At 43.3% G+C, this 72089-nt stretch overlaps 1 protein-coding gene across 1 annotated transcript; it reads left to right on the top strand.

Moving 5' to 3' along the window:
- Positions 1-30359: 30359 nt before the first annotated feature.
- On the top strand, positions 30360-61897 carry STN7 (Serine/Threonine kinase domain protein). The gene is made up of 10 exons (XM_086527572.1): positions 30360-31067; positions 31450-31536; positions 31614-31733; positions 31932-32033; positions 59262-59430; positions 59588-59681; positions 60017-60110; positions 60216-60272; positions 60453-60866; positions 61315-61897. The coding sequence occupies exons 1-10, from the start codon at positions 30561-30563 to the stop codon at positions 61474-61476; spliced, it is 1806 nt and encodes a 601-aa protein (XP_086383698.1). The 5' UTR covers positions 30360-30560; the 3' UTR covers positions 61477-61897.
- The last annotated feature ends 10192 nt before the right edge of the window (positions 61898-72089 follow it).

The raw sequence follows: 72089 nt of genomic DNA, 5'->3' as shown, positions 1-72089 counted from the left end.
CCTTTCTGACTTGGCTTTCCAGGGTCAAGTTGAAACTTGACCTTTGACCTTTTCACTCCATTTTTGTATTCTACTCTTTAAATGGGTTCTCTAGACTGGCAGCATGCTATAGCTGTCAATTTTCATAGTCCAAGTGCACTTTTAGGTCATGTAGGAACAATCGCGGTACCTGTCAATTGTGCCCATTTTTAGTATGAGTAGTACCTTCTGATTCTCCTTGATGTGTAGAGTCTACTGCCACTGTGCATGGTCAATTTGGATCATTGGTTTGGTCACCACTTAGTCTTTTCCTCTTGCCGGAAGTCTTGTTTGTTAAGCAAGTCCTAGTTATGGTTTTGCAGTTGGGTTCACACCTTCCTTGTAGCTTCCTATGGTCATTATGTGCTTCTAGAGGGTTGGGTTGTAAACTTTGTCCCCTGAGCTAGTCAATCTAACTTTTTCCACAAAAAAACGCACTGAAAACACACATTCTATGATAAGTTACACTCTCGCCAACTTTTTGCGCTATTCCTTATGGCAATCGATTCCTTATGGTTAGGTGGAGCTTATGGTCTAAAAGTTCGGGGCTTTTGCATAAGTTTGGCCTAGTTTTGCAATTTTTTCAACTGTTGGACTCTGAACCCTATAAATCTTTGAGTGAAAATTTCATGTTGGTCCAATTTGAGCAAATGAAGTGTCTATGGACTCCTCGTCACTTGTAGAAACTATTGATGTCAAAATTTGCCTGATCTGAGCCCTGTGGCAACTATAGTGGTCGGTGTCAACTGAGGCCATTTAGCACAAAATTCATATGGTTGTGTTCCCCATGCCAAGGAGATCCTGTTGGGGCCATGCACTTGTAGTTTGGAAACCTCTTCTCTATGTGAGGGAAATATCTAGGTTCCTGGGAACTTTGGCTATTCCTACTGAGTTTTAGATATCCATTTAAGGTGAACATAGCCTCATTAGGACCCTCTGGTGGTGGACTTCCTACTGGTATGCCTTTTCCCTATTTTGGTGCCAGGTGACAACTACCACGGTAGGTGTCACTGGCACCTGCTGCTAACCTGGGTCATGTTTTTGCAATCCTCATGCTTTGGGGATTCTTTTGATGCCCTACACCTATCATTTGGACTTTTCTACCTTGTGCAGTGCTCAGTTTTCTATATGCGGTGCCTATACCCTATTTTTGTGTTTTTGGTGAGTGAGCTAGTTTTTGGCATACATGCACATGTTCTATAAGCATTATAGAACTCAATGCTAGTTCCCCTTGCCATGGGGATGCCTAATCTATATGTATGGGCTCTCCAAAGGTTGTGTGTGCTCATTCGCTTGCTCTCTCTCACAAAGTCGCTATGTGGAAATGACTAGAAAGTCCCCTTAAGTAAGTATATATGCCTAGTGCTATCGAAAACCCTTTCTGATCCCATCATTTCCTATACATGCCTTAGATTTTTTACAGATCTTCAATTTTCGCGTTTAGACTTCGTATGTCCCAGATACGGCATGTTTACCTTTTAGGCCACCGTTTATTTAGGTCAAATTTTTTTCATTTGCTTCCAAACTTTGCGAGTCCCTTCTACTATGACATTCTATTGTTTGGCTTCAGATTCTCCATTGTTTTTTTGGATTTTTTATTAGATTTTTTGGAAAGAAATTTCAATAAGGTACTTAAAAAACTACGATAAAATTCAAAATTTAGCAAAATCAAACCAAAAATTATCCCAAAATTAGATAAATTATTCATGGCTTAAGAAAATACGCTTTCTGCTATCTACAAAGTGTTTAAGCCACCATTAGTCTATTTTTGTGCTTTTTCTCAAATTTTTACCAAGGTTGACCATATACTTAGAACAAAATACAAAAAACATTTATGTATGGAGTATATACAAGAGTATGAGGTTATTTTTGGCATGTCATGACCTGATCCCCCCTTACTTACTTTTCAGACATTACTTAACATTTTTAGAAAAATCAAATCGCAATAAAGCACAACAAGGTTTAAACCATTGTAAAACAGTGCCCGATAATATATATAAAACCTTTTACCTCAGTTTGCCATGTCTTTCATCATGCCTCCCCCTTCCGTATTTGAATCCTCCTATCTTGTCGCAGGGGTGTTTCGTATGGGTATGTGAGATGATACCAAAGTCTTTGCCGGCTTATTGGTTTTGAGGAAATGAGAGTATAAGTACCATTAAGAAATGGTTTCCTGACTCAAATGTAGAGCCTCCCCAAGGTTTGATGACTAACACATTCTTCTAAATAACAAAATCCAAGCGTGAAATAATTTCCAACGTTGACAAAAAATGTAGAGGAAGAGTAACTCTTTAAGGGCATCCTCGATTAGTGGTTAAATGAAACATATGGTAGATCAATAAAGTTGGAAGATCTTTTCAATCCTTTATACATTCCTCAAAGAAAATGAAAGAGCATCTCCCTGAATATAACTTTGCGTGGCTATGGATAGACTAACCAAAAAGGCTAGGTTTAGTCCAAAATTTATGTAGCCAAAAGATTCTACACAATGGAGTTCCATAAGTAGTAGAAGCAACTAAATATATAGACACAAACGGTGTGTCTTTACTTGCTTAAAGAAGCATTCAAAATAGTCTATCCAATGAAGAAGGCCACTTGTTTTACAAAAGAGAGAAAATTTACCTTGGAGTGTTTGAATACCTAAGACCACCATGAAAATTGTGTTATGCTCGAAAATATATTAGCGACACATTGGAACCTTTAATAGTACTAAATAGCTTGAAAGATGGCTTACAAACTCCAATCCTAAAAAAGAAGTGGCTTGATGCATGCCATTGGCATTAGATGAGAAGAGAAGAGGCCAATAGATATGCAATACGGTAAGTTGTTGGTAGCAGGTGTGAAGAGAAGAGGGTTGTGTTGTAGAGGCAAAAGGGTGGGAAGAAGACAACACAGAGTGTTTGGAGAGTATGCCTAGCGGGCTGAGCAGGGAGTCATCCACCTACCTATGCCCTTCCCGTCCTAGTGTGTGAGTGCGTAGCTACATGCTTCCCAACTTTCTAACTCCCCTCAAGGGAAAAAAGCAGACTCATTTTGATGAGCATCTTTAGGCATTCTTCCTTCCATAAATCATCGTGCCAATTTTGAGCAAAATAAGCGTGCTTATTTACAAAAGGCATAATAAACAACAAAGAGTAAGTTCTATGAACGCTTGCTTAAGGGGATGTATCCACGGTAGCCTCCCGCCATGGAACTAGATGTTGGGTTACTGGTGGGGCTAGATGGAACTAAGAGAGGTAATCCTGATCAGCTTAAAGAGGCACTAAATTGGATTCATATGCTACCACCCAGCAAAATAAGATTTTTTGTTCATGGTGGTTGAGGGGGGCAAGAAATGTGCCAACAAAAATTGCGCTTCTTCACATGGCCACAAGAAAGCATTGAAGCCGTTCTCTTTCGGCTTACGTACTGTGATGGAGGAAATATTGCATGGATTTATCATGGTTAGCCATAACAAGGGCTCAGATGGATATGCAATAAATGCCAACTTTGACCTAGAGCTAAATTTACAGAGCTTGGAGGCATGCTCTGCAAAATTGGTGGTGCTTTACTTTATGGGCCGAAGAATAACAACCTAAGGCTTATGGGAGTGGGCATCCGTGGTGCTTAATAGTAGAGCCATGATAAGCCACTTCACCACAGTGGGCAAAGGATTTTATGTGGCTAAGTGCACCTCTCAACTGTTGGGGTAAAGGCCATGTGGCCGGCCATCCAAACACTTCCCCTACACTTACTAACTCACTAACTGTTATTGTCATATGCAAAAAGAATTAAAGAGACACGCACAAGCTCTCTTTACTGTGTTGTGTGTTTCCCCCAAAGTGCCTACTCTCCTCTTCTCCTTCCCCCTTCCTTGCACGTACGAGCACGACGATCCTCGTCCTCACAACTAGTATCAAAGCCAAACAGCTACCCGTCCCCCCTCCTACATGCGTAGGCCCTCCAAGATGAAGCTTCGATCTTGCAAGGGAGATTTTCGCAGAGCAGATCGAGCAAGGCTCTGTTGAGCAACAAGGAAATTGGGTAGTAAATCAAGCAAAGGGGCCGAAACTAAAATTGAGAAAGTCAACAGCAGGATTTGCATGAAAAATTGAAAGCAAGGCTTGCAAACAAGAAAAATCAAGCAAGTCTTAGCCTCTGAAATTGGTAGCAAAAGTTTTGGAATTTTTTGAGAAAACTTGGACCTGCAGCACGAGAGAAGCAAATCTTGGGAATAAGCAAGACTTATGAGCTTTGGAAATACTACAAAGCAATAGTGTTGCACAAGCAATTGAGTGCACGAATTCGGATAGGAGCAAGATTAGAGTCGGCAATAAAGAATTGACACAGCAGCGCTAGGCAAATCCAAAAAAGGTCGGGAGCAAATTGGGCTCACAGTACCAAGAAGCAGTAAGTGAGCATCAAGCAAAGCTTGTAGAGGGAAAAATTTGCAGCTTGATTTCGGGTGTGGGAAGTAGAGGTGAGCATCGTCCTAAGAACCGGGTATCTAGTAGCAAAGCAACTGAGAAGGGGAGCTGGAAATCGAAAGCAGGTCTCGACAAAATTGCAAATAGAAGCTCTTAAGGAACTCGAGGGCAGTCGATCAAGCAAGGCGCACACACACAATTCAGCTTCTTAGGCAAATTAAAGGCCAAGCACAAAAAGCCAGTCGAGGAGTAGAGAACGAGCAGGGAATTAAGTTAAAACATTTTTCTTTTTTATTGTTTGTTTAAGGTATGTGTGAGGGTGCGTTCCCACGTGCACACATTCGTCACCCTCAACCCCCCCCCCCCCCCCCCCCCCAACACACCCACACCCACACACAAAAGAGGCAACACGATTCGTGAGAGTAGCGAGAGAGAGCACTATAGGCAATTTTGCATCGACTTGATATTGACAGTTATGAAATTGGCGAGCATTTCCATCCGACGATGGAAGGCGGCATCGATCATTTCTTCTCAGTTTCGCATTGGCGCCTCAGTATTGGCCATGATCGATTTGGTGGCTACCCAGCTAGCGTATTTTCATCCAACAAAGGAAATCTGCATCGACTTCCTAGTCTACACCAACACACAAGTTCACAGGCGGGCTTATGAGCCCACATACACACAGGTTCTCTAGGTTTTCAGACACGCATAGGCACAACGCCTTTCAGGAATTCTTGGCAGTCATTTTAACGGTTATGCATCGAAAGATGCATACTTTCTTGAGCACACACAGTGCTATTGAGCTCTTTTGAGAGCAGATATTCCCGCAGGGTTCTTGTTTATTGCATGCATCAATTATTGACACCTGTTTGTGCACGATTGCTCATGTATGTTGAGTTGTGGACATTACCCATCGTACATCATGTGGAGCCACTTTTTGGCGTTCTTGGCAGTTTTCCCGGTTGTTTTTGAGACTCGAATCGGAAGAGCCTTTTTTGAGACTGTGGCTAGTCCTTTGTGTTTGCTTTAGCCTTTGGAGGGTCATGCATGAGGTTTTATTGAGTTGGGGAATTCTCGAATGTTGAGATGCCTTCAGTGATACAAGTTGCTAGAGTTCCCCACTACGGTATTCACGCCATAGGTTATGTATCTAGTCGGATATTTTGCTTGACGTCGAGTATGGCGGTCATTTGGCAGTGAGAGTTGCAGGCTATGCCTAGATTCACTCTTTTGAGCTGGTTTTTTATGCGTTTTATGCATCACGTGTGGGTTGAGTTTTAACTCCCCGGACAAAGGAGACTCTGCCAAAAAAAATGTGAGTCCGTTTATGCGTTTCATGTGTCTTTGATCACTCTTTTGGCTTGAGATTTCATCCTCATTACAAGGGAGGTTTTGTCAAAATCTCGCCAAGTTTTCTCACCAAAACGTTTGGCATTCTACCCATAGTGCTCAAGTCTTGCAAACATGGCCTCTTATGCTGACACGTAACCAATAAGGTGGCTTTTAAGTGTAACCCACACAAAACAAATATCCATAAAATCGTAATTTGGGTGGAACTCGAGTGTCCATGGCATGGTGTAAGCAAAATATGAAGCCCGCCAAGCACCTACTCTTGTAACAAGGTCCTGAACTGTTTGTTGATGTGAGGGCGAGGATCGCCACACACATGTGCGCAAGGAAGGGGGAAGGAGAAGAGGAGAGTAGGCACTTTGGGAGCAATACACAGCACTATCAAGAGAGCTTGTGTTTATTTCTTTTTGTATAAGACAATAAGTGTTAGTGAGCTAGTAGGTGTAGGGGGAGTGTTTGGCGGTCGACCATGGCCTTTACCCCAACAATCTCCCACTTAAAGGCCAATGTGGTTGTAAGTGGCGACAAAAACTAATATGTATGTACCAACTATGAAGCACGATAGCTTCACCCTTTTACAAATTTGTTCATTAACTCAATGTAATGTGCAAATCGCTCCATAGCTAAGCTCTTCGCAAGAGCATCTGTAGGGTTGTCATCAGTGTGGACCTTCACAAGCTCCAAATGCTTATCCGTCAACACATCCCGAATGAGATGATACCTCACCTCAATGTGTTTTGACTTGGAGTGAAACATGGGATTCCTTGCCAAAGCAATGGCACTCTAACTATCACAATGCAAAACTGGAACTTGTTGAATGTCTAGGTCTCCCACTAAACATGCCAACCATATAGCTTTCTTGCTAGCATCTGATGCTGCAACATACTCAGCCTCCATACTAGAAGAAGACGTACAATCTTGGAGAGATAATCAATTAAATGGCTCCTCCTGCAAATATGAAAATGTAGCGAGACGTAGATCTCCTACTATCTTTGCAACTCGCATAATCTACATCCGTGTAACCAGCAATAGATGCATCACTATTATTGAAGCTTAAATACATGTTCCTTGTACCCTTTAAATATTTGAGGATGTGTTTCACCGCTACCCAATGCTGCTTGCCAGGATTAGCCATATACCAACCACTCCCACTGCAAATGCAAAGTCTAGTCTTATAGCTACCATAGCATACATAAGACTGCCTGCAACCAAAGAGTATGGCACACTTTCCATTTCTTCTCTCTCAGCATCTGACGTGGGAGAATCTTCCTTGCTAAGTTTCAAATATGATGGTAATGGGGTACTCACTGCTTTCCCCCTTGCATATTGAATCGCTGCAAGACCTTGTGGATATAGGATTCCTGAGATAATTCAAGAATGCCTCTTTTCCTGTCTCCCTTGATACGCATACCAAGAAAATGATTTGCTTCACCTTCATAGAAAAGTTTGTTCTCAACATTTGCTTCAATTTGGTAATCTTCTCAGTGGACTTTCCTACAATGAGCATGTCTTCTACATATAAAATGAGAATGACTAAAGAACCATCACTGAGTTTCTTTGTATACAAGCAGTGATCCTCTTGCTATGAAGTGCTTTCTTGAGTTTTCATATAAACTCCTCCCTGTGCTAAGCTATTCAAAACCTTCAGGTTGCTTCATGTAAACATCCTCTTTTAGATCCCCGTGAAGAAAGGTTTTCTTCACATCCATTTGGACAAGCTCCATGTCCTCTATGGATACTAGGCCAAGCATTGTACACAATGTAGTCATCTTGACCACTGACGAGAATATTTTGTCAAAATCAACTCACTTTTGCTTCTTGAATCCCTTAGCAACCAATCTAGCCTTGTACTTAGGCCTAGGATCATCATATGTAAAATTTCTTCTTGTTAACCCATTTGCAAGGTAAGGCATGCTTGCCTTCTAGTAATTCAACAAAGTCCCATGTCTCATTATTCACAATTGAGTTGTACTCAGATTGCATGGCTTGCTCCACTTGACCTTGTCATCCATTTGCATGGCTTCTTTGATAACAAGATGGCTCACCACAGTCAATCAATATGACATAGTCCAACCGTATCTCAAACCACTTAGGTGGATGTGAGGATCTAGTATATTGTCTGAAAGCCTGACTACTGCTCTCTGTACTGCCAATTGGAGTGTTGTTGGTGGAAGGTTACACATGGAACCCAAATCTAAAAGATATCAAACTGCCAATTGGAGTGTTGCTGGTGGAATGTTAGCAGATATCGAACTTTTTGATAACTTGGGAACATGAGGTGTCACATGGAAAGTGGCTCTAGAATCTATGACCCAATTCTAATCAAAGCTAGCATCTTGTGCAAGAAGAGCATTAGGACTAAGATCTACTGTTGTAAAAATGAGAACATATGAGGAACATGGACCTCAAGCACATCTACAATTTTGGGAGACTCTAGCACATTGAGCTCCTCAATCTTAGATTTACCCTTACTATCATTGTCAAAAAATTTATTTTCTTGAAACTTTTTTTTTCATATGTGACACTCTTTCTTACATGTCCCTTTTTATGACACTGGTAGCACTCCACATTGCGTAAAGAACCTCTAGATTTGCTGCAAGAGTTCCCACGATCCTTGCTTTTGGCACGATATTGAGTGCGACCTCTATGACTCTTGATAATAGCATTATATGCATCACCTTGCTTTGTAGGTTCCATAGACTTGTGTATCTCTTCATTGAGTAGCTAGAAACCACAACATCATAAATCAACTTGACTTCAAGTGCAGAAGTGCCAATCATTGTGCAAAAGATATCCCATGAAGAGGGTAGATAGCACAATAAGAAGATAGACCGCACTTCATCATCAAACTCCAGTCCTTGAGATGTTAATTGACTAAAAAGTACGTTGAATGAATTCAAGTGCTCAAAAATTGTATCACCTTCTTTCATGTGAAGCTTGAAAAGTTTCTTCATCAAGTGCACTTTGTTGCTTGCACTTTTGCTCTCATAAGTATTGCATAGCTAAGGATTTAGCAATAGCTTCATTCACTATAGTGAAATACATAGATTTGGCTAAATGTAAGCAAATAATGGACCTTGATTTTGCCTCTACATTTTCCATTGCACTTTTGTATAGCCATCTCCCTCTGCGCGCTCAAAGATTGGCTGCTCTAATTGACCTTTTCCAGTCAGCACATCTTGGATTGGTTGTTTCAACATAGAAAAATGAGTGCCATCAAGCTTTTTAATATTGTAAATTTCCTTGGTCCTTCTACATTAGAAAAGTCGGAGGAAGCAAGTATGTTAGTAGGATTTTTGCACGAGGTGGTGATGGCTGACAAAACCCACAATCAAGACACCATAGTCAGAGACATTCATGGATAGAAGATAGATCTCCTTAGCCACCTTGTTGATATCATTGGGTCTGCTAACAATATTTATCTAATTAAAATGAAGAAGAAAAAGAAGAAGAAAGCTCTCTATGTTATGGAATGGATACTGAGAAGTTGGACACTAACTTTTAGTGTCATGTGTACGTGATGTAGCAGGTCAAGGTAGTTGAGTCGTGGGCAGGTGATTGACCCCAGATAGCAGGACATGGAATAATCCAATAAGACTTAGGGTTTTTAGTTAGTTCAATAAAGTCCTTTATCCCCAAAGTGGAATGTAAATAGCCTCATTTATGAGCTATCCCTTTTTGGAATTAATATAAATACATGCCTAAAGGAAGCCAGCTGACTCTAGGCATGGGGGGATGATTGTATTAGAGAGAGAGAGAGAGAAAGATACAAGGTACCCTCGATCTAGAGGGGTATGTACGCCAGTATGAACTATGTCCTTGTCATCATGATTTCCTTGGTTGCAATAGTGGTATCAGAGCCCAGGACTATGCTTTGATCAATTTCAACACTATGAAGGCTATTCATGTGAAGATAAGTGCAACTCTGAAACAAAGTAGTAGGATTATGACTAAGAAATTGCTTCAAATTTTCATTATTGTATGATGTTTTTTTTGCTAATCACTTCTTAACTTCATGTAGCAACAAGCAAAATCAATTGAAATTAGTTGTTTTCCATTTGATGCAAATTGTATTGTTACCTATTACTGAAATTGTGCATAGCAGCAGAGCTTTTAGTGTATAAATACAAAGTCTTATCACCCGAGATATACCACCATTTTTAAGGACTTTAACAGCCTTAGCGTGTGCAATCAATTGAGGTCAATTATTTCATTTGGCTTGGGTTTGCTTTGTATCTCTCATTTACTGTCAGTTTGCATCCATTTTTTATGCTCTGGATTTCTTTCACAACAATGAATCCAAACTGGCCTACACTTTACAATGGTTACAATCTATATCATGTGTCTTGAATTTCTGCTTGTTGCTCATCAAAAAATGGCATGGGCAGATTGTGGAAGACTTTGAGACGTCTCTTGTGACCAACCCACCACTCAAGTGATGGCATAGAAAGCTCTGGCTAGTCAATCTCATTCTCTAATCCACCTAGCGGTTGTTTCTTGCCTAGCTTTTGTCCTATCCCCAATCCCTCACGACGTAGGTTACCAAGCGTCTGTTTGCTCTTGCCCTCATCATACCTGCGCCACTCTTTTCCCTAGCTTTCTCTCTCTAAACGAGGGCCATCCACTATTCCTCCCACTCTCTCTCGATCCCTCTTGCATGGCGGTGCCCAGTAAGCTCACACTCGACTGTCTTTTCGGCCTTCCCTCTCCCTCTCTTCTTTCAGTTTACCGACCACCCTTTCTTAGCCAGCTCCTGCTTGCTGCTGGGCTGCTAGAAGGACTCCCACCCACCTTTTCTCAACTCTCTTGCCCTTAGTTTTCCCATGCAACACCCCAGAACGTTGCGGCACCTCACCCCAAGCTGCACTCCCACCCTTGCATGTTTTCGTTTTTGTTCTACACGATGGTGGGTGTGTTTTCTTCGGTGAATCCCCTTTGCCAATGTAGCCGGGCAACCTCCACTAGGAGTGGCACTACCTGTGCTGTACTTGTTTCTCCCCAACTCGTCAACTGGTGGCCGCCTACACACAAACAGGGCAACACACCCTCCAAGACATTATTCATTTTGTATTTTTATTTTAACACAAAAAATTACTCAAAACTTAAGGGTCCTTACACCCATACACACTCTGTTTTGTGTGCTTGGCCACCCTCTAAACACAAAGTGGGGCTCCTACACACGCACACATCCTTCACGTTGCTTACACACACACACATGTTTGTTTTTTTTGCTTCTTCGCCTTCTCTTCCGCACACCTTACTTCGCGACATGAATCGACGCCATTGAAGAAGCAACACAATGCATCAACACTCATAGATGCAACTTGAAGCCGTCGCACACCGCATCGCAACTCATCACCGCAAATTGAAGTCAACCACGTTGCATCGACGCTTCTCAAAGACGAAGAAAATTCACCTCGCCTCACATATGCATAAGGCATTGTGCATCTCGTCACGCCTTTTTGAAACACTGCATCATGTTGAACGAGGCTTCTCTTGTCCTTGACCCACTTGAACAATAGATTGAGCTTCTACAACAAGATGTTCAAGAGCTCCAACATCACTTTGTTGAACGTGACAAGCGCGACCGAGACGTAGAGCTCAGCGAAGAGAGACTTGCCAAAATTCTCAAGGCCACTTTTGACAACCAAGCCAATTGTAAAGAACAGAACATCAATCATCGTGCCTTCACTTTCTCCCACTATGATGGCCGCAAAATTGGTAATGTCGTCCTTTCTTGGCTTAGTCAATTTGATGATTACTTTGCTGATGAATCCTTCTCTGAGAAGGACAAAATCAAGTGTGCCACGAACCACATGACCGGTATGCCTTTGCTCTGGTGAAACATCACACGCAATAGCGCACACCACCCAACCACTTGGCTCAGATTTCAAGACCAAATCAAGCACAACTTTCTCCGACCCCAGTTCCACTTGCAAGCTCAACATGCCTGGTCCGTTGATAGACTGACAAATTTTGGTGATGCCTATTGCTCCTATGCATGATGGAGGATGTTCCCAAAGATACGCTTCAAATCAAGTATGAAGACAAACTTCACCGCCGCAGTATTCAAGCCAAGCTCCATTCTTTCAAGCCACCCCCCCTCTCTACGAGGAAATTTCTTATGCACATGATGTTGAAAATGAGATCAATTTGATTACGCACATGCTACAAGTTAATCCACCGCGGCATCAACCACCTCCTTTCAACAATTTGTTTGTGCTTCAACAATAATCGCAGGTATAATCCCAACAATTATCAAACACACGCACTTGCACTTTTGCACCTCCACATGCTTTGACTAGTCCATGTAATACATCACATCCATGCATTGTCTTTAACTCTGGTCCACAACCACCTACATTTGGGCAACCACCTCATAATTTCACATCTCCACCAACTGCACCCACCACTGCACCTCCCACAAACAATTGTCCTCACAAAGTGTGTCATCGTTGTCTCACAGGATTGGCCATGTCATGGCCAATTGCCCTCTCAACCGCCAACGTCCCCATCAAGTGGCTCAACTACACAATCTTGACACCAATAGGAACTCTACAATGACTGGACTACCGATCCCTCGCATGTTGATCTCAACGTTGCCGATGCAACCTGTACTCCTATTACTATACACTCTTTGTTGCGAATGACTGCTTCTATACACGATACGACAATTTCTCTTTTGCACAATGACGATAGCACACATGATTTTATTTTTGAACGTCTTGCACACAAATTACATGTAATAAAATCACCCTTTAAAGTGAAGGGTGCATTCCAAGGTACACGGTTTAATGGTATTTACATGGTTAATGATGTTGAAATCACTTTAGGTGCATATACCAAAAAACGTAATTTTCTCGTTGCTCCACTACAATCCACCGACGTAATTTTAGGTATGCCTTTTTGTCATGAGCATAACCCAACATTGACTACACGACGCACACAATGTACTTCACTTTTAACGATCAACACATCACTCTCACAGGCAACCCGAAACTTGAGACGCACCCACTCCTTTCACACACTCAAGTTAAACGTGCACTTAGGAAAGAAAACAAATCGTATATGGTATATGTCATGGTGGTTGAGGAAGAGTAGCAGTCCCCTCTCTCACCTCAACAACAACAGTTTTTGCATGCATATGATGATTGTTTTTCTCATGATTACCCACCTCACTTACCTCCTTCTAGAGGCAACATAGACCACACAATAGAAATCATCCCTGGCAATCACCCACCACACCGTGCACCATATCATCACAGTCCCATGCACCAACATGAAGTACAATGCCAAGTCTTTAGAAAAAGGACTTATAAGGCCTAGTTCTTCTCCTTTTGGCGCTCCTGTCCTCTTGTCTAGAAAAAAGATAAAACATTTAGAATGTGCATTGACTATAGGGCTCTCAACAAGGTCATTGTGAAGAACTGTTACCCTATTCTTCGTGTAGATGACCTCCTAGATAAGTTAAAAGGTGCTTTTGGGTCTAGCAAGATAGAACTAAAGTCCGGGTATCATCAAATTTGTATGCACCCAAAGGATATTTTTAAAACCGCATTTCACACACAATTCGGACACTATGAATTTATTGTACTTCCCTTTGGTCTCACAAATGCACCAGCAACATTCTATCGCATGATGAACAAAATCTTTTTGGAGCACCAGCATTTTGTTATTGTCTTTTTCAATGATATTTTGATTTTTAGTAAATCACAAATAGAACATGAACAACACTTGCACACTATCTTTGCGCTTTTATGTGACCATGATCTCTATGCTAACCCTAATAAGAGTCACTTCTTTCATACAACAATAGAGTACTTAGGTCACATTGTCTCTAGTGACGGTTGTCACCCCAACCCCAAGAAGATAGAGACCATCCAAAATTGACCAATCCTCAAGATCGTACACGAAGTTTGATCATTTCTAGGCTTCTCTGGCTTTTACCATAAATTTGTCAAGAATTGCTCTCACATTGCACTCCCTCTCACCTTTGTCACACGTATGCATAAACTTTCTGTTGGGATGAAAGTCAACAAAAATCATTTGACACACTCCAGTATTTTCTCACACATGCACGTGCTTTGCAATTGCTTGATTTCATACATCCTTTCTTTGTTGTAATCACTGATGCTAGTGGATCTGGAATAGGTGTTGGGTTAATCCAAAATGACCACCCCATTGCATATGAAAGTAGGAAGCTTTAGCCTAGTGAATCCAACTACAGTGTCTATGATAAGGAACTCCTCACAGTAGTTCATGCATTAGATATCAGGAAATATTACCTTATGGACTCCGATGTTCTCATTAAAACTGATCAATAGGCTATCAAGCACCTCCTCTCTTAATCTACTAGCGTCGATAGACACATAAAATGCACCGACTTTATTCAAAACTTTCACACAATGATACAGTACCAACATGGAAAATCCAATGTTGTAGTTGACGCCCTTAGTCGTAGGCCAGTAGATTATCTGCCACCCTCTCACCTTAACTCTTCCACATTTGCTCACATTCAAGTGGTGTATCTTAATCATCTTTCTATTGCTGAAATTCAAGCTTTTGATGCTATGATTGTTGCTTATGAAACCGATATGGATTTTTCACATGCCTGGTCTGATTTGGTTGCCAATAATTGTTTGTCTGTTGGTGACTATTCTTTCGCAAATGGTTTTTTCTCTTATCGTCAAAAGCTTTGTGTCACTGCATAGTTTAGAGAATTTACTATTCACAAAGTGCATGCACCAAAGTATATGGGTCACCGTGGTATTGACAACACTCTCTTTGCTTGCACTGAATATTCTTCTGGCCTGACATGAAGTACGATGTTGCACAATTTGTCTCACACTGCATTGTTTGTCAACGTGTGAAGAGACACCATGATAAAACTCATGGACTTCTTATGCCCCTACCTATTCCAAAGGGCCTTTGGGAAGAGATTTCCATGGATTTTATCACAGGTTTTCCACCCACCTCTTCGCACAATTATATGATATGAACTGTCGTAGATAGGCTTAGCAAGCAAGCATATTTTATTCCCTGTGAAAAGACTCTAACTGCACCTCAAGCTGCAAAGATGTTTTTGAATCTTATTTTTCCTCACCATGGTTTTCCTAAAGTATTAATTTCTGATCGTGATGGTCAATTTTGCAACCATTTTTGGTCTGCACTGTGCACTAATCTAGGCTCCAAAATGGACTTCACATCTGCTTTCCACCCTAAAAGAAATGGTCAGACTGAAGCTACCAATAGTACTATCTTTGATCTCCTTAGGGCCTACATAATAGACAATGCAGCAAATTGGGACCAACACCTTCCTCTCCTCCAATTTGCTTACAGCAACACTCTCCATTTTGCCACAAACAAAGCTTCCTTCGAGATTGTCTATGGTCAGAAGTTGACTATCCCTATGACCAGCATCACTAGTAATGTTCCTATAGCCAATACCCTTGCACAAGATCACATTTGCATTTTGCAAGAAGTCACCACAGCTATCCAAAAAGCTCAAGCACGCTACACTGCACAAGCAAACAAAAAGCATAAGTTTGTTGAGTTCACTTTAAATGATTATGTTTGGTTGCGTATTGAAAAGCGTCGTTTGAAGACATTGAAAAGCACCCGAAGGTCAAGTTAGCCCCTCGATTTTATGGTCCCTTCAAGATCACCAAAATCATTAAAACCAATGCAGGGTTGACATTCCACATCACTGGCACATCCACAACTCCTTCCACATAAGTTTGTTGCAAAAATTTAAAGGTAACCCACCTATTGCACCTATTTTTGAAGACCCACCCTTACTCAAAGATGATGATGAATTATTACATCCAGAATCAATTATTAATAATGATTTCACAACTACACACATCGGTACACAATATCATAGATACCTTGTTAAATATAAGCATTACTCTGTTGAAGAATGTTAATGGCTTCCTGCCAGCCACTTTAAGTCCCATGTATTAGCACTTGATTTCTGCATACCACAATCATAGTAATGCATTTAGGCCTGACGAGGCACCATTAGGCAATGCATAGCATCAACATTTGGTGAAATGGTTTGATTGTCACTAAATAGAACGGATTACAATGATTGAACTTGATTGGTACATTGGTGAGCTTTTATGGAATGGATTCAAACACATGTTAGAGATCCTACGTCTTTAATAGGCTGGTCTCTCCATCATGCACATGGTTTGGAAATTATTGTTGTTACCTACATGTGTGTTAGAGTTCTTGCGCCTAGTGAGGAAGGACTCTCCGTTCTCTTTACATGTGGAACTGGCCCACCACATATTACTTTGCTATTGTTATGCACAACTGAGGTCAGTTGTTTTTGTTACACCGGGGTATGTTATGGAATGGATTCTGAGAAGTTGGACAATAACATTTATGGTCATGTGTGCGTGATGTAGTAGGTCAAGGTAGTTGAGGTGTGGGCAGGTGGCTGGCAGCAGTTAGCAGGACATGGAATAATCCAATAAGACTTAGGATTTTTAGTTAGTTCAATAAAGTCCTTAATCCCCAAAGTGGAATGTAAATAGACTCATTTATAAGCTGTCCCTTTTTGGAATTAACATAAATACATGCCTAGAGGAAGCCATTTCACTCTAGGCATGGGGGGATGATTGTACCCAATGCTCTCTCTCTCTCTCTCTCTCTCTCTCTCTCTCTCTCTCTCTCTCTCTCTCTCTCTCTCTCTCTCTCTCTCTCCATGGTGCCCTCGGTCTAGAGGGGCGTGTACGCAAGCATGAGGTGTGTCCTTGTCATCACGATTTCCTTGGTTGCAATACTCTACCTTTTTGGTAAGTATTTGCCTGTATGGGTTGCTAGCTCCTTGTAAAATCAAAATTATTTTAGTCCTTAAGTCCACATGGCAAGGCATCTTTGCATGGGTTAGCTTTGTATCTTTCTTGTTTTTATTAATACCAATATCCCACATAATGTGGAAATTGCTTTTATTAAAAATGCTTTCGGTATTTATATGGGTAGACTCAAAAGGAGATTGGGTTAGCCAATTGTCTTGTGAAAAATGACTATTTCTAGAACTCATTACTAACCAATAGCTTTCACATGAAAATGAAAGAGAACTAGAAAACAAGAGGGAAAAAACAAGAGATAGTAAGCATGAAGAATGTCCAATCAGATGGACGGAGAAAGTAAGCACCATTAAGACATGGATTTTTAAATTCAATTAGAACCTCCCAAGGTGTTTTTGAGGACTAAAAAATTGTTATGGGGAGAACGTATGCCCCAGGAAATACTTAAATGGGGGACAATTTGGAGCAAATGGAATCTTACCCCATGCCTATGAAGGGGGCAATTAGGTAAGAGGAGGATCATCCATCCATCGTATCTATCTATCTCTTCGTGCAACATGCTACATGTCAAAACAAATATGAGGTTTCTTGGACCTCTCTGTTTCTCTATGCCCACATGGTATTTTTATGTAGAGAGAACAATTATTTTCTACAAAGCAAGAAATTTTTAGGAAAGGCTACAATAGGAGTACTAAATATGGTCCATTGTCATATATTTTAGCTCGCTTTGACAAGAATTTGGTGATTTTAAGAGGAGGACTACCTAAAGTTTCCTAGAACTCACCCTTTTGCACCATTCAAGTACATTCTAATCAAATCTAGGAATGACAAGTAAATGAAGATCCCCGATTTTTGTAAGATTGCATTGCATTAATGCTTTATGCACACTTAGGCCCCCTTGCTTGATTTCCTTTGCAAATGATGAGAGCCACCACACCAACATGTGTAGAGGGATGTGGAAAATTGATGGGCTTGAGCAAGCAAAAAAAAAAAAAAACTTCCTACCCTAGGAAAACAAGTGTTGTCATTGCCATCCACTGCAACAAGCATACAACCATCCTTGGGGATCCTCTTTTAGTGCATGTGTGTGGACTGTCATTACCATGATTTGTGGTTATTTATACATGTAGTGGAGGCCAACAAGGAAGTTGATTTGCTTGAAGTGACACAAGTAGGTGAGACCAATTGTAAAAAATGAAAATTACACTAAAATCTTGAAATATCCTCAAAGTTTAAGTTTGTTAAGCCTATAAGAATTGGAAGTTTCCAAAATTCGAGTTTGCACGAGCAAATAATACATGAGGAGAGAGTGGAGGCAATGCAACATGGGAGTTTGATGATGGCATGCATGAGAGAGAGAGAGAGAGAGAGAGAGAGAGAGAGAGAGAGAGAGAGAGAGAGTGCAAGTTTCAAAGTTGTCAACAACAGGGGATGAAGCTTGCATGTTTGCCACAAAGAACTTGCTTGATCTTGGGCTTAGGGGTTTCCCTATTCGACTTGCTCTTTGAACCAAGGATTGTTGGAGACCATGAGGCTATCTTTTCAGCATGTATTGCCACATCGAGGATCCCAATACCACCTTATTCCTTGGGTCTAGTAACACTCTCCCATTTAGCCCATTGCCAAGGTGTTGTATCTTTGGTGTTGTTTTTCCATAGCCATTTTTTCACTCGTTTCAGAAATTTCTTCCAATTGCATGTTTTGATCTTAAGGAGAGGCCGGATGAGGGGTAGATACGGGATCATAAACGAGTTGATCACTTTCACACTGTTGTGGAAGGAAAGGAGGACATATGTGCACCGTCACATCTTGCTCAAAACTTTGTCCATGGCCCACTGAAACCTTTGTTTGTGAGATGTCCCCAGCCCTTAGGGGGCTTCAAGATGGCGAAAGACCTTTCCTTTTGAGACTTGACCACTCAGATGGATCAAACAAGTCGTATTGTAACAATGCAATTAGTCTTGATTTCTTCATATTTCACTTAGAACCAAAGGCTATGGCAAAAGTTTGGATAATCTCTTGGGTCTTCCTCAACACTTCTACGCTAGCTTTCAAGAATAGCAGGGAGTTGTCAACAAATATCTTTGCCAAGAGTTGTTGGATATCAAACACAACCAACCCTTGAATTTGCCCGTTTGCAATGCTCGCTTCTAGCTTGGTGACGAGGGAATGAGAGCCAATTGCAAATAGCGAAGGGGCTAGTGGATAATGTTGTATGATTGACCTTTTAACTTCAAAGGCTCCCAAATTTATGTTATTAAAAGTGTTTGGCCTCGAGCTTGGTGACCAGGGGAAGAGAGCTGATTGCAAATATAGCAAAGGGGCTAGTGGATAGCCTTGTTTGATTTTGAACTTCAAAGGGTCCCACAATTATGTTATTAAACAATAGCTCTGAGTGACTGCCATCTCCCATGGTGTGAATTATTTGGCAAAGCTGAGGACCAAAGCCCAATGCTTTCATTACGTCTTCTATGTATGACCAAACAATCCCGTCGTACACTTTGTACAGGTCAAGTTATAGTAGGATACATTTCTTATTGGTGAAGGTTGCATACTTGATGCTGACCATTGCTGCTAGAATATTATCATAAATTGATCTTCCTTGATAAAGCCATGTTGATGGGGAGTGATACTTTTATTTAAGAGTGGAGAAAGCCCAAGGATGATTGCTTTGACAATGATTTTATTGATGAGAATGGGATCGTGCTAGCTAGGGTGGATGAAAGAGAAACATAGTGCCAGTGTGTGAGTGCGTGTAAGCGAGATTATCACTCAAGTGAATTAGGTTCCAAGATAAAATAGCTTGGACTCATAAACACAATCTTGAGTATTGACTTAGCTTAGCACAGGCTCACCATAGACAAGCATGTAGTGCAAAATAGAGTTGTCTTTATTCATTTATGGAATGAGCTTTTAAGTAGCTCTACAGCCTTGCTCCACAGCATGTGGGATAATTCCACTCGTCTCTCCTTGACTCATACTTTAGGATAAAGCTCACACTTTACAATCCTCCCCTTGAGGTTTGGACTAAGATAAAATATTGAAGATGCAATATCCACACAGGATGATAGGTTGATATCCACACAGGCTGACAAAATCCACACGGAATGATAATAACCACACAGGAAAATAAAAGTCCTCCCCTACAAGTAGAGAGGATGCATCTTCAAAGTATGTCATCATAGAAGACAAGGTTGTTCTCGCCTTCGTCTTCTTCTTCATCTTCTACCATGTGAGTTGATCCTTTGTTAGGTCTCTTTCCTTTGTAGCTTATGTTGTTGCTTCTACTATTGCTGCTTTCTCCAGTGCTACTGCCTCCATTTGAGTAGTGCTCATCGAGAAGGAAGGTGTCCATTCTTACCGCATTTGTGTTGCAAGGTTTGTTTGTGTAGCATTCTTTTGCTACGTGTCCCTTTCTTCCAGTTGATGATGTCGATGGCGAATATCTTCCCCTTGAGGATGTTGTGACAAAAGCCCCTCCTAATGATGTTGATAAACCTTTCTGCTTCCTTTTTTCTCCTTGGATTGAGTTGATAACGTCTTGGAAAGGTGGAGCCAGTTCTTTTTCTTCAAGAATTGTGACTAAGTGGTCATAGGAAGGTGGACGTGCACTTAATAGTACAGCCACTTTTTTGTCTTCGGGTACTTCGATCTGGATGTAAGTGAGTTGCGTGACAATGCTCTTAAGCCTATTTACTAGGCTAGCAATGTCCTCCCCTTCAGTCATAATGATCTTTTAAAGTTGTCTTTTGAGACGAACTTTACTTCTTTTGGCCCTGGCCCCAAAATTGTGTTACCATATACATGTGGTAGTGATGTGTGTGAACGTACTAGGACCGCTGGGGCATTTTTCTCTCTTTAGGAGGTTTTTTCCCCCGTGCATTTTATATACGCCCATCACTCTAGGGCTATCTATCTTTCCATTTCACACTAAGTAATACACTCTCTGTTGTGTGCCTTGAGCTTCCTTCGTCTTCTCCAAGCTGTGTGTGTTTTCCTGCAACCCTAATTCCAACAATTGGTATCAGAGCAGGTTGCATCCTCTTCTGCTTAGTCGCCAGTAGGTGCAACACACGCCTGCTCATTACGATCTCCGTTTCCACTACAGCCAGGTCTGCACAGGCAATTTTTTCATTTTGTGTAGAATTTCTTTCAGTGCCAAATACTGCATTACAGGTCCCATACACTCTATTGAGGGTTGTGTTATATAGCACGTGCTGGTCTCACTCAGTTTCTCCTCATTTTGGGTAGTTTTCACTTCAGGTGCAGGAATTTTCCATGGATGACAACAACACAGATGTGCTCAAGATGTTTGCTGCTAAGGACAGATTGGATGGGGACAATTACCCTATGTGGGCTTACATGATGCAATATGTTCTTGTGTCAAAGGGCGTTTGGAATATTGTGCAGGGCATTGATGTACGTCCTGGTTCTGAGGATGTAGGTGATGTTGAGGATGTTGCAGGTCTTGCTGCACGAATTGCTGATGTAAGAGTTGTTTTGCCTACGGCAGAACAAGCTCATTGAGATGTAAAGGATGTGCACGCTCATGCATTGATTGTGTTGTCTGTGAAGCGCACCATTACTCCTCGCATTCATTCAGTGCAATCTGCAAAAGTGGCTTGGGATATTCTGGCTGGTCTTTATGCAAGCCGCAATGAGGCAAAAATTGCATTGTTGCGTAAAGAGCTGGAGTCGAAGATTATGCATGAGGAAGATAATATGGACACTTTCCTAGTTGGTGTCAAGGATATCAATGAGCAACTTATTTTTGCAGGTGAAGTCATTTCAAACAGTTCTCTTGTGCAGACTGTCCTTGATGCCTTACTAGATTCTTACCAAACTTTTGCTAGTACTTGGAGACTTATGACCCAAGGAAATCCTGAAGTTGTCAAGTTTGATGCATTGTGCACATTGCTATTACAAGAGTCACTTTCCAGAAAAAACAGGACTAGACAACGTGCAGTTGAACATGCTTTTATTGGTTCTCAAAGAAAGGGTGGTAACAGCAATGCAACCACTTCTTATGGCTCTTCTGCGAGTGGAAAAGCACCTGTTCCTAATGCTTCTGCTGGAAGCAATAGATACGTTTCCATTATTGTAAAGCTAATGATCACTTGATCAAGCAGTGTACTAAGTTGAAGGCCAAAGAGGCTAAGAAGAAAGAGGGTGGTTCCACTGCAAATGCTAGTTCCACTACAAATGCAGCCATTGTTGAGTCTTCTGTGAAAGAAGATTGTGATGCTGATGTTGATGCAGAATGGGCTTTTAGTGCAGAGTGCACTTACAATCCTGATGTCCATTATGCATGCATGTCAGCTGCTGCAGATTCACATGTGTGGTATTTTGACAGTGGTGCTACAAAGCACATTGCCTCACATTGTGAATTGTTCACCTCTTTTGAGTCTGTCCCTCATGGGAATTCAGTCACTTGTGCCAACAATGCCTCTTATCCGGTTCAGGGAGTTGGAAAGATTGTGCTTACTACTGCAAATGGCATTTCTTTCACACTTGTTGATGCACTTTATGTACCTGGGATCAAGAAGAATCTTTTGTCTGTATCTACACTTGCTAGACTTGGACTTGTAGTCAAATTTGTCAATGGACAGATGTATAGTTCATGATCTCAGTTTTGGTGATGAAATTGTTGCATCTGGCCTTTTGTGCCGTGGGCTGTATAAGCTCACTTTGTATGACAAGTGTGGACAAAATTTTGCAAATGCAATTGCAGATTCAAGGGTTGTTTTCGATGCAAAACTGTGGCATCTGAATTTTACCAGCTTGCTGCGTACGGTAGAAATCTCATATGGTTGCTTCTTTGCGGCCTCTTGAAGCACCTATCAAACATGTTTGTGAAAGCTGTATTTTGGGTAAGATGCGGCGTTTAAAGTTTCCAAAGGATGGTTCAGTTAGGGCCACATGCAGGTTGCAGCTTGTGCATAGTGATGTTTGTGGACCCATGCAAACTCCGTCCTTGGGCAATTACCTTTACTTCGTGACTTTCAGTGATGATCACTCCACGCATGCATGGGTATTTCCGCTTAAAACGAAGTCCGAAGTTTTATGTGCTTCAAGCAATTTCTAGCTATGGATGAAAATGTCTCGAAATGTACTATGGGCACCCTCTCTTCCGATAGAGGGAGGGAGTATATGTCTCATGAATTTAATGCATTTTCTGGCTAGTCGTGGGATAAGACACCAATGTACAGTGCCTTATACGCCTTAGCAAAATGGTGTTGCTGAGAGGAAAAACACGTCACTTACGGAAATGGCACGATGTATGGTCAAAAGTCAAGCTTTGCCGCATTCTTTTTGGCTTGAGGCCATCATGTGTGCCACTTATGTACTAAACAAGTGTCCTACGAAAGCTTTGTAGCCTATTACTCCATATGAAGCATGGCATGATAGAAAGCCTTCTATTGAGCACATGCGTGTTTTTAGCTGTTTGGCATATGCTTTGGTGCCACAAACACAACGTAGGAAATTGGATGATAAGGCTGTCAAATGTATTTTTGTTGGTTATAGTGCTGAAAGCAAAGGTTACAGGTTGTATCATCCGCAAACAAAGCGTATTTTGGTTTCACAAGATGTAGTGTTTGTGGAAGATTTTGTTCAGCCATTACGGTCATGTACTAGAGACAGTAATGTAAGCTCATAGGACATTTATGACACTTTGTTGCCTCTGTTCAGTGGTGGAAGTTTGAAATATAAATTCCAATGAGGCAAATGTACAGCCTATGGGGGTTTCTAAAAATGTTACAGATCAGCCTATTACTAATGCAGATGTACATAATGTACTTGATGAGGAAAGGGCTGAAAATGAGCAGGCTAGAGGTATGCCAAAATGGCTGGTGCATACATTGCGTTACAGTAAATTGGATGCACCTTTGTCTAGTCGTACTCGTTCAGGATCTCGCCATGCATCTTATGCATCAAATTGTTATGCTTTGGCTGTGTCTAGCTTACATGATGTTGAGGAACCTCTGTCTTTTGACGAAGCACAGAATTCAAAAAATTGGATGGCTGCCATGCAATCAGAATATGATGCACTTATAGAAAATGACACATGGACTTTATGTGATTTGCCTCTTGGCAAAAAGGCCATTGGTACGAAGTGGGTTTACAAGTTGAAGCGCAAGCCGGATGGTGAGATCGATCGCCATAAGGCTCGACTTGTTGCAAAGGGATAATTATGCACAACAAAAAGGCATAGATTATGAAGAGACTTTTGCTCCCACTTGTCGTATGACTACTGTGCATTTTCTATGTGCATTGGCAGCTCATTTTGGATGGGATGTACATCAATCAGACATTGTTACTGCTTTCTTGAATGGTGACATATTTGAGGAAGTTTATGTAACGTAGCCTCGCGGCTTTGTCAAGAAAGGACAAAAGGACAAAGCGTGCAGATGTAAGAAGGCTTTGTATGGGTTGAAGCAATCTCCTCGTGCTTGGTATGAGAAAGTTGACACTCATTTGGTCAAACGAGGCTTTCGTAACAGTCCAACAGAAAGCACATTGTATGTCAAGTGTGAGGGCGATGTACTTCTCATTGTTGTTCTTTATGTTGATGATTTGTTGAGCACTGGTCCCAATGAGGCACATATTGTTGAATTTAAGGCTGATTTGAATGCTACTTTCAAGATGAAAGATTTGGGGTTGTTGCATCATTACTTGGACATACAGTTTAAGTAGTGTGATGGCGGTATTGCCTTGTGTCAGAAAAGTTACATAGAGACATTTGCTATGTAAGTTTTGACTTGAGGATTGCAAACCTATTGCCACTCCCATGGAAACCGGTTTGAAGTTAAGTCTACATGATGCTGGTGATCCTTCTGATGTCACTCTTTACCGAACTGCTATTGGCTGTCTCATTTATGTATGCAACACGAGGCCAGATATTCAATTTTGCAGTCTCACAAGTCAGCCCATTTATGCATAGCCCAGAGTCTAAGCATCGGCAGGCTGTCAAAGAGGATTTTTTGCTACTTGAGTGACACTTTAAATTATGGCTTGTTTTATCCCAAGGGGGGATCATTACTGCCAGACTTACATGCTTTTTTGGACTCAGATTGGGCTGATTATTTTGACACGCGAGTGTCCACAAGTGGTTTTTGTTTCATGCTTGGCAGTTCATGTATATCATGGCTGAGCAAGAAGCAACCAACTCTGGCCACTTCTAGTTATGAGGTTGAGTACAAGGCAGTCTTCATAGCTACGCTTGAGTGTCTATGGCTCAGACGCCTTATGGCTGATTTGGTTGTTGGACATGACACTGCCAACACTATCTACACTGACAGTCAGAGCGCATTGGCAGTTGCGAGGAACCTAATTTTTCATGCTCGCACAAAGCACATTGAGGTGCATTACCACTATGTCAGGGAGAGGCTCTCAGCAGGAGATCAACTTGGCTAATGTGCCAACACAAGACAACCTTGCAGATCTTTTCACAAAGGCATTGTCTCGTGAGAAACTCGAAGCTTTCCGCAAAGCTTTGGGCTTACTCCCCTTTGTGGACTGTTCATGTCCTCAGGGCATGGCACTTCCCTTTACGCATGTGCTAGCTCTCGTTCACCGCATCACTCTAGGGGGGATTTGTTACCATATACATGTGGTAGTGATGTGTGTGAACACACTAGGACCGCTGGGGCATTTTTTCCCTCTTTAGGAGGTTTTTTCCCCGGTGCATTGTATATACGCCCATCACTCTAGGGCTATCTATCTTTCCATTGCACACTAAGTAATACACTCTCTATTGTGTGCCTTGAGCTTCCTTCGGCTTCTCCAAACTGTGTGTGTTTTCTTGCAACCCTAATTCCAACAAATTGCTTTCTAGGACATGCCAGGCTTCATGTGCAAGCACATTCGTCTATGAAATGCATGTAGTTGTCATGCAAAAAGGTGATGATGATTCCTAATTCTTGTTCGTATATATGAAATGCATGTAGTTGTCATGCAAAAAGGTGATGATGATTCCTAATGCTTGTTCGTCCTTGACCAAATTCTGTGCACTTTCTATGAGTGTAGATGCTCTAGTGTGCACTCCATCGGGTTCGGCTTGTTGCTCTAAGGCAGTGCTGATGATAGACCACATACATTTTTTCATTAGGCATCCTCTTAAATTTGTTTTCCAGGTGTGAACCCCTTCCCCATTGAATTTTTCTATTCCCTTGTCCCCCATTTGTGCTAATAGAGGCGTCTTAGCTTAGGAGACTCTCCTAGCCAGTGTCTACCTCTTTACACGGTGCACAAGAATTTGAAAATTTATTTGTTGTGCTTGGTTGGGTTCAGTTCATTGCAAGTTGAGAGAGAGAGAGAGAAAGAGAGAGAGAGACTTTTCTTTGTCAAAGTGAAGCACCTCTTCATAGGCGTGAAGACCTCTTCACAAATTTTTGCTTTGGTTGGTTGCCTTTTGAAAATGTTGTAGTGTCGCGTTCAGTGACGACTGCCCCTTTGGCGGCTCGGTTGCTCCTGGTAGTCTGCTCGTGGGAGCAAGGCCCTAAAAGGCTAGTGGCTTTAGGAGATCCCCATGGGAAATCGGCCTTAGCAGGCTCGGAGCGAGCTTGAGAAGGCCTGCTTGTTGGAGCTTTGAGGATCCGAGGTCGCGGGACCACCCCTTGGTAGGGTTTGAGGCAAGGTCAAAGGGGAGGACTTGTTTGATAGGTGGCCCTCAGGCTTCGGGGGGTTGTTGGTGTGGGAAGGGGGTTGTCTTTTGTGGGCCGGGCAGATCGGGTAGGCGGGCAACCAGGCCGGGCAAGCGCGGCCAGGGAGGGCATTCGGACAAGACAACATGCAGAAGGGGGCAGGCGCTCGGGTAGCGGGCAGGTAACCGGCCGGTCCGACCAAGCGATTAAAGGCACATCCGACGCGTTATGAAGGCAGGGCGCCGAACGGTAGATGCGATCGGTTGTGCCCGTTCGCGGACCCAACTCAATGGATTTCAATCGAGCTCATGCGGCCTGCTCCCGTCCTCCAAGTGGCCTCGTGACTGCGTGTGTGGACGCCCTTGATTTTTGGCTTTGCATGGGTTCCCACCAAAGTGGGGGCCAACCACTTGATTTATTTGAAGACCTTCTTTTCAAGCCTTGATCGCTTCAATTAGGTGTGTGCACGTGCGCACACACACACACACACACACACACACACACACACACACACACACACACAATTTGAAGCTTAGTTCTACAGAGCAGAGATTCCAGATTATAAATTGGATTAAGCAAAACTTAATTTGGGGTATTACTTCTTGAGACCTAACTCAAATTTGGCATGCATAGGCTGAAATGAGAGTTCTCGGGACAAGCTACACACACACATCAATTGCAAATGCTAATTTTGCAAAAATAAGGCGCAACTATTGAATGCAAAATGCAAATGGAAAATTAATGAACTCTGATGCTAATTAATCTTCCAATTAACCAGTGAGTAGTGGCCCAATAGTCTTTAATTCAAGGACATGCTCATGCTAGCCAATGGAATACTAATTAGCATGCAATATGCAATAGAAGAGCAAACCTAATGGATCTAACTAATGATGAATGCTAATTGTACAAACATGCAAACTAATGGAATACTAATTAGCATGCAATATGCAATAGAAGAGCAAACCTAATGGATCTAACTAATGATGATTAATGAATTCTAATTGTACAAACATGCAAATGCATAATAACAAACCTAGCTAGCATACCTGTGGCTCTGATACCACATGATGAGAATGTGATCGTGCTAGCTAGGGTGGATGAAAGAGAAACATAGTGCAAGTGTGTGAGTGTGTGAGCGAGATTATCACTCAAGTGAATTAGGTTCCAAGATAGATTAGCTTAGACTCATAAACACAATCTTGAGTATTGACTTAGCTTAGCACAGGCTCACCATAGCCAAACATGTAGTGCAAAATAGAGTTGTGTTTATTCATTCATGAAATGAGCTTTAAGTAGCTCTACAGTCTTTCTCCACAGCATGTGGGATAATTCCACTCTTCTCTCCTTGACTCATACTTTAGGACAAAGCTCACACTTTACATTTATATGTTACTATCATCATTGTGATGGGTTGCCATTGTTTAGCATGAGAGCAACATGGAAGCTTTGGGATAGGTTTGATGAGACCTTTTTTCATGCTTGTGTCTAGCACCCTCTCAACAAAGAGCTTTGTTAGCCAATCATGTAATATGGGTCTTCAGGTCCGCCTAGAATTCCTTGAAAAACTCGATTGTCATGTCATCCCATCTAGTAGACTTGTCATTGCCCAGAGAATGAAACGCAAGGGAGCATTTGCCTTCAGTGAAGCCTTCTCCAGTAGGTTTGCTTATGAGGGTGTTAAGGTCCAGTTGACAGTGTTGAGAGGTGCGGCCTTCGCACTTCTTTGGTGTGAGTTTCTGGTTGTCCGATAATTTGGCTTAGGTAATTGAGCATTAGCTTGGCCATACCATCGAGGTCTTGTACAACATTCCTTTCATTGTTCATCAATGTGTTGATGGTTCCCCAAAGTCTTTTAACTTTGAGTGTTTTAAAGAAGTGTGCTTGATTGACAGCCTTAGGTTGTAGATATGTCTCTCTTGATAATAATCTTGTCTTCTTTACTTCTTCTAGCTGTTGTTCTGTAAGAGCTGCTTTTGTTGTTTGTATCAATGGTTCATCACCCCCCAAAGGGATGATTCATTGAGCTCGGCAAGGGGTCATGATTCTCCTAGTTCCTTACAAGTCTTGACGATACATCATTGATAGCTCAATGTGCAATTATGCAACAATTCTCCTTCCATTTCTAAGTCCTCAAGAGGGGCATGTCTCATAGTTCTCATGTTAGACAAGGGGAACTAGAACCTAGGAGTCCACCTCACAACCACCCACTATATAGCATGGCTCCTAGCCCTTTGCCCTAGTTGGACTCCCTTTCCACACTGCCTAGCCTGGCCTTGCCCTTGTCTAGTCCAGCCTTGCCGTTGTCCTGACATTACTTCCCCCTTAAAGAAGAGTTTTCGTCCTTGAAAACAAAAGTGGGGAACTTCTTCTTAAGAACACTAATGTTTTCCCAAGTAGAACCTTCCTCAGGTCGATCTTTTCGATCAAGAAGAGAGTGCCACCTCAGCTAGGACTCGCCATGCCCCTGCAAACAGAGAAACGACTCTCCACCGATTGTATCGCAGTGGAGCCCCCCCCTTCACCACGATTTGCAAGCGTTCATTGCGTTCGCATGGCGAGAATAAGACCGAAGCTGTCGCAAGCCTTCAAAAGTTGCAACCTAGGTGATACGGCGTTCGCTAGTTGCTTGCGTGCTATGTGCCATGAACGTCAACAAGACATCATGTGCAGCTTTGCATGAATGGTCGTCACCATGTGCGCATAGAAGCAACCATTGTGAGCACGTTCACACCTGGAACAACTCATGTGTACACTACATCTGATGTATTGACCCTTGGAATGGGTGCACATAAGTAGCAAGTTACCCCCCCCCCCCCCCCCCCCCCTTTCTTTGTGTGAACGCACAACCAAAGGAATTTTTGTTCATTATAAGGCTACGGTTACGCGAGGCGCAATATTTAGTAATTTGTAATTGTGCCTAATGTGCTCAATTTCAAAATGCCAAGCGCCTACTGAGCTGTTGTCGTGGTCACGTGCATGATACCTGGCTTGCCTCACTGCCACCTGGAGGTGCTTGGGTCGACTACAGCCGTTCCACCTGAGCTTTGAGAGAGAGAGAGAGAGAGAGAGAGAGAGAGAGAGAGAGAGAGAGAGAGAGAGAGAGAGAGAGAGAGAGAGAGAGAGAGAGAGAGAGAGAGAGAGAGAGAGAGAGAGAGAGAGAGAGAGAGAGAGAGAGAGATCACTGGCGAGACAATAGAGAGAGTATCAATGGCGGAACCGTAGAGAGAGAGCATCGTGTCGAAGCTTGACAAGCTGCAACACTGACAAAGAAACTCCTTTGGCAGGTTACATCATCTGCAAGACCTTCATAAGTTTCCAATTGAAGGCCAGAACGCTAGCATTGAAGTCCTCACTGATACCCACTTGCAACTATGCAGATTTTGGTATAGTTACAAAATGGTTTGCCCGATTCCATTGAGCAGGCTCAATTATATTTTGTGTGACCACGAACGAGGCTCATTTATCCACACAAATTACTGAAAACTGAGCCTTAGCTAAGGCTGGGTTCACAGTAGGCGGTGACAGGAAATGTTACCCTGCTACCAGCGAATCGCAGCCCTGCACGTCAGCCTCCCTGTTCACATCGCGCGGCGGCAACTCTGGAAAAAGGTGCCAGCTTGCAGAAGCAATTTTCACTTCCGACCCCCCCCTCGCCCCGCACACCCCCCCCCATCTTCTCCTCTTCCACCCTCCATGTATGCTATAAATGCCAGCTTGGCATGCCTTTTCATTTTGCAGGTCTTTTTTTTAAATTAAACAAATTCGTTCTTTTGTCTTCTTGCGTTACTTCCACCCATCCCCTAAAGTTCACACTGGGCGGCGGCAGGAACCACCCATTCTCTCTTCCACCCTCCCCATTGTGAATGTATAGCAGTGGAAGAGTGAATAATTCATGTCCTCCACCTGGAACATGGCGTTCTGGAGGTTATCTTCCGCCGTGCCAATGTGAACCCACCCTAATATGTCATTACGACGTTACGTTGGGTGAAGGCATGTCGTTGACGTGTGGGACGAAATCTGCTCAACCTAGGTGGCACGACAAAATGCCATGTTGGCAAGGTGAGGCAAAGCACAACCACAAACTTCAGAAGGACACAGCCACGTCCTTCCTCACTCTCCACGCACACGCGATCCGTCGTACAGACACAAACGCTCTCTCTCTCTCTCTCTCTCTCTCTCTCTGTGCGCTGTCTGCTCTTGCGTGCTCTCGCGCCCCTTACCTTTGCGTGTCCTCAGGTCTTTTGCGAGCTTGTGCCAACTCTTCCGCCTCTTTCATGGGTTAGTGCAGGAATTCTCTTGAACATCACCGTTCGCCTTGGCTTGGCATGAATTTGGATATGGCGATTGCCACCTTTTCGTCATCCTCGGCCCAGAATCTCTGTGTGTGCTTGGCACCATCGCAGCATGGTAACTTGTCACGAAGTAGCAATCCCTGCAAAAACTACGAGCGCTTACGAAGGCTTGCAAAGTCATGGGTTGAAGGTGAGGGTGTCTCTTTACGCAAAGCAGTGGATAGCAAAGCCTACGAGACACTGCATGGAGTAATGAAGCCCGGGGTGAGGACTTTGAATTGTCGAGCTGAGCTTGAGTGGCTGGATCATTTGATGCTAGCAGTGGGTGTTGGGCTTCCTTGTACCGTGATGGAATGCGGGGATGTCGTTTACAGAAGTACTCTACCACGCTCGAATGCCCTCAACATTACACCCCCTGGTGTTCTTCTCACACTCTTTGTGGCATCCTACCTTTGGGCCACACCGGGTGTTGCTCCTGGCTTTTGGGACATGTTCTTGTTGGCCCCCCTTGAGCAACTCATCAGGCCCACATATAAGAAGGTATTGCCACTGTTTCATCATCTGTAAGTTATATACTTCTCTTTCTCACATGCTAATGGGCAATGGCATCATCAAGCGAATATGGACAGGGAAAAGCTCCATCTTGAGTGAGAACTTCTATGCCTTATGAAAGGGAACATGTATTTGTTAAAGTGTATTTTTGACAGTGGGAATCCAGCATCAGCTATAGTGTTCATAGGGATTCTCAACATGAAGCAGTCTGTAGGAAGTATTGTTCATAGGGCGTGCTCTGCCCTTTTTGAAAGTTAGCTTCTAGCAAGCAGTACACTACGGGTTTTTCTCTCGCATTGGTGACTACTAGAGTTGCAGTCCCTTTACTGAGATCAGCCTCGCCCCTACTCAATTGGTGCTTATGGTTCAGGAGGATTTTGTCCTAGGAAGGAAGCTTGGCGAAGGGGCCTTTGGAACAGTATACAAAGCATCTTTGACAAAGAAGCCACAAGCAAAGGTAAATTTTCATCTCTGCTCCTTAATGGATTCCTTTCGCTCCAAAGTGTGCCAAGTTGCATCTTTTTTTGGATGCAGGTTGGTGATTTGGTGGTTAAGAAAGCAAATGAGTATGGAGCTGTTGAAGTATGGATGAATGAAAGAGTGCGAAGGGCCTGTCCCAAGGCGTGTGCTGATTACATTCATGGATTTTTAGAGGTTTCTTTTTTGCCTGATAACCATGATGTCCGTTTTGATACTGACTTCTTCGTTCGGTGGTCAACATGTTGGTTGTTTTCCACATGTGTGGGTCTAATTCATTCCTGCATCTTGTTTGTGAAGTTTCTTCAGAAGATTGATTTGGATGATAAAGTTTGTCTATTGCTAACACTTCTGGTGATAAAAACTGTATTGCAGAAAAGTAGCAAAAGCAAAGGGGAAGAATACTGGCTCGTTTGGAGGTATGAGGGGGATGCCACACTTTCAGATTTAATGGCCTCCAAGGACTTCCCATACAATGTAAGTCTCCAATAACGGACTCTGGTTTGAGTAGGGAGCGTAGAAGTGTTCAGACGTATAGAACCATGTCCTTGTAGAGATTTGTTTGCTCAGCAAACGTCTTGTGACTATATGACCATTGTATCGTGGTGTTTCAACAATGTTTTTTTACTTGATAGAGTTCTCATTCAGCTGTGGGTCTTGCGTGCATAGGTAATCTTTAGAATTTGTTGTGGTGCTTTCATGAGGATGCCAGCAGAGCATGGTTTTAGAGTGGGATTTGCATTAAAACTCCTAACCCTACTAGCTTAAAGCTTGGTCCTATTCTAATTTTTTATGCCTTTTTATTTTATTGGGGTTTAGAGTTTATCCTTTAGTTATCCATCCAACCACATTTAGTGGATTCTCTAGAGGATATGGATTATGGGTAGACCATAAATTTCAAGGCTTTTTTAATGCCATAAACCAAAAAATGGCACAATTTTTTCTTAAAAGCTTACTGCAACGTTGCTGTTCCCCAATCGCCATGGCTTTGAGCCCTTGAGCTCCCTTTTCTACACATAACCCAAGTGGGCGCTTCACCCAAAAAATAGGGTCCTTGAGCCCTTAATGAGGCCAACCTTGGCAGCACTTGAAGCCAAACGTGGTGGCTATGGTCAGTAAGAGCAGCAGGCTGTGGCCAGCCTCGTGGCATTGTTGAGACGTGGCTGTTGCCGTTGACAAGGGGCAGCTTTTGCCATTGATGGCACTGAGGTACATGCGCCGCGTATACTCACACAATTGGTGTTCTCTAGTTTTTTCATTGCTTTTTGGTTACAGAGACTTAAAAAGTCTCATTTAACTTTTCAAAATGTTATTTTTTATAGAAGTCTTTAAGATCTCATTCTCACAGGTTTATTTCTCAATATGGCCAATATTGGATTATCCAAATGATATGGCACTAGAGTTGAGAAGTTCTCTTGCACAGGTTTTTCTCATTGGAAAATTAAGATACTACGCTTGAGAAGTTCTCTTGCACAGGTTTTTCTCATCGGAAAATCAAGATTGAATTTCTAATGATGCGAGAAGTATGGAAGACCGTCACGCATGATGAACCCAAGTTTGTGAGAGGTGATGATAAAAGTGAGACGCATAACACAAATCAACCCTAAAAGTGTGGTGTCCTTTCTTTTATAAGCCAAGGGTTTGGTCAATTTAAAAACCAAAGGTCGGACAAATGAAAAGCCAAGGGTCATGGACACTCAAAAGGCTAGGCTAGTACCTATATAAAGACTCCTTTGAGGGCATATATAGAGGAAGATTAATCATTAGTTTTTGGGTGATCTCTTTTTGAGCATTCCTTGAAGACGACGAAAGCTTGAGCACTTATGAAGTTCAAGAAGGCCTTAAGCATTTGTGACAACAACTTGTATTGGCCATCTTTTGCAATATAAAAGAAATACCATTCGGGGGCGCTCTCTTAAGGGCCAACGCTTCTAGGGTAGGAACTCTGCCTTCTTGTGTCTCTTGTGTTTGGGCTCTTTCTCTCTAACTCTCTCGTCTCATAGGTCAATATGGACTTTAGAAGACGTTAATATAACATATCGTTTCGTTTCATTTCTCTTTCAACTTGTAGTCTCTGCTATTGTGATTCACCATATGTTCTTAATGTATAGAAAGGTTTCTATGGTGTGAGAGCTTAGTTGATTGTTAAAAATGTGATCGTTCCCATAGTAGCAAAGCACGATGGTTTATGAGTCTACCTCTCATGAAAGTGAAGAGGAGAACAACAATGAAGAAGTGGAGCTCGGGAACGACACCAAAGAGAAGGATCTTGTTGAAGAAGTAGCTAAAACAAAAGCCATGCAACTCATGCAATAGTCCCTCGTGCTACTAAGGATCCAAAGCTTTCATAGTTCATTCTGGCAAAGGATCTTGATACGGCGGTAAAGCAGTGAAAGGCGAAGAATCCACTACTTTTGGCAAGGGAGACTCAAGAAAGATTGACTGCAGTAAAACGAGAAAGACACAAGGCTCGACTCAACGAAAGGCGGATGCTCATAATGGAAGTCTTGAAGACAAAGCAAGTGATCCTTTTGCTAATATGAGGAACTCAAGTGACTTGGATTTGGATGCGCATTATGGAAGTCTTGAAGACAAAGCAAGTGATTATTTTGCTAGATATGAGGAACTCAAGTGACTTGGATTTGGAAATGCTTATGAATAGATATGCACCATTGGTGGAGTTCGCCCATAATAACTCGGTCCATACATTGATAGGGAAGGCCCCGTTTAAGATTGTTTATTTACTCTCTCATTTTGACCGATGTCTTCCTATTTGATTGAGTATGATTGGATGGAATAATTCATCAGAGACATTTGTGGAATTCTAGTTAGAACCGGATGTAATGGTTTCTAGTGTATGAAGAGTTCCAATTTGGATGAGATAAAATGGGTATGTGGTTTTAGTGCATCAAGACATCCATGAGAGATTGGTCAGATTTGGATGTGATGGCTAATATTGCTACTCTAGGATATCAAAAGTTCTGATGAGGATGAGATGGTTGGATAGAAATTTGATTGATTCTAGTGCACATGGAGCATTTGAGCATTTGAGATTGAATTGGATCATTATGCTTATACTTATTTAAGATAGATGTCACACACTTGGACACCCCAAGTCGGAAATCTGGCACGACATACGAGAGAATCACTTAAAATACTTCACAACTCTAAAATCACAGTGCAATTTGGTCGACGTGTCCCGGCGTAGTTCCGTGCCCAGAGAGATTGGCCCCAAAGACTGGCGCCCATTTCAGTATTTCTTTTATATTAATGCTTAAGCAAAGTACAACTCTCGAGGGGACCTGTGCTCTCAGATTTTGCGTCCAGATACTCTCCAGAGTGAGGACCCAATATTTATTCTTACAAGGGAAGAGCCCCAAAAGCAATTAAACTCAAAAACAATTTGTCCCAATAGCAACTTGTTTCAAAAAGCTTTTGGTCCCAAAAACTGCGTTGTGGTGACAGAAGCGCCGTGTCTCATCCTTACCTCTTGGGATGACCCCTTTGAGGTATAGACGGATGCGAGGAATGTCGCCATAGGTGCCGTGCTTCAACAACATGGTCGTCCAGTTGCTTTTTTCAGTCCGAAGTTAAATATTGTAGAAAAGAATTATTCTGTTTATGACAAAGAACTTCTGTTTGCCATTCACTCTCTCAAGCATTGGAAGCACTTTCTGTATGGTAGAGAGTTTACAGGTCGCACAGATCATCAAGCCCTCAAGTGGCTCCAGTCTATGCGTAGTGCACATTGGAGTGATTGCCAAGCACGGTGGTCGCAATTTTTTGAGCAATTTGGTGTTTTGATTGAGTATATGCCTGGTAAAGCTGACTCTGTTGAGCAGACGCCTTAAGTCGCGAAGGACAAACCTTGGCTCTTGAGTCAAGATCCACAGTTTCTATTCAAGGTGTCTCTTTCGACAGCATGAAGAATCAATATGCAGAATTCGAGTTTGGTAAGCAATGGTTGCAAGCCCTTGCTTCCCAAGGGCCCAACAACTATCTCATTCGTGAAGGTTTGTTTTATTTTCGTCACCGTCTATATGTGTTGCCGTCTCTCAGGACACAACCATATTGCACGATGCTCATGACTCTCTCACAGGTGGGCATAGGGGAATGAACACCACTTTGGAAAAAATAGAACGGTTCTTTTACCAGTCTAAAATGCGAAAAGATGTGTTTCGTTATGTCACATAGTGCACCGTTTGCCAAAAGGTAAAAGCTCCTCGAGGTAAGCAGCAAGGTCTCTTGCTACCGCTGCCTATTCCAGACGCGCCTTTTTAGGATATTTTTATGGATTTTGTGACTAACCTTCCTTCTAGTTTGCATTCATTTGATCGTTTCAACAAGTTTTGCATGTTGATTCCTTGTAAGGCCACAATCACCGCACAAGATGTAGCACGGTTGTTCATAAAGCATTGGTACCCCCTTTGTGGTTTGCCAAAATCAATTGTTTCAGATAGGGATGTTAAGTTCACGTCCAATTTTTGGCGCGCACTCTTTGAAAATTTTGGCACTAAGTTAAATTTTTCATTGGCTTTTCATTCACAGTCAGATGGTTAGACAGAGATTTACAATCAGTTGGCTTTTGATGTTTTAAAGTCATATGTGCATGATCAACAGTCTCATTGGAAGCTCTGTCTCCCATTGGTTGAAGCTATTTTGAATGACTCTTTTACCTCTGCCACTGGTCGAACTCCGTATGAGGCAGCTTTTGGCCGTCCGTTCCAGTGACTTTTGACTCACTCTGTTAGTCAAATGCCTGATGCCAATGCTGAAAGTGAGTCGTTGGATGAGATTTCTAAGAGTGTGAAGTTTCGGCTAAGCAAGGCTCCATTTCAAAGTTTTTCATTCATAAAGTCATAAAGCAGAATATTGTCAGCATATTAGTATCCTTTTCAATTTCTTTCTAGTATGTGTTGTGGAGCGAGTATCTCCTCGCCTTTTACTATTTCGGTCTGTCAATCGTTCTCATTCATGTAGCTTTTTGGGGCACTACGCAAATATATGTCCTTGTTCGCCACAGTCAAAGCACTCTCGTTTTGAGGTATTCTGTTTTCAATTCCTTTGTCAGTCAAGGACGCGTATCTTTCTTTCTTTCTTTTGTCATCATTTGCCGAATCTTGATCGATCCTTGGTGTCAAAGATTGATCTGTTGGATAAGGAAGGTTACTTGAATGCATAGCAAACCCTTAGCATGTCCCATCAGTTGCTGTATGGACTCAGATTTCTGTAATAAATAGTAATCACGTATCTCTTTGAGAAGTCCACAACAAAATTGCTCGATTTGCTGCTTAAAACTGATGTCTTTGAAAGATGAGGCAGGGAGAAAAACATCCCAAAATCTCTCGCAATAAGTATCCATAGTATCTGCCTTGGCCATCCGAAGATGATTCCAGGCGATAATCACGTCACGTTCGTACTCTTGATGAGCCACGAGGAAATAAAAAGTCTCTTGAACTTTAGCCACTTTCTCGGTGCTTCTTTTCGTAACAGAAGAGTGGACCACTGTCCGTGCATTTCCTTTCAGATAGGAAGTTGCCCTTCAAATCTTGGAGTGCTTTGAATAGCGCCCATCAGAAAAAGCTATGTCAAACTCTTGAACAAAAATGAGAGCCTTGTGCGCATCTCGAAAACTTGAAAAGGTCAGAAATTTTATTGCTTGTCCACCCTCCTTGAATTCTTTGGTCTTTTTGCTCTTATCTTCGAGAAAGTCGTATTGATTGGCTCTATAAAAGTGCTTCCTCTTTGAATAAAACATCTGTTCATTAGAGTCCGAACTCTCAGAAGAGGATGAATCCTCTCAAAATTGTCAAAAAATTTTCGAGATCTTCGGTGGGATCTACTTTTCTTGACCTTCTTCTTGTCCTTTCCATGTCTCTGGTTCTTTGTCGTTTCTTGCCCTTTCTATCCTCATTACTGGAATCCAAAGAAGAAGAGCTGTCGGAACTGAACTAGACACGCCCTCGAAGCGTACACACTTCTTGGCTTTTCGTGCATTTGCGAAAGAAGACTGTCGACCCAAATAACCAGGGTATTCTGTTCCCTTGTTGCGTCTCTTTGAATGCTTTGTGGTCTTCAATATTTGGTTGACTCGTCGTTCGCTCACATCATCAAGTTCATCTTCAATGTACATCTGCGGGGCAGGTGGTTTCTTTAATGCCTACTTTAAAGGTGAGCTGATGGCTGTACGCCACCGAGTGTGCACTTCGTCGAACGAATGCTTGGTAAAAAATTTTGTGTACTGAGGATCCTTCGAATACTGGAGCATTTGCTTAGCACAAGCATCAACGTGCTGTTGACGCTGCATCTCCATTCGTTCATACTCCGTAGGCCGTGGTGGTCCGTACCCGTTCCGAATCGTTAGGAGCCGATTGTCGTTCATCTGAATTTTTCGTACTTTCACCTGATCCGGAGTTGTTGGGTGGGTTTGTTAGATTCTTGTGGGATTCTTTGCCTGAATCCATGTGTGTCACGATAAAAAGGATCAGATTTCCCAGTGGAAGGAAAATCGACTATGCTCTGATACCACTGTAACAAACTTGGACACCCCAAGTCGGAAATCTGGCACGACACACGAGGTAATCACTTATAATACTACACAAATTTAATCACAGTTAAATAGAGAGTTGACACGGCCCGCCGTAGCTCCATGCCCAGAGGTATTGGCCCCAAAGTCTGGTGTCCCTTTTGGTAGTTCCGTGCCCAAAGATATTGGCCCCAAAGTTTGGCGCCCCTTTCGATATTTATTTTTATATTAATGCTTGAGCAAAGTACAAAGACCGAGGGTCCTCTCTGCTCAGTTGCTTGTCAACAAAGTCAGTGGAAGAGTGGACCTGGGTCCATATTTATAGGCCCATGGCCTTCAATCTCAAAAGCAAGTACATGAAATGCTGCAAACTCAAAAGCTTCAAGTCCAAAAGCTGTCTACGTGAATCGCGAAAATCCGTATAGCCAGCCGTCGCAAAACGCGGAATTTCCCTACGGTTGTCCATGTGAGCATGTCAGCGCAAGCTGCGGGTCTGTCCGTACTGCCACATCATCAGCCAATATTGCCACGTCATCATTTTGTGACAATCTTACCAAGAAAGCCAATGAAGTTTGGCAAACTTTGGAAACCACTTTTGGAGGTAACTACAAGTTGTTACTTATGATCAACTATACAACATTCAATTTCAACGGGAGAAACTCTTAAGAAGCATCTAAACACTTTTAGTCTATTGTTCCAACAGTTAGCCACTCCAAAAGCTTGCCTTGATGATGATAAGAAGGCTGTGTTTGAAGAGTCTTGCTAGAGGGATAAGTTTATCGAGATTGTCGCAACACTGAAAGTTGACAGAGAGATGACTTATGAAGAGAAGGCTGTGTTTGAAGAGTCTTGCTAGAGGGATAAGTTTATCGAGATTGTCGCAACACTGAAAGTTGACAGAGAGATGACTTATGAAGAGATGATTGCCATCCGCTTTGATGAAGTTTATAGCATCTGCTACATGTGAGAGGTCATACTGTGACAACTTTTGATGGGGATCCATAGGGGTTGAGATAGGTTTACACTCAATCATACCAAATTCTTCCAACAACCCTTGAATATAGTGCTTTTGAGAGAGAGATGCCATGCCCCCTCTGTCTGCCATATCTCCAATCTAGTAATGAAGCAAGCCGAGATGTGTCATTTCAAATCCCTTAGCCAAGGTCTCCATAGTACTGTGGATGTGCTCAACGTGGCTACGTGTGATCACAAGATCAACATAGAGGATAGCAAGAGTCAACAATTCTCCGTCATTGTAAATATACAAATTTGGGTCTGTAGTTCAATGTCAAAAGGAGTGTCGTAGGAAGAAAGAGTCCATCTTTTTGTACCACGCTCGAGGGGTTTGTTTCAGGCCATGGAGAGTCTTTAGCAATGTAAGAACCCTGGAGGTTGCTCCACATACACATCCTCCTGTAAGTCGCCGTTGAGAAAAGGTGAGACTACACCCATGTGAAAAATGGGCCACCCGAAAAAGGCAGCAAGGGCAAAAACTGTCCGAATGGTCGCCATCCTCATAATCAATGCAAAGGTCTCGTCATAATCCACACCCCGTCTCTAAGAGAAACGAATCGTGCCTTGTGCTTGTCCAAAGAACCATCATATTTGTACTTGGTCTTGTAGACACATTTGACACCAATCAATTTTCGCTTGGCAGGCGGTGGAACCAACTCCGAAGTGTTATTCTTTTTTATGATATCAAGTAATTTCTACATTGCTAACTTCCACTTTGGTTGTCAAAGAGCGTCCCCAACTGTCGCAGGATCTGTCCTTGATCATTGTTGACATCAAAGCATAGTTCACATGTAATAAAGTCCTATCTGTCTCAACAAATCGAAGTCACTGAGAGTGTTGTGTTGTACAGGCATCACGCCAATCTGGTGGAAAATCTGAGTTCGTTGCATCTCGCAAGGTCTCCAACAGCCTCTTCGGTAACTTGTCTGACTTGCTTCCTGGGAGAGGAGCTATTGGTAATCTTGCTCTATCTTTACACTATGATGAGAACCATTGTCATCTGCATCATATGGAGTGGGTGCATGCTCCTCCGTAGCCTGAGGGATAGGAGAGGAGGATTCATCAACATCAAGAGGCAAATCATAATGTGGGTCTCCAAGTATCGGCAAATCTGAAGTCGTGGAAGACTTGGGAGCAGTTGTCACAAGACGGGCACCACGTGCCAATAGAAAAGAACAAACTGAACATACGTTTAGCACTTTAAGAACAACTGAGCTGAAAGAGAGAGAGCACACGCAACATGGAGTGACGGAATTCCACCTCCAGAGAGTATTGGCCCCAAACCTTGGTGCCTCTTTCAGTATTTCTTTATATTATTCGAACTCGGTACAATGCCGGTACTCGTGCTTTGCACCTTCTCACCGAAGCGTGCCAAAGAATGGGCCTTTTGCACATAATTAAAGGCCCTTGGCCTCAAAAGAAGTTACATGAAAAGCAGTAAACTCAAAAGCATCTGGTCCAAAAGTAGGTGCTCAAAAGCTGCCAACGTAAATCACGGAAATCCGTATAGGCTGCCACTTCAGCAAGCCAGTGCAAAAAGCGGAAATACTTAGAGGTTGCCACGTCATCAATCAACGCGAAATCCGGAGATCTGTACTGACATGTCATCAGTTTTTATGCTATTCTTTTTTTTTTGTGTGTGTGGGTCCAGCTGTAGTTTAATGCCTTTATGTCCTCTGGGCCCCATCGGATGGGGTCCCAAAAGCTGGTGGAACTTTTACTTCTTCTGTTGTTTCTTTTTAGGTTTTATAGCTCCCTCGGCCAAGATATGAAGGTTGGCATTCTTTAGAGGCTTGATACGTCAGCAATTTGTGACATCCCCCCTTCTTGAAAGAAAGTTATCGTCCGCGATTACAGCATATCTGCAAAATAACTCAAGTTAGCTCAGACATTTCCGAGGGTCATTCCAATGGACATTTCGAGGGACAATCCGAGGGACAATTAGTTTCTCATTCCAATTCGGAGCTCTTGATTTCTTGGGTCCTTGGCTTCCCAGAAGAATCTCCTCCAATAAGGAGTCTCATTCCAGATTGGAACTCTTGATATCTTGGGTCGTTGACTTCCCAGAAGTATCTCATCCAATATGGAATATTCAATGGGTGGCACATCACAATGCAACACAAATGCTCACATACGCATGTTACAAGACATAGAAACATAAAGTCGCCAAGGAACACTCCCCCTGCAAATAACCATCCAGGTTTGGGCCATGAGCTGTTCAACGACTCCCTCATCACTCCTCCCGCAAATAACCTAAAAAGGTCCGGGCCATGAGATATAGAGGCCTTTTACAACCAAACGCCCCCCAGACCACTGCCTGCGTCGTTTGGAGGTGTTAAGAGTAACCACTGCTCAAACTTCTTAATACTCCCCCCGTAAATGACCATCCAGGTCGGGGCCATGAGTAAAAACAATACTTTTCAATCATTCAATACTCCCCCCGCAAATAACCACAAGGGTCCGGGCCATGAGTAAGAGTAACCACTGCTCAGACTTCTTAATACTCCCCCCGTAAATAACCATCCAGGTCCAGGCTATGAGTAAAAACAACACTTTTCAATCATTCAATACTCCCCCGCAAATAACCACAAGGGTCCGGGCCATGAGTATGAACGAGCATTCTCAAACATCATTTCTCACTACTCCACCCGGGAGTAAAAATTACCAATCATTGAAACCAGTATTAAAACCAGAGTCAGACAATTCAAATTGGCACCAAAACAAGTTTAAAACAAATACCATCCATTTCACAAAAAATTCAAACAATACTTTTTCAAACAGGTTTAAAAGTATCTAACTATAAAACTACTAGCGAGTTTCATTCAGGGTTTTGTTTGGACAACTGAACTTTGAGGACGACTAGCTTGCCCTTCTGCATCACGGTGATGGTTCGGTTCCGAACCTGGAGAGTTGCATCATTTTATTTGTGCCAAGGCATGCCCAAGAGAACGTTGCAATTGCTTAACTTCATAATGTGGAAATCGGCTTTTCATGATAATATTCGATAGTCACTGGAAGAGCAGCAATGAGCGGTACCACTTGCTGAGTTTTCCCCGTGGCTAGCTCAGCTTCAATTTCTCCACCCTTTGCATCATAATCAAAGCGCATCTGCTTCAAGAATTCTAGATGGATGAAGTTTTCGGTAGCTCTTGGTTCAAAGAAAATTAGGGCTTTCAAGCCGTTGACTTTGCCATATGCTCGACACAATTCATTTGTACTTTCAAGGAGTATGCCATAGATGTCAGGTACTAATCCAATGGCCGGTTTAGCTGCAGATGGTCCCATGTTTATGTCGACTGTTGGTCTGTCGGTGCGTTGGGGACAACCAAAATAGTTATGGCCTGTTTGAAAGCATCCAAAACATCGGCCTTCTTGTAGTAAGGTGTCTCGTTGTTGAGGTGTTAAAAAAGGCCTTTGGGGTTGAGTTTCACGAGACTCTTGAGAAGTTGTTCGTTGTTGCCGAGAGTTGTGGTTAGTTGTCGCAGTTCTTCTGTGGTAAACTCTAGTTTTCCCTTCATCAGTTTGTAGCTGACCGCAACATTGTCCATAAGCTCTTGCATGGTGGAGACTTGCTTGGAGAGACAATATTCCTGCAATGGTGATGGTAGTCCAATTGTGAAGTTTTCGTCCGAGTTACGACCAGTTGATACTGTGCTAATTCTTTCTATCTTTTGTGGTGCGTATGCCCTATCAACTACCTCATTTTTGTGCTAATTTTTCCGATTTAATGCTTCTTTTAGTGCTAGGCTTCATTATGGTTGAGTCTGCCCTTGATTTCCGGAGTCATGACAGAAACTCAGCACGCTGAACTTTGTGTTGATGTATGCTCATGTGTGTGTGTGCGTGTGTTGTGTGTTGTGTGTTGTGTTGGGGAGCATATGTTAGTACCTAGTTCTACACCCACTATTGGGCATTGACGACGTTAGTGGGGATGTCGTGGTATTTAGTCAATACTATGCATGATGGAGCTGATGGTTATATTGTCTTGTGGGTGACTACCATAGGTCTATACCTTGCACTTTCCTTCAAGGGTGAATCTGGGCTTATCCTGGATTCATCTAGGTATATTTTTTAGTCGTATTGCGGACATGCAGACTTCACATTGTGAAGTTTTCGTCCGAGTTACGACCAGTTGATATTGTTCTAATTCTTTCTATCTTTTGTGGTGCGTATGCCCTATCAACTACCTCATTTTTGTGGTAATTTTTCCGATTTAATGCTTCTTTTAGTGCTAGGCTTCATTATGGCTGAGTCTGCCCTTGATCTCCGGAGTCATGACAGAAACTCAGCACGCTGAACTTTTTGTTGATGTATGCTCAGGCGTGTGCGTGCGTGTGGTGTGTTGTGTTGGGGACATAGTTACCCGGAACGCGGAACGGGAACGGCAACGGGATCCCCGCGGAACGGGGGAACGGCTAGGGGTCCGGAACGGGAACGTCACAGAACGGGAGGTATAAAAAACACCCAAATAGTGTAATTTTTAGCTCCTTGTGTTTAAATACAAGGAGTATTAGAGTGCTTTGACTCTAATACTCACACTCGTTTTGAAGACCATTCAACCTTGCTATGACTAGATGATGAGAGAGAGAGAGAGAGAGAGAGAGAGAGAGAGAGAGAGAGAGAGAGAGAGAGAGTGAGATGGAGAGGGAGAGATTTGAGAGAGTGGGAGGGAGAGGAAGAGAGCTTGAAGGCTTGAAGCCTTGAGCCTTGAGAGAGTGAGTCTTGAGAGGGAGAGATCTTGAGAGTGAGAGGGAGAGAGCTCGAGCCTTGAGGATTAGCTTGTGAAGAGAAAGGGGGAGGGGGGTGCATTTTATGAGTCCTTGAGGCCTTGCACACTTTCAAAAGAAGCCCACACATTTACTTCAATTTTTTCAATTTTTGCCAAATTTGTTTGTAGCCGTTGGCCGTTCCAGGGGCATTCCGGAACGGTCTGGGGGCGTTTCGGAACGTTCCGGAACGGCTGTTCCGGTTTGCATTGGCCACCCGGAACGTCAGACATTTTGGGACATTCCGGAACGTTCGGGAAGGGAACTGCCCGCCGGAACACCATATTCCTGAAGACTCCCTCGATCGGAACAGACGGCTGGAAAGGTTGTCGGTTGGAAGCTCTCGTACGTTCTGGTGCCGGAGGAGGAGGTACCACCTGGGGCATCAGAGGGGGTAATATGTAATTCAAAAATTGTTGAAAACTTTGTAGCATCGGAAGATTCTGGTGAGGATGCTGCGAAAGAATGTCGCGAAGCTCGTCGAGAAGAAAGTGTAAATATTCTTCTGAATTTATGAACGCCATGTCTTGGGTTTTTTTATGGCTTATGTCCTGTAGGACAGAGCGGTAAAGAAGCGGGAGCGCGCCCGATGCTCGATGAAGTAAGGGTGGGAGTGGCTAATAAGTCCAGGGTCGGAGCATGAAGATTCTTCAAATAAAATTCAAGTAACCTTTGGAAGCACCAGTTTGCTCTGTCTCCTCTTTTGTAGGACCGGTATGCTTTCAATGCACACTCCTGATGCTCTGATACCACTTTCACAAGACAGGCACCACGTGCCAATAGAAAAGAACAGACTGAACAAACTTTTAGCACTTCAATAACAACTGAACTGAAAGAGAGAGAGTACACGCGACAGGGAGTGGCGGAATTCCACCCTAGAGATTATTGGCCCCAAACCTTGGCACCCCTTTTGGTATTTCTTTATATTACTCGAACTCAGTAAATGCCGTTCCTCGTGCTCTGCACCTTCTCATTGAAGCGTGCTAGAGAATGAGCCCTCTGCACATATTTAAAGGCCCTTGGCCTCAAAAGCAATTACATGAAAAGCAATAAACTCAAAAGCATCTGGCCCAAAAGCAGGTGCTCAAAAGTTGCCAGCGTAAATCACGGAAATCCATACAGGCTGCCACATCAGCAAGTTAGCGCAAAAAGCGAAAATCCTTACAGGTTGCTACGTCATTAATCAGCGCGAAATCTGGAGATTTGTACTGACTGCCACATCATCACTTTTTACGCTTTTTTTTTGTGGGTCTATATTCTGATTGCATGGCAGCCATCCAATTTTCTGAATTCTATGCTTCATCTAAGACAGAGGTTCCTCAACATCATGTAAGCTAGACACAGCCAAAGCATAACAATCTGATGCATAAAATGCCTGAATGAGTACGACTAGACAAAGGTGCATCCAATTTATTGTCACGCAATGTATGCACCAGCCATTTTGGCATACCTCTAGCTTGCTCATTTTCAGGCCTTTCCTCATCAAGTACGTCATGTACATCTGCATCAGTAATAGGCTGATCTATAACATTTTCAGAAACTCCCATAGGCTGTACATTTGCCACATTGGAATTTACATTCAAACTTCCACCACTGAAAAGAGGCAACAAAGTGTTGTAAATGTCCTGTGAGCTTACATTACTGTCTCTAGTACATGACAGCAAGGGCTGAACAGAATCTTCTACAAACACTACATCCCGTGAAACCAGAATACGCTTTGTTTGTGGATACAACCTGTAACCTTTGCTTTCAGTACTATAACCAACAAAAATACATTTGACAGCCTTATCATCCAATTTTCTGCGCTGTGTTTGTGGCACCAAAGCATATGCCAAACAACCAAAAACACGCATGTGCTCAATAGAAGGTTTTCTATCATGCCATGCTTCATATGGAGTAATAGACTGCAAAGCTTTCGTAGGACACCTGTTTAGTACATAAGTGGCACACATGATGGCCTCAAGCCAAAAAAAATGCGGCAGAGCTTGACTTTTGACTGTACATCGTGCCATTTCCGTAAGTGACCTGTTTTTCCTCGCAGCAATATCATTTTGTTGAGGTGTATAAGGCACTCTACATTGGTGTTTTATCCCACGACTAGCCAGAAATGCATTAAATTCATGAGACATATACTCCCCCCTCGATCCGAACGGAGTGCCCATAGTACATTTCGAGACATTTTCAGCCATAGCCAGAAATTGTTTGAAGCACATAAAAACTTCGGACTTCGCTTTAAGCGGAAATACCCATGCATGCCTGGAGTAATCATCAATGAAAGTCACGAAGTAAAGGTAATTTCCCAAGGACGGAGTTTGCATGGGCCCACAAACATCACTATGCATAAGCTGCAACCTGCATGTGGCCCTAATTGAACCATCCTTTGGAAACTTCAAATGCTGCATTTTACCCAAAATACAGCCTTCACAAACATGTTTGGCAGGTGCTTCAAGAGGCGGCAAAGAAGCAACCATATCAAATTTTTGCGAACGCAGCAAATTGGCAAAATTCAGATGACCAAAATGTGCATGCCAAAGTTTTGCATCTGAAATAGCCCTTGAATCTGCAACTGCATTTGCAAAATTTTGTCCACACTTGTCATACAAAGTGAGCTTATACAGCCCACGATACAAAAGCCCAGATGCAACAATTTCATCACCAAAACTAAGATCAGGAAATGTACATTTGTCATCCACAAATGTGACTACAAGTCCAAGTCTAGCAAGTGCAGATATAGACAAAAGATTCTTCTTGATCCGAGGTACATAAAGTGCATCATCAAGTGTGAAAGAACTGCCACTTGCAGCAGTAAGCACAATCTTTCCAACTCCTTGAACCGGATAAGAGTCATTGTTGGCACAAGTGACTGAATTCCCATGTGGGACAGACTCGAGAGAGGTGAACAATTCACGGTGTGAGGTAATGTGCTTTGTAGCACCAGTGTCGAAATACCACACATGTGAATCTGCAAAACTGACATGCATGCATCCTGGATAGCAAGATATAAGTGCACTCTGCACTAAAAGCCCATTCTGCATCAACATCAGCATCAGAGTCTCCTTTCACAGAAGACTCAACAATGGCTGCATTTGTAGTGGAACCAGCATTTGCAGTGGAAGCACCCACTTTCTTCTTAGCCTCTTTGGCCTTCAACTTAGGACACTGTGTAACAGACTTGGACACTCCAAGTCAAGAATCAATCACAACAGCACCAAATAACCACTTCAAAACAGTTCACAGTTCACAATATATTTGCACTGGCCCGGCGGAGTTCCGTGCCTAGAGATATTGGCCCTTAAGACTGGCGCCCTTTTGGTAATTTTGAATGTATTAATCAGTGTTCAAAGTGCAAGAGTGGATCGGGTCTCACTCTCAGACTCTGCGTCCAGATGCTTTGCAGAGTGGGAGCCCGACTCACATATTTAATTTACAAGGGATGCCAAAAGCAGAGCCCCGAAAAGCTTCAAATCAAAAGCCTAAATAAAAGCAAAGGCTCTTTCCTCTCTCAAGCTCTCTTGAGTTGTAAAAATAAAGCAAAAGTATTCTCTTTCTCTCTCTTTCTCATACTTGCGTAGAGAAAAGCAACTGCCAAGAATCCCTCTCAATTTGCGTCGCTAGAAGCAGAAAGCACCTCTGCAATTTTTGGGATTTTGCCATGTCAGCATGCTTGCGCATTTCCGAGATTCAGCCTGCTGCCCTTTTAGGGTCAGGATTAGGGTTTCTGCTGTTTTTAGGGTTTTTGGCAGATTTTAGGGTGAGGGTTTCCAGAATTAGGGTTTTCAGCAGCAGTCAGGGTTAGGGTTTCCCGCATGCTGTCGGGCAGACACATCATCACTTTGTGACATACCCCCCTCTTGAAAGCATTGTAATCGCCCTCGATTACGCCTGCAAAACAAACAAAGGCCATAAACCATCTTAGCAGACACTGACTGTTAGTACCTACGTACTAGGAACACACATCTAGCACATGTACCAATCGACAGTTACATCACAGGACATCACATGACATTCAACATTCATTCGGATCTTAGACCATGATTTATCGGCAATGTAGCTAGCAATCGCATCTAGATCCAATCAGGACTACATCGATGTCCGATTGACTAACCCCTATTGCAACCATGTCTATTCGAGATCAATCAGACCAAAATGCTGCAGTCATTTCGTCTATCAGTTCCTGCACTTAAAAAGAAGTCAAGAACAAATCAGTATCATATTCAGGAATTTCATTTCATAAAGTCATCCAGCAGAATACTGTAGCTCTCAGTATCTCTGAAGCTCAAAGAAACATCAGTGACTTTAGTATCAAAATCAAGGCATCTGTTGACAAAGGAGCGGAGTGACTCCCCTCTTGTGCATCCCATTGCATCAGATCTCCGGCCAAGCTGAGTTCTGGGTTCCATTTGGAGTAGACTATGCTAAACCAAAAGCCTCGAGGTAAAGTTTCACAATCTGAGGAGTATCTGCTAGGTCCTCCTCCTCCATCCACTTCGCATCCAATGCAGGATAGTTCTTGAACTTAACCAAGAACCGCCTTCGGACTTTACCTTTATTCTTCGTATCCTTATGTGCAAAATCTGTTCAGGAACAAGATCTCCTCGTTTTCTTCCACTTTGGGTTGCTCATCAGGCTCCCCATCATCAGGTACATCACCTTTAAAAGGTTTCAAGAGACTAATTGTGAATCCTCTAAGTATCAGGCAGTTTCAGTCAGAAGGAGACATTATTTATCTTTTCAGTGATCTGGAAAGGTCCGTAGTATCGCATACTAAGCTTTGGAAAAAGCCTCTCCTTCCCTTTTTTTGTCTCAGGCGTGCCTTTTCAAAATGTAAGAGCACCCAATCATCCTCCTTCAATTTCAAGTCGCGACGATGGCGATCCGCTGCCTTTTTCTATTGTTCTTGAGATTTCTGCAAAGTCTCGCGAACCTTGGCAAAAGCCGTATCTAAGTCTTGCGTATATTTATCTGCTTCAAAAATCTTATCTTTCGTGCTTAGGAAGGGTGGAACCTTCGTAGCACCTTCAACAATCTCAAATGGCGCCTTCCCTGTCGAAGAGTGTATCGTGTTATTGTAAGCAAATTCCACCAAAGGTAAGAACTTTTCCCATTGAGTCTTCTGATCTAAGATATAAGACTTCAATAAATCTAGAACCACTGAATTGGCAATCTCAGATTGCCCGTCAGTCTGCGGGTGGAACGATGACGAGAACTGCAATCACGTGCCAATGTTCTCCCAAATTGCCTTCCAAAACAAACTCGTAAATCTGGGTCCCTGTCGGAGACAATCGTCTCAGGCATGCCGTGTAATCTGAGTATCTGGGCCACAAACAGTCTCGCTAAGTGATCCGGCTTGATTGTTTTTTTCACTGGAATGAAATGAGCCTGCTTGCTAAATCTGTCAATAACAGTCCAGATACCATCGTGACCACTCTGTGTTCTCGGGAGATAAAAAATGAAATCCATTGCAATACTTTCCCAGGGGCGGGTGGGTATGGGTAAAGACTGTAACAATCCCTGTGCTTTATGCCTGTCAAACTTGACCTTCTGGCATACTAAGCAACTGCGCACAAACTCTTCCACATCCTTCTTGAGTCTCGGCCAAAAGAAGTATCTCTCTACCCCTTTCATGGTGGTAGCAATGCCGAGATGACCCGTAAAAAGTGGACAGTGGTATTCAGTCATAACCTTTTCCCTCAACGGCTGTGTAACACACAACATGGTTTTTCTCATCAAGTAGCCATCCCGAATGGAATATCCCGCTACTGTCTCCCCATCCCGTATCCGTGTGAAAACGTCTGCAAAATCTGTATCTGTGGCATACTCGTCGACCATATCCTCGAAGCTCCTATGATGTATCGCGGAAATAGCCAGAACCAACGGCTTCCTAGACAAAGCATCTGCCACCACATTCTTTTGTCCCTGCACATGAACAATCGGGAACTGAAACTGTGACAAGATGTTCGCCCACCGTATCTGCTTTTCCGAAAACTGCTTCTATGACAAGAAGTAACGCAAACTCTGATGGTCTGTAAAGACAGTAAAATCCGCTCCGAGTAGGTATTGCCGCCACTGAGTAAGAGCATGGATAACCGCCAAAAGCTCTCTCTCATAAATCTGTGCTGTCATCTCCGGCCTTGAGAACAATGGGCTCTCGTAAGCAATGACATGGCCTTCTTGCATTAAGACCGCACCCAGACTATGACCACAAGCATCACAATATACTTCAAATGACTTCTGCAAGTCCGGCAAAGTCAAAACTGGTCCCGTAGTCAATTTCTCTTTCAATGTCTGAAAGGCAGTCACCTTTGTGGGTTCCCACGAGAAAGGGACTCCTTTCTGTGTCAAGATATGCAAAGGGTAAGCAACCTCTGCAAACTTTTGAATGAACCGCCTATAGTACGAACAGAGTCCCAAGAAGCTTCTAACTTCATGGACATTCTTCAAATCAGGCCAATCACGGATAGTCTCTATCTTGGCCGTATCCATTTGCACTCCTGCTGCTGAGACAATGTGTCCCAAAAAGTGTATCTCGGGTAGGAAAACAAAATCGTTTTTCTTTGCATTAATCACTAACTAGTGATCTCGTGATGCCTGAAAGACCTGAAGCAGATGATCTCTGTGTTCTGCCTCATTCTTGAAGAAAACAATGATATCGTCAAAGAAAGTGCCAACAAATAGCCTGTACTCTCGAAAAATTCCGGTTAAATGTCGCAGGAGCATTGGTTAAGCAAAAAGGCATCACCAAAAATTCAAATAACCCAAAAGTCGTTCGAAAAGCTGTCTTGTAGACGTCTCCCGACACGATTCTGATCTGATGATATCCACTCTTCAAATCAATCCTGCTAAAGCACGACGATCCCTGTAATCTGTCGAGTATATTATCGATCCTAAGAATCGGAAATCTGTTCTTGATGGTGATTTTGTTGAGAGCCCTATAATCGATGCACATTCTCCAAGATCCGTCTTTCTTCAAAACCAACAACACTGGAGAGCAATACGGTGAAGTACTAGGCTGGAAAGACCCTTTTCCAAGAGGTCTTTCACTTGGTTCATAATCTCTTCATTCTGTGCTCAGCTCACACGGTAAGGTGGCTGGTTCGGTTGTGTTCTTCCAGGTATCAGATCAATGGTATGATCTTCAGGCCCTCTAAAAAGCAATCAGCATGAGTATGGAGAAAAATCTTGGCGTTCTTTTGTTTAGGCCAAAACATACTTGACCTTTATCCATCGTTCAGTTTTCTCCCAAAAGAATGAGTAAAGAAACTGAAGTTCATCAAGTACAATCTCTGAGCCCTTCATTTGTCCCAGTCGCTTTCTTGGCCCGGTAGTCAACCCCGGCGTAGTTCTTGTGGAACCAAGGGATTTCTAGTAGAACGTCACTCGCGTGCCCTGAATACCCCTGTCATTGCAAACAAAGTTTGCCAATGCTCGATGTAATGGCAACATCCCGTCCGGGTGCCACTCGAACTACCACTGCCTGTGGCCTCAGCCTGTCGGGTGTAGTTTCAAATCGAGCCGCCAATTCCAAGTGAAAAGAGGTTGGCCTTGGCTCCTTCAAAAGAGCCTCCTGATCCTTCACTTTGCCCCAAAAGCGGCAAAGTTTGTACTTTCATTCATTTGATTTGGTTCAGGTCCCACCATGTGGTACCAGTTCTGCTTTTTATGTGCCTTTTCTGCCACGTTCCTCAGCTGCTCTCGAACTCTCAGGCCTTTCGTCGTCCTTGTCATTCTATCCTTTCTGTGCCTTTTTAGGGCACTTCGCGGAGATATGTCTATGTTCCCCGCATCCAAAGCACTTCTTGAAACCGGCCCGTGGGGCGGTAGTCTTTGGCTTTCACCCGAAATTCTTTACTTTACTTTACTTTAGACACACACACACAGCACTTTGCAAAAGGAACCGCAACGGGAATTAACACTTGAGAACACACACGGCTCGGAAGTTAGAATGCTTTGAGTGTACGCCGACAAACTGTAGGCCCCAAAATTGGCGCCCCTTTCGGTATTTCTTTATATTTTGAGAGGGTAAATTACAAAGGAGAGTCCTGGGAATCCTTTACCAGTATCCCGCTAGATACCACCTGTTTTGGCCAAATTTTGGCAGCATAACAGCCCCAAAACTTGCGCGAAACCAATTCCCGTGCTGGAACTTTGATCAGGATTTGTATCTGAGACCCTCTACAGAAATGTGATTGATCAGTGAGCTGTTGTCTCTGTAGAAGTGCTAGATTGGTGGAGTCTTGTGCGAGTACATAGAGTCAATGTCTATTGAAGAGAGTTTTTGTTGTTTGGCTGTTTTTGCAGGTATAGTCGAGGTAATTACAATTCTTTCAAGAGGGGGGAATGTCACAAAGTGATCACGTGGCATACCCAATAGAAAGAGGAACGGTTGAGTGGACAAGAGAACTGAACCGAAAGAATTTATGAGCACCAACAATTGGGGCCTAAAACCCTAAAAACCCAAAGCTTGATATCTAAAAGGAGGTTTTTCGTAAAATGCGTTGACATGCTAACGTGGCAAGTAGTACGAATGTTGACGTGGTGTTGTTGTACGCAGTTTTCGCGTTTTGCGCTGCTGGTGCCACATGGCAGGTTGTACGGATCTATGCAATGCTGCGTTTTGCAGTCTCTAGCGCTAGCTTTTGAGAGCATATGATTTTGGGAAGAAGTGCTTTTGAACTGATTGCTTTTGGGGCTCTGCTTTTGGGCATCCCTTGTAAGTTTAAAAGAGCCCTTGGGCCTCTCGCTCTGCAGAGCATCTGGATGCAAAGTCTAAGAGCAGAGGACCCTCGAGAGTTGTACTTTGTTGTGAGCAATAATAAAGAAATATCGAAAGGGGCGCCACTCTTTGGGGCCAATGCTTCTGGGCGCAGAATTCCGCCGTGCCCTCTCTCTCTCTCTCTCTCTCTCTCTCTCATCAACCGAGCACTGGAGCTACGGAGATCTAGATGGCCACGATTGAGGAGAGGGACTACACAACATCGACGGAGACTACAGCAGAGGATTCGAGCCATACTCTCTCGATATACAGAGTGCAGATGAGGATGGATTCTAGTAGTAGTGTCTAGTTCTTTTGTACCCAGACATAGTATTAGATTCACCATTTTGTAATAGATTGGTCTCATAGGTCATTTTGGCCTTTTGAAGACGTTAATATAACATTTCATTTCATTTCATCTCTCTCTCTCTCTCTCTCTCTCTCTCTCTCTCTCTCTCTCTCTCTCTCTCTCTCTCTCTCTCTCTCTCTCTCTCTCTTAAATTTTAGTGATTTTGAAGTTTCTGTTCGTGTGTTGCTATTGATTTCTCGCTTGGAGTGTCCAAGCCTGTAACACTAGTAAGCGCCTTTATCTCTCGGGGGGCAGGGGGGGGGGGGGGGGGGGAGACTTCTAACTCCGCTTTGATGATCTCATGTGGCATGGAGGCCTTGACTCTAATCAACAGAGAGAAAGGGCCTCTCCATACCTCTCCACCCATCCTGACCCACGGAGGGTCCTCAAACTCAAACCCCATAGAGCATAGCTGGAGCTACCAAGGTATCAAAGAGCCAGAGCTTTGTTCGGGGTTCCTGGAACCGAATCTGCGAACACATCCTTTCCAATCCCCCCAGGCTGTATACGCTTTGGTGAGTCTAGTCTCTGTTGCTCTCTTCAAGGAAAACCTTGGCCCAATGAAGACTACCCCAAGAAAAGTGTATGCATCTGTGTACTCCACAGTCTCCTGACCATAAGCGAATGTAGGTGTTGATCTCCTGATCCTTTGCGGTGTGGTGTAAGACACTATAACCTTGGTTTTACCAAGGTTTACATAGTGCCCTTTGAGGTTTCCCCATTGCTTCCACTTTTCTTATTGCCCACTCTCCAAGCCCTCGTATGCGTCGGATCATTAACCCCCATAGTCACGAGTTCTTTTACCCCTTGATCAACATTATCTTGGTCTTTGAGGCCACAAACCCTCACGTGCAAGGCACGCACATGCCTCCTTTGCTCCTCTTCTAGTGTCAAGTTAATGATGGTGGGTATGGGGGTTGTTTCCTTGCCGTTTCCTTTCTTGGAGATCGTGATCCATTTTTCAGCCTTGTTCGCTTTCTGTTGGGTCTTTGTAATAACATCCACCCACGAAGTTGTCATTTCTTTGTGGTTCTCCTCCCCTTCTTCGATGGTCCGCTCTTGAGTAACACAATCTCCTGATCTTGGGGCGTCACACAATTCTCAAGTGTGTTTATCGTGCTTTCTTGGACCGACACGCGCTCTTTGAGTGTCTTTATTGTGCTTAGGAGGGTTACGATTAATCTTGTTAATGGTCTCTGACATTTCTTCTTTGCATTTTTGAATGACATCCTCTAGCGGGTTGTCCTTGCCATTTTGCTTCTCCATGGTTGAGAACCGCAATAGGAGAGGGAGAGGGAGAAAGTTCTTGAGAGAGAAAAATCCACACTACGCATATAGGTGTTCCCACAACATGCATACATGTTCATTCCACACCTGTCTGCAATCTCTGCAATTCTGAAAACCGTCGCCGAAATTTCTGTTTTCGCTTCTTGCTAAAAATACTAAATTTCTGTTGATGTACCTGCTGCAGCCCCTTCACCCACCCACCACCCACCCACCGGATATACCGAGAATGCTGTAGGCCTGGCGTGATCACCCCCTGCCTAACTGCAGCAGGTCCCAGGTTGTAGGTCGCGCAGGTGTTGCAGTCCCCGCAGGTGCAGGTCGTGCGCTGCTTCAGCAGGTGTAGGGTTTCGTGTGTTTCTGCAGGGGCATCGGTGCAGGCCTCGTACGTGCAGGTTGCGTATATATATATATATATATATATATATATATATATATATATATATATATATATATATATATATATATATATATATATATATATATATATATACATAGAGAGAGAGAGAGAGAGAGAGAGAGATGAAATGAAATGTTATATTAATGTCTTCAAAAGGCCAAAGTGACCTATGAGACCAGAAAGTTACAATGTGGTGGATTTGATACAAAGTCAGAGTAACAAACTAACAACATAACAAAACAAAACAAAAAAATACTATGGGATCCTAGACTGATCGATGTGAACTAAGCAAAAGGGGCAGCTGGCCGGGATAGCTAAGTCACAGGAGATCTAGCATCGGGCGCTGGTGGATCTCATCAATCTCCTCCATGGTCAGTAGCCTGACCAGGCGTCGTGCATGCCTGGCCAGAGTGCTCCGAATCTTCTGATGAAGCCTCCGTCGATGCTGTGTAGTCCTCCGCAGTCGTGGGCGCTTGGATTTCCCCAGCTCACTTGGTCGGTCGATTAGTGTGCCTCTGGTGTGAGACGAAAGTGAGCTCTGCTGTGGTAGTAGCTCGTGCGGCTGTCCGGTGTCTGCTCCAAAGAAATCTGTGATCCGTCTCTGAGACTGGCTAGCCTCTCCACTTATCAGGCTATCTCTGTGTCTGCGCAGCTCGAGCAAGAACAAACCCAAGCATCTCTGATCCTCATATCCCACGACTCTGGAGAGTGGTCCAAAACCCTCTCTGAACAAGCAATGGAAGCGGCCTTGTATCTCGTAGTAGACGGGGCAGCAGCATGTGTAGTGCAACTCTGTCTCAAGCTCCATGTCACACAAGGGGCAAGTCCTGGCCTCTGCTGGTACTCTGTTGTATCTCCCAGTCTCAATCCGCAGCTGGCGAGAAGATGTGCGTAACTGGCCAATAGCACATCTTATCCCATGAGACAAGTGGGTGTCCATGTATCTGGGTCTCGTCACAAAACCATCCTCCGCAAGCTGGAGAAGATGCTCTTTGTAGAAAGCCATCTTCGTGCCCAGCTCCTGCGCCGGCTGTATCCATGTCCTCCTGGTGTCTAGCTGGGTCAGGTCTTGACGGATGAGCGTGGTGATCTCGGACTGTGTAAGAGTGAGAGATGGTGCATCCAATGAGTACTGGAAGGGTGGCAACCTGTCTATGCTGAACCCATGCGCCTGAAACCATGATGTCATCTCCCGTTACCAGCATGCTGTATCTCTCTGCGCAATGCGAGCATATCTGTCTCTAGGAAGTTCCCACATGCGGTGTATGAAGGAGACTGATCTGGTGAGCGCCTCAACCACTAATGGGGGGGCCGCTAGCTCTGCTCGGATAATGACATGTGGTACTGATGCCTTGGCTCTAATAAGCCGCGAGATCATAGAGACGAGAGGTTTCTCCACGCTCCCCCATCCATCAGTGTGACCCAACCTCCCGTGATGATCCAATGAAGGTCCCCATATCTCAGCTCCATAGAGCAATGCAGAAGCCACCAAGGTGTCAAAGAGCCAAAGCTTCGTCCGAGGCTCCTGAAACTGAACCTGTGAACACATCCTCTCCAATCTACCCAATGCTGCACGGGCTCTAGTCAATCTGGTCTCTGCTGCTCTCCTGAGTGAGAATGCCGGTCCGCTAAAAACCACTCCAAGGTAAGTGTAAGCATCTATCACTCCACAGTCTCCTGGCCATATGTGAATGTAGGTGCTGACCTCCTGATCCACTGTGGGGTGGTATTAAACACCATAACCTTGGTTTTAACCAAGGTTGACAGACAAACCACTTTCATGGGCAAACCTATTCAAAGCATCCAAGTGACGTTGCATCCCCTCCGGAGATTTGGAGATCAACACAATATCATCAGCATATAACAAAAGTGGGATCCATGTCCCTGCCAGCTGTGCACCTCTATCACCATCGCTCTCAATGTAGTCAGAAACCTCATCTACATACATACCGAATAGAGTAGGAGAGAGCGGGCAACCCTGCTTCACCCCAATAGTGGATTGAACCAGTGTAGATAGTCCCTCAGGGGTGCGTACATACCCAACTACTGATCTGTACAATGCCATGATCCCCCAAATGAGCTCTGTGGGTACTCCCATCTCCTGTAGTTTGCGCATCAATCTAGCTTTGGGTACTGTGTCAAAGGCTTTGGGAAAGTCCACAAAGCTTAGAGAGAGAGAGAAAGAAAGAAAGAAAGAAAGAAAGAAAGAAAGAAAGAAAGATTTTTAACGTCTATGTCAGGTCGAAATCGGCCTATGAGACAAATCAAATGTACATGGTGTGTATGTCATCTGTCTATCGGAAAGACAAATGAAACAAAACTGATACAAAATTGATACAAAACTAACTGAATGTAGGTAGTGGAGTATCTGAGGAGGGATGGAGCTCTATCTCTAGGGGTATATGCATGTCTATATGCTCAAGGTAGTACAATCATGAGAATGCATCAAGCTATCTAGCTCCATCCTGTACTAATGGGGGGATGTAAGATGTGGTACATGGGCGGGGCTGGTGCCAAGGCTACCCGGATGAAGGCTGTCGGGTCGGCCCTCATCTGAGCTACTCGCTCCTCAGTGGCACGGCGCTCCCGGGCTCGGATCTCCTCGATCTGTCGGTGGTGGGAGCTCGCGCCCGTGTAGCCTGTGACTCGTGGTCGTCGTCTAGCTCGGCTCACCTCCGCCTGTGGGAGTGTCACTCCCCTCTGAGTGTCTGGTGAGGGAGGGGCGGCAATCCTCTGAAAGAAGTCTGTGAGCTGCGACTGTCTCCCCTCTGTCTGTGTAGCTGTGTGTGGCTGTAGTAGTGTGTCCCGGTGGCTCTGTATCTCTAGTAAGAAACGTCCGAGCTGTCTCTGATCTCGAGTGTCCATGATCTCTCGGAGAGTGGGCTGTCCTCTGAATAAGGCCTCATACCTGCCTCTGATCTCAGTGTATGCTCTGCATCTACATACAAAGTGCTCCTCACTCTCCACCTCCTCTGTGTAGGCTCTGCAGACTCGCTCCTCCCTGGGAACACCAGTATGTCTCCCGATCTCAATCTCTAACCTGTGTGAAGCCACTCTCAGCTGACCAATCGCCACCCGTGAGCTATGTGGCATATATGTGTCCATATAGCGTGGTCTCTGTATGAACCCCCCAGACAATATGGTGAGAAACTGGTCTCTGTAATCTGACATCCTCGTCCCCAAGCCAGGTGACTCCCAGACTCTCCTAGTGTATAGCTGCCACAGATCGTGTCTCAATACCAAGTTCCTCTCACTGCGAGAGAGGTGAACATATGGTGAGTGGGGGTCGTACTGGAATGGTGGTAGGCTCTCCATGTCAAGACCGTGTCCCTCAAACCATGCTCTCACCTGTGAGTACCATGCTCTCTCATGCCCACTCTCTGATAACTGTATAGCTGCCTCAAATGCTCTACGAGTAAGTCTGTCAGGAGGTAGCTCTCTCATCCTCTGGATGAAGCAGACTGTCTGGAATAGTGCCTCTACAACCATAGGTGGTGTGGCGAGCTCGGCTCTAATAATGTCATGTGGCACTGTCTTCTTGCTGCGGAGCAAGCGTGAGATCATACATACCTGTGGCCTCTCAAGCTGTGTCCACTGGTCAGCTGTCAATCCTGGTGCCCATACTGCCGCCGAGTACATCAGGGCCGGGGTGACTAAGGTGTCGAAAAGCCACCCCTTCGTGTGGGGCTCCTGAAAGTGTGCCTGGTGGCATCTCCGCTCTAGCATGGTCAGAGCTGCATATCCTCGGGTGAGCCTGTCAGCAGCAGCCTGCCTCATAGTGAAGGGTCCTGGTAGGCTGGTGAATGTGATGCCAAGGTAGACATAGGAGGTGACTACATCAACCTGTCCTCCTGCTGCTGTGAAGGTGGCAGCGCTCCTCACTGCACTGGATGTGTGAAAGATCATAACCTTGGTTTTGCCAAGGTTCACAGTCAACCCCCTGTGTGTGCTGAATTCGTCCAAGGCCTCAAGATGGCGTTGCAAGCCCTCGGGTGACTCTGAAATCAACACAATATCATCAGCATATAACATGATGTGGACCGGAGTACCTGCCAAGTCGCTCCCCTCTCCCCCTGCTCGCAGTATGTAGTCGGAGATCTCGTCGATGTAGAGCCCAAAGAGTGTCGGGGAGAGAGAGAGAGAGAGAGAGAGAGAGAGAGAGAGAGAGAGAGAGAGAGAGAGAGAGAGAGGATCCCACCCACATCTTTCGGCTAGGCATGTGGTGCTGGCCTGTTACAGCCTTGATGCTTGTTCGAATGGCATTGGTGCTTCGCGAGGAAGAGTACCGAAAACTAATAACCAGCTGAACTGTATCTAAGGAGGAGAGTCAATGTGCATGCAAGCGCCAGCAGAGAAGTAACCCCATTAGACAAGTCGGATTTGATAGTCTTACAGGTCAGCTTGAATGTCAAAGAGGAAGACCATTGTCACCTCAGTATGGCCGAACTTAATCATGCTACACCCGATGGGATGTTGATGGTATATTGATAATAGTTTTAATAGCATTACCTTCTAAGCCCTGAAGTTAGTAACAGAGGCCATGGGTTAATGTATGGTCAATGCTTTCCTGCTTAGTGTTCACAAGGGGTTTATGTGGTTCCTTCTTACTTACAGGTGGAGCAATTGATTCTCGGGAAAGCATTGGAGGGGCCCAAGAGTTTACAGAGAGAAAGTAGAATCATCCAAACCATCATGAAGCAGATTTTGTCTGGATTACAGGGTTTGCATACCACAGGCATTGTGCACCGTGACATCAAACCTCAAAACATTATTTTTTCCCAAGGTTTCATTGCTCGTAACGAATAGTTTCGGAATTCTGTTTTGGTAGCTTGTCTTTCTGATGACATGTGTAGATCCCACCCACAACCAAAATGGCTACATGGTTTGTATGTTGGGGCTGGTTTTCTCTTGAATGCTTACCCCACTACTTCTGCATGCAGATTCTAGGACCTTCAAGATTATTGACCTTGGAGCTGCTGCTGACTTGCGGGTTGGCATCAATTACATTCCAAAAGAGTTCCTTTTGGATCCCAGGTAAAATATTTATGGAATCTCCAAAAGTACATACTTGGTCTGCATGCTAAATGAGCTTTCGTTATTGGGTTTCTCAATCTGAGTTGGTATGTTCTGTGACCGAGGGGTGTTGTGATAGCTATGGTCCATTTTAAACACTTGCGGAAGATAGACCTTCTTGAGGTAGAACTTAAAAGGAAAAGAAATACCACTGTGATTAAGTCTGCCTAAAATCACAGTGGGGGCCTTCTAGGTCAGACAACTCCTGATCCTTTAGATTAGCATGTGCTACTTCCTGATTTGATACTGCCTAGATCTAAGGTTTAGGTATTAAAAATCTTCGGTGTTTCAAACAGGTACGCTGCCCCTGAACAATACATTATGAGCACCCAGACTCCATCTGCGCCTCCTGCTCCAGTAGCAGCAGCTCTCTCTCCTGTTTTGTGGCAGGTTCCTAATTGAATATGTTTTACCAAAAAGATGCAGTTGTTCTGATTTTGTCTGTACCTCTGGCCTTCTAGATTGGATCATTAATGTTTTTACTGTTTCTTCCAGATGAATTCTCCTGACAGATTTGATATTTATAGTGCGGGCCTCATCTTTTTGCAAATGGTATTCATGTTTTATTTGCTAGTTCTTGTAAGGTATGCATGTATGCTAGTTAATCTACATACTAAGCTTTTGGAATGCAACTTTCGTAGATATTGCTTGCATGGACTGCAGCATGTATGATCGCGTATTTTTGCATATGTGATCACATGTGACATCCATTGCATGACCTTTTTAACACAGGCCTTCCCGAACCTTCGAACAGACAGTGCTCTTATTCAGTTCAATCGGCAGCTAAAGCGGTGTGGTTATGATATGATGCAATGGAGAGAGCTAACAGAACCTCGAGCTAATGCAGACCTTCGGCATGGGTATGATCTCCTTGATTTAGATGGTGCTGTTGGATGGGAATTACTACTAGCAATGGTGCGATACAAGGGACGACAACGCATCAGTGCATCGGGTGCTCTTTCACATCCGTACTTTGACAGAGAGGGCTTGATGGGATTAACGTTCATGCAGAAAATAAAATTGCAGTTAATTCGAGCTACACAACAAGATCCAAATGAAGCCATCCAGTGGGTTTATGGCCTTCTTGCCAAATCGGGGACGACGACTGTTGGCGGATTCACTGAGGCTCAGCTCCAAGAACTAAAGGTCACCCCTTGCAGCCATAAAGACTGCCTGTTTTCTACATGGTCTCATAACTTCGCTTGAAATGCGAATCCTTTGAAGATGACCTACTCTGATTTAAGATAATCTAGAAGCGTCTGTGACTGAATTCCTTTCTATGATGTACTTACTAGGAGCCTTAAGAGACACAACTGGGACATAGAAAGCTTTCGTAAAGAAAGCATCATATGGGTGGTTTTAAGATGATGCTAGAAAACTGTAAAACCAACATGGCTCACGTGAGAAGTCGTGGCTAAAGTAGACTGTTTTCCCTACATTTGTTTAAACGCGGTCAGTATTTGCTCTTTATGAAAATTGCCACAAATTTGCAAAAGCATGTTGCATAAGTATTTTTTATCTTAATGAAACTTCTTGATCTGATTTTCAGGATGGCACGCTCTGTTATCTCACTCGGTGTCGTGATATTTTACAGGAGATACAGCCAAAGCGAAAGGATACATTTCAGAGAAATGCCTTGGCTTCAGTTTTACGGTTACAAAGAAAAGTTGTGCGCACAATTGATGAGACCGTGGATGACATAACTACTCCGAAAAAAGAATTTTGGTGGAGCCGGTGGATCCCCAGAGACAATTAAATGCAGTTGTTGAATGTCAGATGAAGTGACACAGCAGGCCAGGCTTTTGAGGTGTCAAGAACCTTATCAACAGTCAAGGATAACTGTGTATATCCAGTTGCACCAACAGCAAGGCCCTTAAACGAAAGAATTTTCTGAGATTCAGGAGTGCTGTTACTGGTGCACTTTGGTAGTACTATCTTGGCGTGCTCTGTATTATTTAACATACTATGCTCCTTTGCCATGGGCAAACTATTTTCCGTTTCTTGTGGAGAGTGCTTGGAGGTCTCTTGTAAATGTTTGATGAGATCACAGGCAGTGAGTCTCTGTATCATGTTGTACCATGATGAAGTGAAGCCTTCTGGCAGGAAATGACTGTACCATCCAGAAAAGTGCTTCGGTTTGTACATTAAAAATAAATTTCCTTTGACCTTTGCATCCATTCTGGAACAGAGATGATGTGAGGAGCTCAAGTGATCAAAGTGTGTACGAGAATCCGAGCTTTACGAATTGCCAGCAGTATGCTTGCATGCCCCCCCCATGTGGTTGCATGTGGGCGCTCAGCTAAGGCTTGGGTATCTCGTGGTTTGTGATTTCCTTTATTACAGAAGAATGGCTCCCGTAGTTGTTCTATGTTAGCGCTTACACTGTGTCTGAAGTTTGTGGGAATGCGTCGAGAGTTTTTTCCAGACATCAAGTGCATACAAGTGTGGGACATGCATATAATAGAGAGAACGGACCTTCCCTCAGGAGAGTAGCACTGGCAACATATAAGGTCTCTGCAGTCCAATGTATACAAGTTGCCGTGAGGTGTGCTTGTCGAGGAAGGCAGTGTCATGTTGGACAGTTGAGTGTCAAGCCATTCATTTCCTGCTGTTTTTTGAGGTATTGTGATAGTTGACTGGCATTGCTCTTTAGTGGAAGTTGTATATGTTGTACCTTACACCCCTCTCTTAAGCTTTTGAGGCATGAGATATTCAATGGATATATTTGTTCCCCAAAGTGGCACTATTCGCCATATATGAGGAGGCCACTACAAGAGAGTTAGCAGGCACGGTTCGCACCACAACGGACGGCCATCATTTGCCTAGATTAGGCTCCCACCGCTGCCTCGTTATTTATAATGGGATGGCACAATGGCCTACTTCAGGAGGATTGACATGCATGGGGGGAGCACCATGGATTACGTCATGGGACTCAGAGAGGCCATCCACCTACTTAGCTCTTTCACCATCTCACCCATACTGATTGGAGCCGACTGCACTTACCTTGCACTCTCCTTCATTGGCGACGCCACACCCCACACACCCATGACACGCACCCCACGCATCACAATCCATTTCACACATGAGCTAGTCCCCCTTATACTCGGCAGAGGTAGAGAAGGGACTCCTGCTCCACCCCTCTACATGACTACCTATGCTTGCCTCTCACATCACATCTGTTTCCCACATACCACCCATACAAGCCACACTCCCCCTGCCCCCCCCAAGGATCATCTAACAAACTTGGGCACTCCAAGTCAAGATTCTTCCTCGACACAGTAGAGATTCAACATAGCTCACATGTCAAAATTGATTCGGCACGGCTTGGGAGTTTCGTGCCTAGAGATATTGACCCCAAAGATCCCTTTTGGTATTTCTTTTTGTATTAATATGTGTTCAAAGTACAAGAGAGTGGGAGGGTTCTCACTCTAAGATGCTGCGTCTAGATGCTCTAAGTTGTGAGGGCCTTGTCTACTTAGTTATAAGTTATAAGGAATGCCCAAAAAAGAGCCCCAAAATCAAAAGACCTTAGGCATGTCTATAGAGATATTATCAAACAGAAATGTTGCAGTCATTTCGTTTATCAGTTCCTGCACTCAAACAAGTCAAGTATAAATCAGTATTATATTATCGAGAATTCCAAATCTTAAAGTCATTACAACAGAATATTGTCAGCCCACGATATCCCTGAAACCCAATAGGGACATCAGTGACTCTATTATAAAAAATCGGGGCAATCTGTTGACAAAGGAGCGGAGTGATTCCCCTCTTGTGCAAGCCCACTGCACCAAATTCCGCCCAAGCTGAAATCGGGGTTCTATCGAAGTAGACTATGCTAAACCGAATGCTTCAAGGTAAAGGTTCACAATTTCAGGAGTATCTGTCAGGTCCTCCTCCTCCATCCACTTCGCATTCCATGTAAAATAGTTCTTGAATTTAACCAAGAATCGCCTTATCGCTTACCTTTTATCTTTCTATCGTTACGTGCCAATATCTGTTTTGGAACGAGTATCTCCTCGCTTTCCTCCACTTTGGGTTGTTTATCTGGCTCATCATCATCGGGCACATTGCCTTTAAAAGGCTTCAAGAGACTCACATGAAAAGCATTGTGAATTCTCCGAGTATCGGGCAGCTTCAGTCTAAAGGAGACATCATTTACCTTTTCTTTTATCTGGAAAGGTCTATAGTATCTCATGCTAAGCTTTAGAAAAAGCCGCTCCTTTCCCCTTTTCTTTCTCAGGCGTGCCTTCTCAAAACATAAGAGCACCCAATCGTTCTCGTTTAATTTCAAATCGCGACGATGTCGATTTGCTGCCTTTTTGTGTCTTTCTTGAGATTTATGTAAAGCCTTCTGGACCTTGGCAAAAGTTGTGTCCAAGTCCCTCGTGTAATGGTCGGCTTCAAAAACCTTATCTTTCGTGCTTAAGAAGAGTGGAACCTTCGGAGCACCTTCAATAATCTCAAATAGCACCTACCCCGTCGAAGAGTGAATCATGTTATGTAGGTAAATTCCACCAAGGGCAAATACTTTTCCCATTGAGTCTTCTGATCCAGATGCAAGACTTCAATAAATCCGGTACGTCTGAATTTGCAATCTCCGATTGCCCATCTATCTACGAGTGGAAAGATGACGAGAACTGCAACCGCATGCAAATATTCTCCCAAATAGCCTTCCAAAACAAACTTGTGAATCGGGGATCTTTGTCAGAGACTATTCTCTCAGGCATGCCATGTAATCTGAATATCTGGGCAATGAACAGTCTCACTAAGTGATCCGGCTCGACTGTTTTTTTTCACTGGAATGGAATGCAATGAGCTTGCTTGCTAAACCTGTCAATAACATTCAAATACCATCGTGCCCACCCTATGTCTTCGGGAGAAAAAAAATGAAATCCATTGCAATACTTTCCCAGGGGCGGGTGGGAATGGGTGAAGGCTGTAACAATCCCTGTGCTTTATGCCTGTCAAACTTGACCTTCTGGCATACCAAGCATCTGCATACAAATTCTTCCACATCCTTCTTGAGTCTCGGCCAAAAGAAGTATTTCTCCACACCTTTCAAGGTGGTATCAATGCCGCGATGACCCGTAAATGGTGGACAGTGGCATTCGGTTAAAACCTTTTCCCTCAATGATTGTGTAACGCACAACATCGTTTTCTTCATCAAGTAGCCATCCCGAATGGAATATCCCGCTACTACCTCCCCATTCTGTATTCGACTGAATATATCTGCAAAATTTGGATATGTGGCATACTAATCGACCATATCCTCGAAGCGTCTATAATGTATCGCAGAAATAGCCAGAACCAACAGCTTCCGAGACAAAGCATCCACCACCAAGTTCCAGTGTCCCTGCACATGGACCATTCGGAAGTGAAACTGTGACAAGATGTTCGCTCGCCGCATTTGCTTTTCCGATAGCTGCTTATGTGACAAGAAGTAGCGTAAACTTTGATGATCTGTGAAGACTGTAAAATCTGCTCCGAGTAGGTAATGTCGCCACTGAGTAAGAGCATGGATGATCGCCAAAAGATCTTTCTCATATATTTGTGCTATCAATTTCGGCTTTGAAAGCAATCGGCTCTCGTAGGCAATGACATGGCCTTCTTGCATTAAGACCGCACCCAAACTACGACCACAAGCATCACAATATACTTCGAATGACTTCTGCAAATCCAACAAAGTCAAAACTAGTCCTGTAGTCAATTTCTCTTTCAATGTCTTAAAGACAGTCACCTCTGTCATAAAAACTAATATCTAATACTCCCAAATGATTTTCTCATGTTAAACCGATCATTTAATATGAGGAAGTACCACGAGAGTAAAAGCTAGAATATTGGTAAGACTGCAGACCGGTCTCTGTCAAGAATCCAAAGGAGGGAAAATAGGGATCCAAAGGGGGAAAGTCTGCAAAAGAGCAATGTGCTTCAATGGGGCTTAAAAGACCTAGGGTTGAGCTCCATTAAGACTTCCATAGGCTAAGGTTCCAAAAATTAAAAGCATAGGGGAATTGGATGGTCATGGGGAAGACTAAAAAGTCTTCCCACATCCCTAGGAAGGAGGGGGCAAGCCCTTTTGTAGGGGATGAGAGAGAAACAGACACACACACACACACACACACACACTCCAAGGCTTCCCCTTTACACAAAGGGAATACTAGACACATGTCAAGCTCCTAGGCCAGTTGCCCCCAACCTCCCCTCAAATCCTATTGGATGGCCATAGAGGTGGACCAATGAGAATTAGCCTAGAGTAAATTTAGTCTAATCAATTTTAAAATGCTTGATAAAAAACCAATAGAAATTAAGCTCCCTAGAAGACTATTGGACAGTCTACCAAGGGGTCTAATGAGCATTCAGCAGCCCAATGGCTTGCATGATTCCTATTGGCCGGAAGACTAAGAGGTCCAATGAGAGTTTAATTGAATTATTTAAATACCTAAAACTCTCACTAAAGGGGAAAGATGGACACTTGTCACAAGGCTCTCCATTTGACCTGTGATTTCCTATTGGCTAAGCTTGGCATGAGCCAATGAGGGGCCAGGAAGAGGAAATAGCAATAGGGGTCGACCAAGAGTGAGAGGGGGCTGATTTACACACACTCACACAAACTCATGTGTGAAGTAAAGAAGACTATCTCCTTCTAAAGCTTTAATGGAAAGCTCATCATCTACTCCAAGCTTGTGAGAAGGGAGACCTACACCAACAACTCTTGGCTTTGTGATAAAAATCCAACCAAGAGCCAAGCTCCAATGCATGCTCGTCTCCTCTACCATGCTAATTACTAAGCTATACTAAGCTATTAAGAGTGATTATGTGAGGAGAAATACTTCTTTCTCATAAGATACCGCTTCTTCCTTTCAATCTATCCTCATTCCTTGCTAGCTCTTACCATTTTTGAAGGTGTGTGAGGTCTTTGGACCGAGGCATAATTTGGTGCATGAAGCTTCCATCTTCATTGCACCAACAAGTTTTGTCAAGGAACACAAGAATTGTATTGTACAAAAGTCTCCTTTATGGAAGAAGCTATAATACAAAGCCTTTATGGAGGGGGGACCGGCTCCATGTAAATCCGGTCCTCAACTATTGTCAATTGTTCTATTTCTCTCTCTTTTCAAGTATTGTCAATGCCAAATTAGCTAGGTGTAAATTTTTGTGTTGCTTTCTCAATTAAGTACTCCCTCTATGCTCATAAGGAACTTGTTCTCAATGAAATGTTCACTATGTTATCAATTTCCACTACGCACAAGTTACTAGTGCATTAAATGTTACCTTGGTATTAGATATTGGTTTCTCTTTTCTTGCTCAAGAAGGGAGGTCCTCAAGCTTGCTACAAATGGTTGGTGTTATTAACTGCAAAAGAGTAAGTGAAATAGGGATTTTTCATCCTTGAAGCACGCCTGCTTTATGCAGTTAACAAGGACACCGTTGAGAGATATGGTCTTAATAATGGAGTCCTACGGGGCTTGCTTATGGCTTAACCATTATTGAGCTATTAGAAGCTTGAGAGGAACCAGTATTCTCTGGGCTCTATTGAACCCTCTCTTCTATTCCTTGCAATTAATAATATCGAGCCACGGGTATAGATGCTTGAGTGCTTATCTTTGAAGGTAAATAAGAGTAGCAACAAGGGCTTGAAGTGCCAAAGTACAAGTAAAAGTTTACACCTAAAATTTTCTAGTATGGCTGACAAAGGAAAAGAGATTGAAATGAATGTTGATAGCTTTGATTTTGCGAATGAAAGAGCAACTAATGATGCCCCTATGCTTGTAAACTATCTTGTTTCTAGGCTACAACAAGCTCTGGGCAACCCATCCCTCCAAGGTGAAGTGCTACAGCAATTGCGCACCCATAGTATTCTCCAAACTCCCCACCAAGAAGAGAGAGTACCTAGGAAGCGTCCTAGTGAGACTTCCAAAAGAGGACTCTCTCCGATAAGAAAAGAAGAAGAGAATCTGTATGAAGGGCTAAAAAATCTACTACTCGATGACGCATCTCCTTCCCAAAGGAGAACTCAAGTTTCAACGGTAGAGCCCCGACCGAAAGAACGAGAAACAAGTGAGTCTCCTACCACCTCGACAGAGATGGCTCCACAAAGACGGTGGGCAAAACTCTCTCCAACACCCCCTAAACAGAGAAGACCATCGCACACTTATCTACACCATAATTCAAAGAGGGATGAGAGAAAACAAGAGAAGAAAAAGGCGAGAAAGAGGTCACCCTCTTCTCCATCTTCTTCATCCTCTTCCTCTTCTGAAGAAAGTGATGGTGCAGACAAGAAGGAACAAGGGAAGAAAAAGGCGAGAAAGAGGTCACCCTCTTCTCCATCCTCCTCATACTCTTCCTCTTCTGAAGGAAGTGATGGTGCAGTTCTTGAACCACCTAAAAGAAGAGGCCATAGGAAATCCTATGCCACGTGGAAGAGGTCGTCCAAGCTCAGAAAGTTCAAAGAGGGAGGAAAGAACATCTCTTTCCTTACCTACGATGGCACCTTTGGTGCTATGGACAAAATCTTTACCTTCATCCAACAATTCGATGTGGCATTTGGAGATGAGGGCTTCACGGAGTCCTCTAAGCTACGCCATGTAGCTATGCATTTTCAAAAGTCCGCCAGGCAATGGTGGTCTAGCCTACGAGCAAACGGTGAAGCTCCTCAAACATGGAAAGCTTTAAGAGCTTCCATTATGAAGCAGTTTTTGGCTACCGATGCCAAAGACAAAGAACTCACCGAATGGTGAAGCTTGAAGCTCTCTCCCTATGAATCTATTCACAAATATATAGACAAGTTTTGGGATTTACATATCAAATCCACTGTCTTCAAAAAGATGGATTTTGGAGAGCAAAAACAACATTTTTTTGCAGGTTTAAATGAGGATATGGCGGAGTATGTTAACTTCCAAAGGCCACGCACCACATCTACGGTCATACACATACCATGGTGGCTTCAACAATCAATTTCCAACAAGGGGCTAAGAGAAATCTTAAGCCCACAAAAAACAAGGACCGTAACGAGCCTAAGGGGAAGGACAATGTCCAAAAGTCTCCCAAAGGCAACGCCAACAACAACAAAGCTAAGGAGAAGGGAGTTTATAAAGGCAAAAATAAACTTTGTCCTGAAGAGCTAGAGCGTTATCGGAAAGATAACCATTGTTTCAAGTGCGGGGAGCAAGGGCATGCTTATCGTGCTTGCCCCCACATGAATACACGTAATGAGCCTCCTAGAGCTACCTTGGTCAAAATTCAAGAAGAGGATGCTCACACAAAGGATCTCCTCTATGCCATGCTTGGGAAAAGGTAAGAGAACATGAAGCTTTTATTCTCTTTGGGACACTGGTTCTACTCACAATTTCATATCCACAGAGTTGGCCACCAAGCTAGGCATCCAACTTATGAGATGGGAGATGTCCTACTTGCCAATGGTGCTTTCAAGGGCAAGAAGCCTCAGTCACTAAATTGGAAAATTGAGGCTCCATGTCCAAAGCTATGGGGACAAGGAGGATTTCTTTATCTCTCCTCTCAAGCACGAGGATGTAATCCTAGGGGCACCATGGTTTGATCGCATGGCTGCCAATGTTAAATTCCCTAAAAGGCAAAGTTCAAGGAAAAAGATATGTACATAGATGCTAAGGAGTTGGGTAGTACCATATCTCTTGTACATAAGCAAGCTTTCAATAAGTCAAGAAAGAGCTCTATTTCCATGTACATGATTTTTGTTAAAGATCCTCAAAATCAATCTAATGCTTTAGCAAAAGAAAATATAAATAATCAAAAGGAATTAGAGTTATCCAATTTCCTCAAGGGGTTTCAAGATGTTTTTATGACGATTTTTCTTGTGAACTACCTCCAAAACGAGGCAATGACGACCATGCAATTGAACTTCTTCCAGGAAGTTCACCGCCTAATAAACCTCTTTATAGAGTTTCCCAAGCGCAACAAGAGGAGATTATGCGGCAAGTGCATGAGTTAGTTGAGAAGGGCATGGTGAGGCCTATCTCATCTCCATTTTGTTCACAGTGTTATTGGTGCAAAGGAAGGACGGCACATATTGTATGTGTGTCGACTATAGAGCACTAAATAGGATCACTATCAAAAATAGGTTTCCCGTTCCACGGGTAGAAGACCTATTTGATAAGCTACAAGGGTCAACCTACTTCAGAAGGATTGACCTAAAAGTGGCTACCATCAAATAAGGATAGTTGATCAAGACATTGTAAAGACCGCATTTCGCATTACATTTGGTCTTTACGAGTACATTGTCATGCCTTTTGGCTTGACCAATGCACCAGCCACATTTAACCGCTTGATGGAGAAGCTATTTAGGCCTCACCAAACCTTTACTGGAGTGTTTTTTGATCATATAATCATCTACTCAAATTCACTAGACGAACACAAGCAACACCTCCAGGCAATATTTCAAGTTTTACGAGAGAATAAACTTTATATTAATCGAAAGAAAAGTGAGTTTTTCCTACAAGAGATTCAGTATTTAGGTCACATTATCTCTCAAGATGGCATCCAAATGGATCCATCAAAGCTAGAGGTAATAAAAGGATGGCCTAATCCAAGGAATCTACATGAACTAAGAAGCTTTATAGGTATGTGTGCATACTATAGACGCTTCATAGAAAAGTTATGACAAATCGCAGGACCATTACATAAACTAACAAAGAAAAATGTTAGGTATATATGGTCCACCAAGGAAAACAATGCTTTTGAAAAGCTTAAAGAAAAACTTATCTCTCAACCTGTGCTTACACTACCGAATTTCTCAAATCCATTTGAGGTCCAATGTGATGATTGTGGTGATTGCCTTGGAGTTGTTTTGCTCCAAGACGAGCATGGCATAGCCTACGAAATTCGAAGGCTTGACCCTGTTGAGCAAGCTCTAGACATATATGAAAAGGAACTCCTCGCAGTTCTACATGCCTTAGACTCGTGGAAGCACTATTTATTGGGGACTCCTTTCATTCTGCGGACGGATCGCCAAAGCCTTAAGTACTTCATGACACAGACCAAGCTCTCCGACAAACAAATGAGGTGGGAAAATTTCCGTTCACAATTTCATTTTCATATTGCTCACATTGCTGGAAAGCATAATCAAGTACCCGATGCACTCTCAAGACGACCGAGAGTGAATGCGGTCTCTATAGCAACTCACAATGATCTATCTTCTATGATAGATGAGTACACTATTGATCCCGATTTTAGAGATGTGATTTCAGTCCTTGCACTAGGGAAGAAAGAAGAACCATCTACTCTACAAGATGATTATCTTCTCTATGGCAATAGACTATGCGTTACTAACTCACTATGTGAGAAAGTAATGTATGAATCTCATGCTCCTCCTTATGCGGGGCATAGAGGGATTCAGTCTACCCTAAAAGGGATAGAAACATTTTTCTATTGTACTGTCATGAAAGCACACATAAAAGAATATGTTTCAAAATATGTGGTATGCCAAAAGACGAAGTTTGATAGAGGGAAGCAACCTGGATTGATTCAAACTTTGCCAATCCCTGATTCAACATGGGAGAGCATATCCATGGATTTTATCTTTGGATTCTCCAAGTCTATCCATGAAAACAGGAATATGGACGATAGTAGACAGGTTTAACAAACAAGCACATTCCATAACTATCAAAAAGATTATCAAAGCCCATCAAATGGCAACCCTCTTTATATCACAAATCTTCAAGTACCATGGCTTGCCAATGCCCATAGTGTCGGATAGAGATCCTAGAATGACCAGTAATTTCTAAAAGGGTCTCTGTGAGAATTTAGATACAAGGCTCAACTTCTCTTCAGCTTATCATCCCCAAACAGATGGCCAAAGTGGAATAGCTAACCTAACCATTCTTGATCAACTTAAAGCTTATGTCATAGAAGTAGATTAAAAGTCCCAATGGGAGAAGTACTTACCCTTAGTGGAGTATGCTTACAGTAACATAGTGCATACTTCCACGGGAAAAGCACCTTCTGAGGTGATAGAGGGAAGATCAAAAAGTCCCTTGCTACTCAAGGTACATGGGAAGATCTTCGCTGCAGATGAATATAGCCAAGACCTGCAAGAATATTTCCAAAAGATTAAGGATGCTATTTTCATCTCTCAGTAAAGCCAAAAGGTTGTTGCTGATAAGCATAGGAGAGACCTAGCCTTTAAACAAAATGATTGGGTCTTGCTTAAGTTTCCCAAGGCTCGATTAAGGCACACAACAGGCAAGAATCCTACGGGACACCAAAAGTACTATGCTAAGTTAGCAAAAAGGTACTATGGTCCCTTCCAGATTCTTAGACCAATCAATGAGATGGCCTATCACCTCAAGTTTCCCAGCCATTGGCTCATACACAATGCTTTCCATGTGAGCCTAC

Source organism: Adiantum capillus-veneris, chromosome 13 (assembly GCF_014529385.1).
Source record: "Adiantum capillus-veneris isolate H3 chromosome 13, ASM1452938v2, whole genome shotgun sequence".
Lineage (NCBI taxonomy): Eukaryota > Viridiplantae > Streptophyta > Polypodiopsida > Polypodiales > Pteridaceae > Adiantum > Adiantum capillus-veneris.
The sequence above is the reverse complement of the archived record's forward strand: the minus strand, read 5'-3'. Positions and strand labels throughout refer to the sequence as shown.

Excerpts from the sequence above, each read along its gene's own strand:
- STN7 (XM_086527572.1), top strand. The coding sequence starts at position 30,561 with ATGAATTTGGATATGGCGATTGCCACCTTTTCGTCATCCTCGGCCCAG. Across the intron at positions 32,034-59,261 it reads CCAAGGACTTCCCATACAAT|GTGGAGCAATTGATTCTCGG; the intron begins GTAAGTCTCCAA and ends TCTTACTTACAG. Across the intron at positions 59,682-60,016 it reads GAGTTCCTTTTGGATCCCAG|GTACGCTGCCCCTGAACAAT; the intron begins GTAAAATATTTA and ends TGTTTCAAACAG.